The sequence below is a fragment of the Chanos chanos genome, chromosome 10 (assembly GCF_902362185.1).
Source record: "Chanos chanos chromosome 10, fChaCha1.1, whole genome shotgun sequence".
Taxonomy (NCBI): Eukaryota; Metazoa; Chordata; class Actinopteri; order Gonorynchiformes; family Chanidae; genus Chanos; species Chanos chanos.
In genome coordinates, this window is record NC_044504.1 from 35,780,299 (window position 1) to 35,852,387 (window position 72,089).

A 72,089-nucleotide genomic window follows, 5' to 3' on the forward strand; every position below is an offset into this window, starting at 1 on the left:
ACTGGTGGTCCTTCTGCATTTTTTTCACAAAAACACGAACACATGAAAATATTTCTAGTGTAACATGCAAGCGAAAATGACACATACATGCATGAAATATATATATATATATATATATGTGTGTGTGTGTGTGTGTGTGTGTGTGTATATACATATATATACATATATATACATATATATATATATATATATATATATATATATATATATATATATATATATATATATAAAATTGCATAAAAGTGTCTTTATTTATCTCTGAGATCACTTGACTACCCATCCACGACTCATTCAAACAGACAGCACTATTCAAGTTGGCGTGGAAAGGAAAATGTGACTGTAGAAGTCAAGTGAAAAAACTTGATTAAAATTTGTATTTAATGTGCAGAGCTGTGCAGAGTTAAAATATATTAAATGGTAAAAATAAGAATAAGAAAGTAGAGATGTGAGTGACAAGTGTAACAATAACAACATCAACAACAACATCAACAATAATAATAATAATAATTATCATCATCATCACCATCATTATTATTATTTGTGATAGTAGTCGAAATAACAGAAGTAATTTGAAACCGCTTTAATATGGCTCGCTTAGGTTATTATCAAGGTATTTGATAGTCAGATTGTATTTCACAAATGATGATCAAGCTGCTTATTACTGAAACGAGAGGCAACTACTGGGACAGCAGTAGAAAGTGGAGCAGGTTCAACACGATACGCAGAGATACGCTACAGATACGCTACACCTTTGAAAATTCAGTGTGCCCAATTTAGTTTCTCAGCTGCTTTTATGACGGTAACATGACCGCCGGAGGTCCATGTTTGGTCGTGTTAACCGTCTCCACATTTGGTTATCTGCTGCATCGTTGGCATATATCGGTCATCGCTCCGGTCGCTAAATCAGTGAAGTTGGGTAGTATGGTGTGGGAAATTTGACGTAATCATGCCTGAAACTCTATCCAGGAACACCTTAGGTGCTATCCGTATTCCCCGAATTTTAATGACAATCTTGATTTTTTTTCCCCCAGGGATGCTCAAACAAAAGCACTGTGCCATAGCTGGGTTGTTTTGTTTCCCATTTCAGTAATTTTAGTTTGTAGGCCATCTTTTAAGTTAATAAATATGCACTACCATAAATTATAGTATCAGTAAACGTGCTACAGAATCAATTCTTTCCCAATCACAAACTAATCAAAAGCTTATTTTTTAAAATGCAAATTAACATCATTTCACAAAAGAATAAGAATAAGAATACGGTTTCTAAGGTTACTATACTAGCTTTCGAAGTTCGAAGAACAATCGAGCAATCAGTCCATGTTTTGTACGTCCAACTGTCGGAACTCTGAGAGCACAATAAATGAAGCCCTGCGTGGTTACCTTGACTGCAGCCAGATCGACTCCAGCAGGGGCAGGAGCAGGGGCTGGTTCGGGGGCAGGTGCAGGTGCAGGTGCAGGTGCAGGTTCAGCCTTCTTTGCGGGCTCGGCCTTCTTAGCGTCCTTCTTTGGTGCCATTTTTTTTTAAATCGGTAGTTAAACTGTTTAAAAGCAAAGAATTCCCGCCAGTAGGTAAGACAGCGCAAGACCTGGACCACAACTAGGAGGAAACTCAGCGCATCCTATGGAGGAGGGATGTTTATATATCAGACTGTTTTACTCCACTGTCGCTGTCAGACGGACACATGTCCACCGATTGGACAGGGTGATCCTTGGGGTGGGCCTCTTGTCTTAAAATGGAAATAGGGGGGAACCGCGAAATTATGAGCGCGTCAGTGGGTGTTTATTTGGAGCAAGAGGAAGAAAAAAGGGAAACATGGGTTCCAGTGAATGGGGTTGCGCGGGGTCACTAGGTAACGTTTGAATTCTTTCCTGGACATAGATTTCGCTCTGTTCGTGATTATAGAACTCTTAAAGCGCCTATTTGCGACTTGCGTGACCTGCGTCAAATTCACATTCAGTGATTTTTTTGGATATGAACTTCCACCTTATTACACATTCTATTCTAGAGAAACTATGAGCTGTATACAATTCATATTTGATCAACTTTCTGAACTGTCAACACATGATTAAGTCGACTCGGTCATTACTTAGTTACACATTAACTTACACTTAACTTAGTTAATACCACAGTCTTTTAACGCACTATATCCTTGCGCACTTGTTTTCTTCTAATTTCCCAAACAACTTATTCAAACTATTCTATCCATGTAAGCATTGATACTGTAATCTAGTAGATGCATGATGTATGATGCTCTGATACTAAAAGTGAAATCATAACCAGGACTACTTGATATGTCCTATGCCTCCCCCTGCGTCACTGACATAAAATTTGTTTGGCTTCCAGTGACGTCTTATGGAGCAAGGAGACGTTTGCAGTCTTGCTCTCCTTTGTAACCAATGATCTGACACAATTAGGAGCATATAGTATAAATCAATAGGTGATCTTTTTTACAACACGGTTCTGTGGTTTATATACCTGTGCATTACCACTCGTACTGTTGGTAACCACATCATATGTTTTGCCAAATATAATATTACACCTGGGACGTCGGTTATGATGCTTAACTTTACCCTGAGAGTACGTGAAAATAAAACAAGGCAGTCAGCCTAACTTGTGTCAACTAAGGTGAAAAGCAAAGTGGTCGTTTCACTGTCAGCTGACGTTATCTTGTGTGGGCTGTTCTTCCCTCTGAGAATCCGTAAGGAAGCACAGCGTGCTCTTTCCTGTAATTATGAGGCGTAAGGACGGAGACGCGCGCGTGCGTCAGGGAAAAGGGAAAGGCTCATGAGCCAAATGCAAAGAGGAAACGGTGTCTCGAGGCATCTGCCGATTTATAATTGGGCTAGTTTAGGTAAGATGAGAATGTTTGGATTCGCGGCCGTATATGGACGCTCTCAAGACACGGCAGGTGTGGTCATATTATTAACTGGTCTGATGGTGGCAAAAGAACTTTTTTTCTATCACAAAGACAAAGAAGCCCCGAGAAAAAGAGAAAGATATAAAAAAGTAATACTGAGAGAGAGAGAAAATAACTGAAATAGCACAGAGAAAATGTTTAACTTTAAATTTGCATAGTAGCCTTATAACTATAGATCTACATGCAGGTACGTATGCCATCTATAATGAACCTGCGTTCACTCTGTTTCTCAGTAGGTTTTTGTGTAAATAGGATAACTAAGGTGACCATGTCAGTTTCACAACGAATCAGTATATGATGGATCAACTGACAAATTCAAGGTCAGTTGTTGGCTTTGTTGCCTGACCTGTTCAATGCAAAACTAACTCGGGACCCATTAAATACTGGGGAAAAAAAAAAAAAAGTTAATCACTATTTTCCTTCATTACTATACGAGTCTCTGTATCATCTCCATGAATGAAGAGTGAGCTGAAACCAAACAGAGCAAATTACACCAGAACGTGGGGCTGAATCTTCAGCACAAGGGCTGGTAGGACTTTAGCTGGCCGACTGCGGGAGTCCTCTTCTTAAATTAGGGGAATGGAATAAGCAAAGGCAGAGAAATCACCTAACGTCTTCAGCTGCTGATGCCAGTTATCACCCATGCATCTAACAGGGCAACTTCTGGACCCTTCCTTCGCTTGTCTAAATCTGTCCTGCTTGCTCCTCCTGCTCCAACACCCCCCCCCCCCCCCCCCATCCCAGAATGAGTAAGGCGATTAACCAAGGTCTGCAGACATTCTTCCACCTCTCCTACAGTCCATAGCCCCCTGGCTTTCTCGCTGACCTCTTCCAGTGGGGGCCGAGCCAGTGAAAGGCTTGTCCCCCCCCCCCAGCTGTCGCCAATCCTCACTGCTGCCGTCGGGCTGCACCTTCTCCAAGACCACCCCTTCTCCTCCTCCTCCTTCTCCTCCTCCTCCACCTGTCCCTACGGGCGCAGCCTTCCCTGGCTTTTAATGATTTTAACAGTGCTGACCAGAACCAGAGGATCAAGCTGCTTTGTGGTTAGGAGTGAGGAGAAAGGGTCTTTACGTTACATAGCAAGTCCCTATCCATGTGTTTTCTCACTCGTAAATGACAGAGCATTGGTGCGTTCACAACAGCGCCTAGCAACACCTGCTGTTTATTCAGGAACTCAATATACCCACTAGTACGTCCTCCCATAGGAAGCCACAGTGGTCCTATGAAAGACTACCTCGACTCCGTTATCTCGACTTTTGCACCAGAGGTCCTATTGAACCATTTCAGGGAGAAACAACATTTTAACGCTAGGTCCGGTAACGACATCTTAATCCAATAGCTTGCGACAGGTATGCGAGTGACTGAGAGGGAATAAAGCCGCGTGTGACCCTTGCAGTCCACCAAAAGTGGCCTTTCTCGTTTTGAACATGTGTTGGCACTGATGGCAAGTCATGTGGCTTAAGTTGCTGAGGAATGTCCTTGGATGCTCCTGCCGTTCAGCGTTCTTATCTGATACCATATATCATAGTGCTCCCAAACATCGGTGAGTGTGTCACAAATAATAAAACCCTTCAAATGTAAACAGGTTTACTTTTGCATGTGTGTATATATATATATATATTTATATTTACACATATACGCAACCCTAACTCTACACCTCCCCACCCTGCGCCCCCCCTCCCCCCCCCCCCCCTTTCCAGACCGTTCTAGATCAGTAAGATAGAATAGAGCAACACAGATTGATTTCAGTGAGCATGCAACCTAGGTGATAATGAGAAATAGATTGATTTCATGTTGAGATGAAGCAGTCCAACAGATTCATTTCATTCCGAGAAAGCAGCGTGGAAGAGCAAACAGTGAAAGAACGAACATGTTGTACAAGTTTACAGTAGAATTATTCCGGCACGCAGACTTTTAAAGTTCACACGGTTGCTCGGTGGAGATACTGCTGATGTTTTGAACAACCAAGATATTTGACTGCATGCTCCACTAATGTGAGATGAAATAAACTGAGAATTCCTGCTTTGTGAAATGGCCCCCAAACGGTTTCTCAGGTTCTGAAGAGAGAGATGAAACACAGCACCCAGTGCCTCAGAGAAAGTTATGTACAGCTTTCCATCTGAGGTATCTTCAACGTTTCTCAGACACTCTCTCTTTCTCTGTATGAATCTTTATCTCATCAGTTATGAAATGTTTTCATGGAACAAATTATGAGACTGTTGTGGTCTTGTTAAATGTTTCTCTCAAGGTGTGTTTCTCAGATTATGCAGGGCAAACCGTTGCTTTTAGCTTAAGGCAGATTTCAGACAACTAACCAGAGCCTCAGTTTTAAGCTAAATTAACGTAAGCATGGCCGCTTCATACCACTGACGTTACATCCGAAACCAGACCTTGTAAAAAGTATATGGTTGGACGCTCGAGCAGGTAGTGAAAAAAAGAAGCGAAGGACACTAGGCCATCACCATGGAGACCCAGGTTCACATCCCAGTAGCAGTGTTTCCGCCTCGGCTGAGTGTCCTCACAAACACCATTGGCAGTGTTTTTTTTTGGGGGGGGGGGTGGCACTGGTGGCTGACAGGGGACCACCCCTCCTCTTGGTACAACAGCGACTCCCACTGGTTGATCGTGGTGCTGGATTGGTGGTGAACGGACCTGGGGGAGGTGGGGTGGGCTTGGTGGGTGACAGCGGGAAACTCCTGGAGCGTTACGGCTTGACGGAAAACTCTCCTGGAGTCTGGAGAAAAGGAGCAGTTGGTGACTCCACTTGTTTCAGAAGAGACACAGAGGAGTCTAAACCCTCCTTGACCAGCGTGGTGTTTATGCAAACTACAAGGAACTGGGCATCACTAATGTGGATGAGAAAAGACTAAATATATGATCACTCTCATATTAAGCAAAAGCGCTGTAGTAGAAGAAAAACACTAAGATCTTGTCACACTTATAATCTTAAAGATCACTTGTAATCAAGTATAATCTTAAAGATCACTTGTAATCAGGTATAATCTTAAACATCATTTGTAATCAGGTATAATCTTAAACATCATTTGTAATCAGGTAAACTTATGCACTAAGTGTTTGTGGATAGTCATTCTTTTTCTTTAGAATGCTGACAAGGGACGTTAGGGATTTTATGCCGTTTTGTGAGAACTGTAACTGTTTTGCATCAATATCACATTTTCAGAGATACGTAACCATTGTTTTGGTTCATTCCAAAGTGGTGTTTTAACTGAAAAGCTATGATATCAGTTGACATCTCTAAATAGTCACTGTGGTAATGGTCTCAGTTGGAATACGTCCGGAGTAAGTTATGACGTGACCTTCTCCCAAACATGTTTCGGAGTGATTTCTCCTAAGCACAGATATAAATTTTCTAATGATGAAGAAGCCCATTAAACTGTCTGTAATATCATGTGTCAAGATACCATGCAACCTATGACACATTGGTAATGGATGTCTCTCCTGTTCTGGGGTCTTTGAGGACAAGTATATTCGATGCAATTCCTCAGTGAAAAAAAAAAATGTGTTAGAACGTGTGAAAACCGAGGGAGAAAATGAACATGTGCAGGAATTCAAATTCCAAACTTCATCTCAGGATTATGACAACGATGTGATGTTTTTCTGCTCATTAGAGAGAAAAGTCTTTGTACTGGTTTTTTTTTTTTAATTTCAGTTCGGTTGATTTCATTTTCCAGGTCTTAAATGTGGAGGGCTGGTGTAAGAGGAAGGATCTTAAGACGTCGGCGGCGGAGTCAGTGGAGTCACCCGAAGCACGAGGAGACTGCGGTGTTGTTTAGTTTTGCCACATAGCATTCTCCCTCATCATCACATCATCACCCCTCAACTGCGACCCGGGAGGAGCAGAGGCTCTGAACCTTGCGTGACATAATGCAGGACACCTCAGGACACGCCGCGTCCCATCTTCACCTAAAAATGCCCTCTGCCTTCTCTCTCGCTTTTGGTTTAAAGTGTGAGATACTTCGTCACAGAATATCACTGCTCTTGTCTGCTTTCTGGACGCGTTTCTGTTTCCATGAAGAGACGCGCTGTGAGTGAGAGGTTTGTGAGTTATAGGTTGTGTGAGTTACTGAACATCTATGCATGCTTGTGCCGGGATTCACACCGAGGGTGGATTATTGGCCCCTTTCCGGAATGTTTCAACATCCGATCCGATTTTCTTTTTGGAAGGAAGACGGCGGCGTTAGCGCGCACAGGATGGGAGTGTGATGGGAGTCCCGTCGGTGTTGTGGGTAAACGCTGAGAACCAGGGAGTCAGAATTGAGGGGTTTACTGATGTTGAACTTTTCTGACTCCTTGCTGGCTGTGGTCTGAGCTCTTACATCCACACGCACCCCATCTCACCCCACCCCAACAGCTCAGCCACCCCTCACAAGCTCCATAAGGAATGGGACTGTAACCGAGCTCTGGGACAGATGGACGCTATTTATAGGCCCTTCTGGAGAGGTGTGAAGTTTCTTGGGATCCCTCGGAGAGGGGTCATCGCTCCTTAAGGGGGCTGATTCACTGTCGCCGGCCCTGCCTCTTAAAGCCCCCTTTTCACTACCCGCGCTCAGATTATAAAGGGTAAAGCTAAACAAAGCTCCTCTCAACCTTGGACAATGTCTGCGCTGAGACGCCCCCCCCCCCCCCCCCCCCCCCCCCCCCCCCCCCTCGAGCAACCTGAGCCCACGTCTCGGGGAAAGAATGCCCATTACGGTCTATTGGCAGTACTGACATCGCCAAGACACAACGACACTCTGGGGCTGGGGTCAGCATCCCATACATGGGCCCGTGGCTTTATGATGACTGATAAAAGTTCTGACATACCAAGGAACCCTCTCCAACTTATGGTTTCAAATCACAGAGGAAATACTGATAGGGTCACTCTTTGAAACACTGTTTCAGTGTACACTTTATGACTATAAAACAGAGACTTGCTCCTTGCTCCTTTATTCAGGGCACAAACTATACATGTTTGTAATGATATTGTTAAGATGTAAAACACGAGGTACAAACTTTCTGTGCATCTCAGTTGTAAATGATACATTAGTAATCCGTAGCTGATTTACTGGTTCTGAATCGGATTAGGAGACAGGTAAGTGTGTGATATTATTCTGAGTGATGTTTCATTGTCTCAAAGATGTCCACTTCCAGCTTCCTCATGGTGTTCTGCCTTCAGGTCTAACATTACATGCATTCGACCAGATACAGCTTCAGTCACACATGTCCCTCCTGCCAGCTACAGAGAAAACACACGAAAAACAGAGAATTGAAAGCATCAAACCCCAGACTATACAATGGTGATGGAATAGTCTAGAACATTACCAAGACATACTAGCCATTTAAAGACTGTGTTCCTTGTTGCTATGCTAACAGCTTCGTCAACTAAGTGGTGCCATCTAGTGTTGTAAGTGGAAATGGAATGTGTTTAAGCAAGGGACAAAACTATATTAAAACAAAAACAAAACAAAACAAAACAAAACAAAACTGCCCATTAAAGCTTGTAGATGTCGTTTCAGTGGATGAACAGAAGATATTTGCGTATTCTTTCACACATAAGCACTTTGATTTAAGTAGCTCTGTAGGCCTGTCCCAATCCATAGCTTATTTCATCATAACTGGGGTTTAGTTGCCCAGCACTCTGTTATGCCTCTCTCAAAACATCATTCAGTGCTCACCGTTCACGGTTCTTGCCTGCCGTCACGCACAGTATTTTCCCTTCTGAACATACTCTAGTCATAGCTGACCACTGGAAGGTGACTCGTAGATAAACTGGTTTGTCTGCAATCACTGGCACAGCAAATTGCATCATTTTTCTAAAATGTCCAATTTCCACTTATACCAACTATTACTAGTCAAGATCATTTTTGGGGGGGGGCTATAGAAATCCTTAGACTTTCTTTGTTCTAAGAAAAAAAAAAAAAAGATCTCAAAATTCAAACCAAAGCCATGCATGGCTCTTATTTCGCATCATCTCAAAGACATACACCTGTTGATAGTCTTTTTTCCCCACTCAATACAAAGCCAAAACTACTGAGGGTTGGGCTGCTTGACCAAGGCAGTCCTTGGCTATTTTCAGCCCTTTGTGTGAGCCTGAAGATGCTTGAGAGCTGTACACAGGGGCACGACCGATGGGGATGCTCCCTCAAGACGGGTGGGGGGGAGGGTGGCACCTTATTTGTTAAGATGTCCCGTCCCAGTGGCAGGATCCAGTATGGAGCCATAATAGTAAGCTGTCTATTTCAGGGGACTTCACATGTCATCCTATCACTGAACAATTTTCCATCTTATGGTTTGTGTTTTGGTTGGCATGACTCTTAGTACTTTGAGTCTCTGGGAATAGAGAGGGTGCAATCTGGTAGAACATCGTAGACTGATTCATCACCATATACTGGTCCTCTCTCCCTTGGACGACTGAATCAGGTAATATTACAGCCTCGTTGAAAACATTTTATGTAATTTGATGTAAATGGACAGACTTCATAATGCTGCTGTCCTGAGTGTAATCTGGTTTATGCCAATGAGCAGAAAATCGCCTTTATTTTACGGAATTATCTGAGCCAGTTTAAAGGAAAATTATCTCCTGATGCTTTATGTGTCTATTGCATCAAACAGTGTGAAAACAGGACAACTTGCCCTCACTTGCAAGGCATGATGTGTGTAATTATTTTTGACTTGGCCCGTCGCCTGACGCATCTGTGGGAGGGAAAAAAAGCTTTTGCAAAATGTGACCACTGGGGGTCACTGTTGCACCAGAGACATTTGTCTGTAAATCACCAGTGAACTCAAGCAAAGTCTTTAAACACGGAGTTTTCACGTCACTGAGAGCTTTGGATAAATTGCTTTACTGCTTTATTGCAAGTAAAACAGATGCACAGATGCCTCGAAAGCCATATCAAAGGGAGATAAAAGACACACATGGTTATTTTCGGGGATGGTTAAGAGTCTTTTGAGTTAAATCTATATTTATTTATTTTTTTCCTTAGAATATTATGATTAATATTATTTAGAATATTAATATTATTAAAAGATATTTACCTCACAGTTTCCTAAGTTCCTGTTTTGTCAGCAACCCCCCCCCCCCCGACTTGTTTTTTTGTGGTTTGCTACTTGTGATAGTAAGCACTGTAGGTCTCACAGGGGTATTTGGCAGAAACCAGAATGTGTACACCCACACACAGACACACACACACATACGCACACACGTAACTTCACACACCTACACACTCAAACACAAACAAATTGTAAATTGCCTGTAGAGGAGAGAGAGAATGCAATTTCAAAAAGTCTTAGCTTGGATTTTCTCTGTTCAGCCTGTGTTCCAAACATTCCATGACAAGTGAATAGAATTCTGTTTTACTTCCGACTATAGCCACTACAGTGATCATAAAATGCAAATCTTTGCTTAGATTGCAAAGAAATTGAAATGAAGTTGAAACACCATTAACGGAAAAAAAAGCTCCTTTATGTGTTTTGAACTGACACAAGAATTTTAATAAATTTCATTTTTAAAATTTCATCTCACATTTTCATTGTTGAGCATGGGAGGGGTGGGGGGGAGGGGGTATCTGAACATTTTAGAGTCATAGGATGGGACTGAGCCCCCACATTCAAGTTCAAAACTATCTCACGACTGAAATACACAAAACCCGTCCCTCACGTTTGAACTTCAACACCTCTGGGTCATTAAAAGTTTTCACGTAGAGTGGACAGGGCTTTGGTCCTGTGAGCAACTTCCTTTGTCCACTTCAAACCCATGTTATATCATGTTGTCTGTGGGCTCAGACCTGTGACCCTGCCTGAAAGTGTCCTATTCACACTGGGGTCATCCCAGTTCTTGGCCGAATGTTGTCTCTTTGCTGACTTGTGTCGGTCCACATTACTTACGCATAAGCTGTCGGTCCTGACAGAATGCTGAATTCAACAGAGCGTCATCCATGGCCCAGAGCAAACTTACAAAGCTCAGCGATCTCCCAAACTTTTCCTAATCCTTCCAAAGGCTGCTCTCTATTGTCAGACTCCAGGCTAAAAGAGAGAGAGAACCAATCAGGAAACAGTTTGAGCACTAAACCAGCTCTGACCAGTGCAGGGTGTAAAAGTCCAAATTGTGTTGGAGACTCTCTGAACGGTTGTGGAAATTAGTCAATGACTCATGTGAGGTTTTAATGTTGACACACGTCAACATTCAATGAAGTATACAGCCACTGACTTCTTCTCATGTTACGACATAACTCTTTAAATGCATTAAAAAAAAAAAACCCTGTTTGATATTTCGTGCAAAAACTGCGTTTTGGACTTTTAAACTGGAGACTCTCAAAGAGCCTCTACAGACCAAATGCAACCAAAGAAGTTTGTTTAGAACGGATGGATGTTTTAATGTTTTAAAATACATATGATCGGCCCATAATTCATAGTTTACGAGTAAGGCCCATATTTTGTTTAAATGAATGCGCAAAAAGCCAACTCGATGGAGTCCAACATTTTTTCAATCTCAGTTAAAAGACTTTTAGGGTAAAAAACCCGAGACACAGTCATGATTCGTTGCTGAACAACGCTGTCAGAGCTGGCTGGTGTTTTATTTTATGACAAACTGTGCAATCAGGTTGAGAATCACTTTTTGTTTGTTTAACTGGAACGTGGATCCCAAAACAAACTCGTGCAACAGAGGCAGAGTAATGTCATTTGACCGACTGTAAAATTTCCACAAAATGCACAAAATAAAGTAATCCGTCGCCAGAAATACAATTTGAGATTTGAGTGCACAGAGAAATCCAGTAGATTTTGACGACGTGGTCTTTTGATAAGGCCAATTTGCTTGTGAATACGTCGATATTTCGGGTTACGCCTTTTTTCAGGTGTCCCTCAGTCAAGAATTCCCACACGGTTTTTTTTTCTTTATAATTCAACGGCGGGAGTCGGCGATTAAATTTGTACCACACATGTAGTGTCACTCGGAGCGCGACACATACGAGGGAGAGAGTAACATGAGGCACGAAAAGTGTGTATGCCCCAGCTAAGGACACACTCGTTCACTGACATCACAGCGGTAGCGTAAGTCCTTGGCAGCCTGCCCCCCAACAACTTCTGCTGGGTGCATTTACGGACACGCGGGCAACTAGCGGTTGCCGCATGGTGGAATGTTAATTCATTGGATATAACTGTATTGTTGGCTGCGGATAATTTCACCATTATTCACATTTCAAACTCTTTTTAAAGAACGAATAACTCAACAAAGCAAATTACAACGGAATTGGGAACAGATCTTTTTTTTCCAAAAATTTGGAATATGACAAAAATATTAACAGTGGCAAAATCTCTGCGCAATGGATGGTTCCATGGGACATATGGCTGGAGATCAACTGCAAGATTATTCAGTTTTAAGGTAAAGTTAATAAACTATCGGAAAAGCTAGTTTTATAACACAGCTAGATAGTAGAGCTAAGTTGTAGGCTAACTTGGCTTCGACGTGCTGACAGTTGCCTGTAACACGTTCCCTTTAAATCGAAGGGTTCCTATAAATAAGAGCGAAGTTACAAACGTAATGCAAAGACAGACAACTCATAGACAACAAATTTGTCATTGCACACGGAGTTAAGACACTGTGATAACGCAATGCTTATCGAAAGTTTGCTCATGTTCACTAAGTCGATACTTAATGTTCGATCAAATGATCATATTACCATATACGAGCGGTAGGTGTTGTAGGCATATTTAGCTGCACTTTTAGAACTACTATATAGTTGTGCGGTACGTATACGTAACTGGAAAAATGGCAGTGCACCCAAATTTGCAATTTAGTGAATGACTGGTGTAATATTGCATCATTGCTTTCAACGTATTGCTATGTTTTCATACGCTCAACATGTGTATACACGATGGTGTGATGATTCATGTCCGGGCGTAGTTGTGTTGAGCATTAACCAACGTGCAGGCGTCAGTTAATAATGTTTGTCTGATTTTTTAATTCAATCTGAATGCTGTTTCATGCTTTACTTGTTGATATTACCACACATGATTAGGCCCAGACTGCACACCTGGTGCTGGAGGATGGCACCCGCATGAAGGGGCTCTCATTCGGCCATCCGCAGTCGGCCGCGGGCGAACTGGTCTTTAACACGGGGCTTGTCGGGTGAGTGTTCCACAGCTCTTCGACACTGCGGGACTTCTGTCATTAGCAATGTTTCAACTCTAACACCCTCATATTCTTCCCCTGGAAATAAAATTTTTAACATTGGGTCATTTCACAGATTAAAAAATGTTAAAGTACAGTTTACTAGTACCACCCAGAACACACGTCACATAGACTTTTTGCTGTACACTATGACCTGATATGAAACTGTTAACGCTGTCCCTTGCCTCTGGTAAAATGAAGAGATTTAGGCCTGTGAGGTGTGTATATATATATATATATATATATATATTGTGTGCCAATACCTATCATACACTCTCAGGTACCCTGAGGCTTTGACTGACCCCAGCTACAGGGGTCAGATTCTTACCCTTACCTACCCTATCGTGGGGAATTATGGGGTGCCCAATACATGTGAGCTGGACGATCTTGGGCTGAGGAAGAACGTGGAGTCTGATCGTGTTCAGGTGGGAGGACTACTGCACATCGTTGAAAATGCACATTGTAAACAGGTTCTTATGTCTCAGCCTCTGCCTTTGCCCTGTGGTAGTGACCTTGCGTGACTTACGTGTTACCAGGTTTCTGGACTTCTGGTTCAGGACTACAGCCATGAGTACAGTCACTGGAACTCCGTGAAATCTTTGGCACAGTGGCTTCAAGAGGAGAGGGTGTGTACTAAAAATCCGTATCTCACTCTTAACAGGTCTTCTCTTGTTCATCTATATGATTTGAAATCATGTATATCTTCTTCTTTTTTTTTTTTTTAAAGGTGCCTGCATTGTATGGAGTAGATACCAGAATGCTTACTAAGATTATTCGGGACAAGGTATCTTTATGACCGGTTTCCTTTTTTTTTTTTTTTTTTTTTTTATGAATGCCACTTGGCCCAAGTAGGGGGTATTCTGAATATTAGCTTTTACCTTTAAATATAGTTTGTGGTAAAAAAAAAAAAAAATAAAAAAAATCATACTTTCCTCTTTCTTCTGATCAGGGAACAGTTTTGGGGAAAATAGAATTTGACGGCCACCCAGTAGAGATAACAGATCCTAACCAGAAAAATCTAGTAGCAGAGGTCTCTACTAAGGTAACCTCTTAAAACGTATCATTTTTCATTGATTCACTCATTTATTTATGTTATTTTGAATTGATTAAACCATTCCCGTTATATATGTCTGTGTATTTGAAGGAAACTAAAGTGTTTGGCAAAGGTAATCCAATTAAAGTGGTTGCTGTGGACTGTGGGATTAAGCACAACATAATCAGACTACTTGTTAAGGTAAGAGAGAGAGAGACATTACACACCGTATTTCTGTTTTCAGTGAATGTTATGTATTTCTGTGCTTAAGCCCTGCGGAAGTGATTTCTCTCCCCTGTTATCGTGAATTAACGATCAGCTATCTAAAGTGGGTCATATGACAAAGCAAGTGTGATTCCATTTTTTGAGTGTATGCACTAGCAGGATAGTAATGCAGGTTGTCTGGACTTGGATAATCGTAAGATTTACCCATAGTGTGTGCTCTCGTGAGGGCAGAAACCTGATAAGAACGTGTGTGAGATGCCAAAATACGAATGTCAGGAGAAGTGTGAAGTTGAGTTATCACAGTTGAGTTATGTCATGCATTTTCAGCGCGGGGCAGAGGTTCACTTGGTGCCGTGGGACCAGGAGCTGGTTAACCTGGACTACGACGGCCTCTTCATCTCCAATGGTCCCGGAGACCCTTCCCTGGCCAGACCGCTCATAGACAATGTCCGAAAGGTACTGTGGCTACTGGCGGTGTGTGACGCTGCAGGTTGTGTGAAATTCAGAGAGTGAGACTGAATCACGATTCTACGTGATGTTTGAACTTTAAAGGAAGTGTGTATCGACAGAGTGTATCATCCAGATTGTGTTTGAGCGTAGTTGTGAGTAGATTAAAAATCGAGTTTTGTCACTCTACGCTGCACCAGTCGGTATCAGCAGAGCCTTGTCTCACCTTTTTTGTGTGTGTGTGTGTGTGTGTGTGTGTGTGTATTGTGTTTTAGGTTCTGGAGAGTGACAGGCCCCAGCCTGTTTTTGGCATTTGCATGGGAAACCAGATCACAGCTTTGGCTGCTGGAGCCAAGTCCTACAAACTACCCATGGGCAATAGGTTGGTAACCTGACTGACTGCCTGTGCTCCCTTAAGCACTCTTAGAGACTGAGCTGCAATGGCAGTTGCATGTGAGCGTAGAATGTTTAGAATGTTTTTGTTATCAAAGAATTGCACAAACTGTGGGCTTTCATGTTTGTTTGTTTTTTTCACCCCAAATGACTCACTGTTATCTGGTGTGGACCTGTTTTGACCCAGGGGTCAGAACCAGCCCGTGGTAAACGTAATGACGGGTCAGGCTTTCATCACTGCCCAGAACCACGGTTACGGTATCGACAGCAAATCCTTACCTGCGGGCTGGAGTCCGCTCTTCATCAATGCCAACGACGGGACGAATGAGGTCTGTTCCCTCTCTCTCTCTCCCTCTATCTCTCTCTCTCTCTCTCTCGCTATCCAGTTTAGTAATGATGGGTATCTCGTATATTTGAAGAACAGATCTGAAAAGAGGCCTGTTTGTGTTTTTTTCTCAGGGTATAATGCATAACAGCAAGCCAGTGTTTACTGCCCAGTTCCACCCAGAGGCCAAAGGTGGACCCACTGACACTGAGGTACTGCCGTCGGGGGACGGTCACGGCACGCGCAGAAGGTCACAGTGGAGAATTTTTCCTTTCAAGATCTAATGACTGTTTTGTGTCTTTTTTTTTCTTTTCTTTTTTTTTGTTGTTTTCTCGTTCTTTTTTCCAGTTCCTGTTCGACGCCTTCATCTCTCTTATAAAGAAAGGGAAAGAGGCCAGCATTGTGTCTGTGATGCCGAAAAAACCTGCCATTCCTCCCAGAGCTCAGGTTAGGAGAGATAGTCGAGGCCTCTGATTGAAAACACAGGCTGTGGAATGTGGTCTAAATGCTCACAGTGGGACGTGACGCAGCATGGTCTAAACCACTGAAGGATTCATATCAAGCAGACAGACATTGATTTGAGGTTTGGTTTGTAAGAGTGAAAACAATAGGCTGGTGTTGAATAACCTCACCCAAATCAGATTAAGCTGTTGTGAAAGGATTGTGCTGTATAGACGTGATAACAAATGGATTACTACGTTATCTCCTAGACAAGAGAGGGGACAGATGGTTGCTGTTGGCCATAGTCATGTGATCTTTAGAATAAGGATCAGTACTGCTGTTGAATATGTGTTTTCTGTCTATGTTTTTGTGTGTGTGTGTGTGTGTCTGTTTGGTCCAGGTGTCAAAGGTGCTGGTTCTGGGTTCCGGGGGCCTGTCCATCGGTCAGGCCGGAGAGTTTGACTACTCGGGATCTCAGGCTGTTAAAGCCATGAAGGTGGGCGTTTTAGAAAGCTACACAGTATAAATATGACCAAGTCCTCAGACACCTGCATTCAGAACAGAACTGAGCCATTACGTAATGTTAACTTAGGTAGACTGATACATTCTCTGTTTTTCAAAGCCAGAAACAAGTAGCAGACCCAACATAGGCCATGTTATCACAAAAAGCAACAGCTGACTCATCTCACTCTCAAATCACACGCTTTTCATGCATATCTGTTTAAGTGTTTATGAAGTGTTATCTGTTTGAACGAGTGGAGTGACTTTGAGGTTTCGGGCCCGTGTTTTTAACCCGTAGGAGGAGAATCTGAAGACGGTTCTGATGAACCCAAACATTGCCTCGGTGCAGACCAACGAAGTGGGTACCAAGCAGGCTGACTCAGTCTACTTCCTGCCCGTCACTCCTCAGTTTGTCACGGAGGTGATCAAAGCGGAGAGACCGGACGGCATCCTGCTCTCCATGGGCGGACAGACGGCTCTGAACTGTGGTGAGTAGGCGGATGGACGACGCGCAACAGACAACAAACGCGTTCAAAAAGTACGCTCCACAGATATGATGTATCAGCAGACCTGAGTTTGAACTCTTTCTAGAAAATCTTGAACAGCTCTTTCTCTCTTTGTTGTCCAAACTCAAACAGTGAAGTGAAAAAAAAAAAAAAAAAAATCAGAAATCTGCAGTTTCGAGCAGGTTTGTCTGTGTTTTTCTGAATGTGTGGCACGTGTCGGTCTGGGGTGTTGGCGTTATCAGGTGTGGAGCTGTTTCAGAGTGGCGTCCTGCAGCAGTACGGGGTAAAGGTTTTGGGCACGCCTGTGGAATCCATCATGGCGACCGAGGACAGGCAGCTCTTTGCAGACAAACTGATGGAGATCAATGAAAAGATAGCTCCCAGCATTGCCGTCGAGTCGGTGAGATGACAACACTCAACTCAACAAACGCTTAATGCTTAACAAATGCTCAACGCTAAACGAAAACTCAATACTCAACAAATACTGAATCCCATCTCAGATACCTGACAAAATAGACCGTTTGTGTTTTATTGTTCTGCTTTTTTTTCTAATCTGGCAGTTTTCTTCAGAATGGAGATATGACTAAAATTCCAGTCTGTATGACAGTATTACAGTTATGGTCTCTTCTGAGGCGCGTCCCCTTCACAACTGAAGCAGCTTGTAATGCCTGTTGTGTCCACTAGGTGGCGGATGCTGTGAACGCAGCTGAGCAGATTGGCTATCCAGTCATGCTGCGTTCAGCCTACGCTTTAGGAGGTTTAGGATCAGGCCTGTGTGCCACCAGAGAGAAACTGGAAGAAACAGCTCGCAAGGTAAAAGACACGTAAAGCGCACTCATCAATAATCACACTTTACCTGGTCTTTTTTTTTTTTTTTACCTCCACAGAATATTATCTCATAGAGTTTTCATCTGTCGTCTCTCTGTGCTCTCTTTGACCTGCTGACCTCCAGGCCCTGGCCATGAGTAGTCAGATCCTGGTGGAGAAGTCTCTGCTGGGCTGGAAAGAGGTGGAGTATGAGGTGGTTCGGGACGTAGCTGACAACTGTGTCACTGTCTGTAATATGGAGAATTTTGACCCTCTTGGCATCCATACAGGTATAGGTTTTCCAACACACCCACATACACACCATATACATCATACACACACACACGCACACACACACACACACACACACACGCAACCCATATACATCACACACACACACACACACACTCACATGCATCATACACATACACACCATATACATCACACACACATATCATGCACATACATCACACACACACACACGCACACATTCACATATACACGCACTTGCGCACACACACACACACACTGTAAGCATAACCACACACTCACACCCCCAACGCACATAACGCTACTAATTAGGTCTTGAATTACACAAATTAAGTAGTGAAATTACGCAGTTCAAAGGAAGCGGAATTTGATTATCATGGTTTTGTAGCCAGAGGTTACTGCGTTTCTTGCACGGCTGCTGTCTTTGAAGACGTTGGGTGAGTTATTATAAACACCTTGTGGAGCGGCGCTGTTTTAACGCTCCTCTCTCTCTCTCTCTCTCTCTCTAACCGCCTCAGGCGACTCCATTGTTGTGGCGCCCAGTCAGACTCTGTCCAACGAGGAGTACCACATGCTGAGAGAGACGGCGATTAAAGTGGTGCGGCATCTCGGGATTGTGGGCGAATGTAACATCCAGTACGCCCTGCACCCCACGTCCCTGGAGTACTGCATCATCGAGGTCAACGCTCGCCTCTCCCGGAGCTCCGCCCTGGCCTCGAAGGCCACGGGGTAAGTTACGTCAACGCAGCGCAAAGAGGAACGTACACCCCGCTGGGGTGTCTCAGAGAGGTTTCCTCTCAAGTGTAAAGTGATTCTGCCGTGATGCTTGTCCGCACTGATTTCAAACCCGTACGAGAAATAGACCCCAGAGACACACGTTTCGGCAACAGTTTGATAGAGCGTCTTTTAGAGCCTGTGGATGGACTGACATTAATTAGACAGATCGGCGGGTGGAGGACGCACCTGTTACGTGTGAAATTTTAAATGTGCAAAGAAACGGAGCTGAAAGCTTTGCCTGAAAACTGACTTGGGAACAGATTGATTTCTTAAAATTGATTTCAGCTGATTTGCTTTGCACTTTATCTGGTGTTGTTTTTCTTGTGAGATAATGCTGACGGTTAAGGCATGAGTGTTTTGTGAGACAGACTTTGAAGGAAAGAAAAAAAAACAACCCCCAAACAAATAAAAAAAAAAACGAATGTTTTGAAACAGCCACCCACCACACAAACTGTCGAGTGTGAAACGAAACCTTAATCGTGCAAGATACTAAAAGATGTTTACCAAAGACTGTGCAAAATGTTGGATGAAAAAAGGACTGGGAGAAGACTGACAATAGACTCCATTTCCTGGAGAAAATAGACAATGCGTTTCATGGTTTGAGAAACTTTTGGATCGCAGAGAGCTCGGCTCCTGCACGGCAGAATCCTTCAGTAACTCGCGGTTCTCCTGAAGACTGGGAGTTTATCTTTATCTCTGCACCCAAAAGAAACCAGCATCAGTGTCTGTGCTCTGCACTTTTAGTGTACGACACTCTGAGGGATAAAACCCAAATAGCCCACGGCGTATATCCTGTGATAAGATGATAAGAATCCAGTTGGGAAAAGTTGTATATAAACTAAAATGTTTTGCTGTGAGAAACTCTGGTTCATGTAGCTGTCGGAGAAGGGAAAGATCCGCGCTCACGGAAACGGCGTTCCCGGTGCCGGACGTATTAAAGCGAAGTGAAAGCGTCAGAACCTGACGTCTTTGTTCCGGCACGTTTTTTTTTTTTTTTTTAACGGTATCGGCCCTTTGTCTGTGTCTCATCTGTGTTCCCTCTGTCCTCTGGTCTCACTCTCCAGGTATCCGCTGGCGTTTGTGGCGGCCAAGCTGGCCCTGGGCATTCCCCTGCCGGACATAAAGAACGCGGTCTCGGAGAAAACCACGGCCTGCTTCGAGCCCAGCCTGGACTACATCGTCACCAAGATCCCTCGCTGGGACCTGGACCGCTTCCAGGGCATGTCGCGGGAGATCGGCAGTGCCATGAAGAGCGTAGGAGAGGTGAACGGGGCTCATAGACGTGCTCACACACACACACACACACACACACACACACAGACTCACACACACACACATACACACGCATACACACACACACACACGCACGCACACACATACACACACACATACACACACACACACGCACGCACACACATACACACACACACACACACACACACACACACACACACACGCACGCACACACATACGCACGCACACACGCACGCACACACATACGCACGCACACACGCACGCACACACATACACACACATACACACACACACACGCACGCACACACATACACACACATACACACACACACACGCACGCACACACATACACACACATACACACACACACACGCACGCACACACATACACACACACACACACGCACGCACACACATACACACACACACACACGCACGCACACACATACACACACACACACACACACACACACACACACACACGCACGCACACGCACACACACACACACGCACGCACGCACACACACACACACACACGCACACACACACACACACACACACACACACACACACGCACACACTAAGGCTAGACTACCTTTGGCATGTTCATTCGGACAGACAGAGGACCCTGGTCAGTCTGGAACAGGCTGGGTTGGGCAAGGTTGACTTTGCTGTTCTGTTTATCTGCTCATTCACATTACATTACATTTATTCAGTTAGCAGATGCTTTTGTCTAAAGCAATTTCTGAAACAGGCAGAATACGAACTAAGCATATAGCCATAAGGAGCTGCCTGTGGCATAAGTGCTACCCTTAGGTTCAGTATTAGACCAGATATACATACAAGAATGTTAAAGAAAAAGAACAAGTGAGTCAGTAGACCCATCATTTGACCTATTGGCAACAGGCATCACAAGAAGTGCTAAGTGGTACCAGTCACAGAGGACATGAAAACTACACCATAAAAGTAAACGGACACAAGACTGTGTCACTGTACAAAACATACAGTTGCCTCTTCATCTGTCACTTACTCTCCCTCTCTCTCTCTCTCTCTCACATACACACACACACACACACACATATATATGGACACACACACACATATATATGTGTGTGTGTATACATATATATATATATATATATATATATGTGTGTGTGTGTGTGAGAGAGAGAGAGAGAGAGAGAGAGGGAGAGTAAGTGACAGATGAAGAGGCAACATGCGTATGTATGTATTGCTGTATTACATATCTATCTCTTTGTGCTCAGGTGATGGCAGTGGGGCGGACCTTTGAGGAGAGCATTCAGAAGGCTTTGCGGATGTGCCATCCGTCTGTGGACGGCTTTGTGCCACGTCTGCCCCTGAAGAGGGCCTGGGCAGAGCAGCAGAACCTGCAGCAGGAACTGGCAGTCCCCTCCAGCACACGCATCTTCTCTCTGGCCAGGGTAGGAGATGACCGTCCAACCAGTCATAACTCACGTGTCCTGGTGCCACGGTTACCTTGACTACAGATTAGTTACACTGTATGTAAAATCAAATAGTTAATCCTTTTTTTTTTTTTTTGGTAAACATTTTTGGCTACAGTGGTTCTGTAAGAAGCGCTGCACTTTTCACTGGCGTCGTTCTGTTCAGCTTTGTAGTCTACTCGTAAACATGTTTGATTCTCCTTATCCATTTATGGCTTGACAACTGGAGATTTTCTTCAAAGGCTGTTTATAGATTCTGTCATATCGCCGCATCTCCTTATACTGTACTTCATGTTCTTTGTCTTTCTCCTCTCTCTCTTTTTTGAGTCTCCTTGAAACTGCTCCCCTGTGTTCAAAAAACAAGTCTACGTCTTTGAAAAAGGACTACTTTATGAGAGTTGAGTGAAATTATTGATGATGGCAGCTGTATTAAGAAATAAAGGGGCAAATCGGATCAAAGAAAAGAGCATCAATAAATCCCAAGGTTGCTTTTAAATAATACCATTATGATTTCACGTCATTCCCTTAGCTTGTAATTTCATTCAAAGTTGGTTATGTCTATTAGGCCAACAGGCTGTAGGGTGCTGCATGCGGATTGGTTAAGAGCCGGTGTGGGGCCTCTTGCCAAGGCTACAGTGACCATCATTGGTTGAAAGCTCTTTGAGGCCTGCTTTGTATTCAAAGGACAAGGCTAGACCACACGGAGCAATCAAGCATCATTATTTCGCCTTTAAGAGTGACCGAATGCTGTCTGGTTATTTAGAGAAAGCGTCTGTTTTTGTGTGAGATGTTAATGTTAACAGTGTCTGTTGGTTTTTGTTTAAGATTTGCAGTGTTAACAGTGTCTGTTGGTTTTGTGTAAGACCTGTGTGGTTGACACTGTCTGTTGTTTGTGTGCTGAGTGAATGGTTTTATGTTGGATTCCTCCAGGCTCTCCACAGCAGCGTGACCGTGGATAAGATCCATGATCTCACAGCCATTGACAAGTGGTTTCTGCACAAACTCAGACGAATCACTGAGCTGGAGCAGCATCTGGGCAAGTACAACAGGTCAGAGAGAGGGGGAGAGTTGGAAAATCAGAGCACGTATACATGCACACACTCAGTCACACACACGCGCACACACACACACGCACGCGCACACACACACTCGGATATATATGCACGACCACAAAAATAAACAAATTAGTCTTGGCTGAGTGCAGCATATATGCAAAAATATTTTGCTAAAATACATATTTACTCACCTTGCCCAGTGCAAAACATAGTGTTAGGCAGTACATGTGAAATTCAACAGCTTTGCCTGATGCCTGAGGTCTGCAGTTATGCGTCATGTCCACTAGATGGTGCTGTGAGGATTTGTTTTAAGCAGCGTAAAGGCATGGTTTTTTCAGTTTTGACCAGTTTTTTTTTTCACTCTTAATATAACTCTGTAGATGGAAATATGAGACCTTGCCCTGTCTCCAATAGCAGAGTATCAGAAACGTAGCATTAGCATTATCGGCTAGGGAGAGCGGGAGTGTGTGAAGACCCACAGGCAAAACTGATTAAGCCAGTTGTGTTATTGTGAGTCAGAGCAACAACATAAGACATGATATAAACATTTCAAATCAAAGCACATCATTTCAGTTTGTCCTTTAAAAAACGCTCTGAAATACAGGAGTTTCACAAACACATTGCAAATACAATAAACTCGCATTCTGAAGAATTATATGTCTCTTGTCAGAGAGTGCACCCTTTGTAATGAAAGTGATTTAAAAAAAGGGTAATTCAGTTTTAACAGGGGAAATGATGGTTTTGGCAGAACAAGCTCATTCAGAGCAGTCTTGTGGACTCTGGCTCTCTTAGCCCGGCGGACTGCATTAAAAACATTTGTTTTGACTTAAGACCGTCATAGTCACAAACTGAAACCGGAAACTTTCTTTTGGCTGCTGTACTTACAGAGGTGTCTGTCCATCACATGTGCGGTTCTTTAAAGCGCGATGAATAGTGGAAAGTCTTAAGAGAGGACAAAGAAATGTACTAAACGTCAAACCAGACACAGGTGCACACTTTACAACCCGCCTGTGATGTGTGTAGAACATGTTGTGTTTGATAAATATGAAAAACCGAGGCTTTCGTGGTTAACTGTGCTCATGTAGTTTTGTAAACCCAGGAGTGGCCAATCAGAATAGGAGATTATTATTACTTCACTTACGGTCTGACAGAGACTGTGTTAGACTGTCCTGTCCTGTCACCTGCACGGACCCTGTGATCAGCGCATCGGATACACGGTCTCTCGTCTATGTAAGGATGACCGAGGAAAACGCATGACACAGTCATAATCGCTGTTCTTTACACCTGCCCATCGTTTTTTTTTTTTTTTTTTTTTTTTTCAATTTTTCATATTTTGGTGGTTGTGCGTTGTTAGCTCCGTATTGCACCAAACCTTTCAATACACCATTGTTAGGCTAACGAATGCTGATTATTATGACCATGGAAAGAGGGAATATTGAGGTGCTGACTTCCTACTTGCTCCTACAGTATAATTTCAGGTTTTAATAACACTTTGAGCATGTCTTTAATGCTGAGGTCCACAGCGTAAGGCATTCTGGGAATGTTTTTGTGTTCTGCTGATGAGTGACTACCCTCTGAAAACACAACCTGTAGTCAAGGTGCTCGTGCGCTGTGTCGTTTTCATAACACCGTGAGTTTGCTTGGTCCGTGCTGCAGGTGCTCTTTTAGACACAAGGGTTTCTCTCTGGGAAACTCTCACTGCTCCAGTGGGGAAAAAAAACCCGACGTTTGGAGATGCCTTTGTATGGACGTGCTGTTGGTCAGGATTTGTCGTATAGACCCATGTTTTAGAGAAAATTAGACAATGGAAATGGATACAGAACTCTAATCTGAATTAGGACACAAGCCAACATTTCTGTGTAGATGTGTTTTTGTGAGATGAAGAACAGAGTTGTCAGTCAAACAGCAGACAGGCTTTGAAGTAGATTTTTCTTCATTCTCCTGTGTATTGTCATCAAACAGCAGCTTTGAGGGTTTGTTTGCAGTTCTGCGCTTCATTGTGCATTATATTATTGTACTGTACATAACACTATTTGTTTTGTATATATTTTTTTTAATTGATTCAGTCAGCATGTCAGATAACCTGATGGGTAAACTCAGGTATGTGATGTGTTACCTGTCTTTACCTGTGTCCTTCAGTTCCACAGTGCCGCGGGAGCTGCTCCTGAAGGCCAAGCAGGACGGGTTTTCGGACCGGCAGATCGGCCAGACCCTGGGCACCTCCGAAGGTGAGGCCCGAGCGCTGAGACTGGACCAGAACATCCGACCCTGGATCAAACAGGTAATGGGCTAGCTTTGGCCGTGAGACTAATCTGAAGGATGAAATGAACGATGGCATTCTGTAGGTGTGCTGGCGTGTCGCTTGTGAGAGAGTCTGTTTCACCGTCACTTAACTTTTTTCCTTCTTTCTTTCTTTCCTTCTCTCTCTTGGTCTTTCTGTCTGTCTCTCTCTCTCTCTCTTTCTCTCACTCTCTCTCTCTTGCTCTTTCACTCTCTCTCTCTCACTCTCTGTCTCTGTCCTCCTCATCCTGTCCCTCTCTGTTCCTGTCTCTCTGTCTGTCTCTCACTCTTTCTCTCTTGTCTCATTTCACTGTCACTTAACTTTTTTTCCTTCTTTCTTTCTTTCTTTCTTTCTTTCTTTCTTTCTTTCTTTCTTTCCTTCTCTCTCTTGGTCTTTCTGTCTGTCTCACTCTCTCTTTCTCTGTCCCTGTCTCTCTGTCTCTCCCTCACTCTTTCTCTCTTGCTCTCTCTCTCTCTCAGATTGACACTCTTGCGGCTGAGTATCCTGCTGTGACTAACTATCTCTACTGTACTTACCATGGTCAGGTGAGCAAATATTACACATCACATACACATCACAGTTTTGAATTTTCTCTTTCCTTCATATTTGTCCAAGTCTTTCAGACGGTTGGGTCTGGCGGTTGGGTGTTCTGTCTGGGATCATTTTGTGGGATAGCCGACTGCGTTCTTGTTTTTGTCCGTTGGACAGGAGCATGACCTGGACTTCAGCGATCGGGGTGTCATGGTTTTAGGCTGTGGGCCCTATCACATTGGTAAGACCAGCGCCTTTCATTCTACACTATGACAGCATTTTCATCTCGTTTAGTCCAAACTGAACTACGCTGAACCAAGTTGTTCAAATTCATTTCATGTCTAACTATGTTATCGGTATGGTCGATGTATCACGCCTCACTTTAATTTAGAATGCTGCATTCCTGGTAACCTTGTGGCTAAAGAATTTTTTAAACTTGGTGTTTGTGAGATTTTGAATATCAAATGCCGTACACAGAAGTATTACCGCGGACTCTGTTGCGCTAACGATGGACTGAACTTCTTCGTAATTCTGCGGCACTCCAGGCAGCAGCGTGGAGTTTGACTGGTGCGCGGTGTCAAGCATCCGCGCCCTCAGACAGATGGGACGGCGGACAGTTGTGGTGAACCACAACCCCGAGACGGTCAGCACGGACTTTGACGAGTGCGACCGCTTGTACTTCGAGGAACTGACCCTGGAGCGGATCCTGGACATTACTCAACAGGAGGTAGGAGGTGAAGGGTTCGCTTTATGCACCTGCTGCCTTCCAAAATCTACATGCGTTTGAGTTTTGACAAGGACGTTTTGATAAATTGCTGGCGTTTGTCAGCAGTAGCTAAGAAAAAGACATTATCCTGCAGATTTCTTTCTAACTAACGTGTGTGACGCGCCTTTGTTTTGAGTCGTCGAAAACTCTTTTCTCTCCGGCGTGAACAGGAATCCCTGTAGTATTTTCTTGTGATTCAAAATCAGAATGGAAAGTTCTGGAGCTTGTTATTAAGTTTCATGAAGACAAACGGAGAGAACGCTGTGTTTTTTTGAAACTCGGAGGAAATGGATTTTCTGATATCCTTCACTCCGATGCAGATGAAACAACCCTCTTAATACACAGCTTCTAACTCTGTCAAAGAATCCTCCACTTCTCAGAAATATGCAGAGTTAGTCGGTCTGTGCTTTAAAAAAAATTCTGAAAAGTATAAAGTAGTCTTCAGGAAACCAGTGGAGCCAAAACTTTTAAATTTACATGGATTTTCAAAGGCGACGCATGTCTTGAGTTCCTCTCTTTTCCCAGTACATGACTCTATAGTAGGTACCTGCCTTTACTGGTTCCAACCTCCATGTATGTGGTTTGTTGTCCTCTTCATGAAACACTGTAGTTTTTAGCAAACTCATTGCTCCTAAGTGACAAGCAAAATAGATACAGTCAGCATGCATGTGTCCCATGTGAAGCCAGGTGGCTCAATTCTCAGGTTGGCCTGCTTTTATGGCGTCTTTCGTAAGATGTCTTTGTGAAATCCGTCATCGATCATCCCAGACACGCGGCTTTCACCTACAGGGTTGAAAACAAACGTGTCTCGAACTCTCAGGCTGTTTTTCCTCTTTTCACTGACTCACTCTCTACTGGGAGTGTTAAATCTGATCATAATTTTTTGAACAGGCTTTGTTGTCTAAAGTTTTTTTTTTCCTCCCCCCTCCATCTTCTCTCCCCCCTAATACCCATTGACTTTTTCTTTCCTGGACCTTTTAAGCGTGTTTAAGCGGGCGATTGTCTCTCCGTCTGCGATGACGCATTTTTGGAGGGGTGGGGGGGGCGGTGAGATTGTGATCCGGCGTCTAAAGTCAATTCCCAGATGTTGTGTTGTTGTAATTGCCTTTGCGTTTGTAAGCCGAGACAGGGCTGGAGAGCTCCGGGGGAACGGAGCCCTGAATGATGAAGTGGTCAGACGTGTCTTTGCCATGGGAACCGGTGGAGGTCTGACAGACAGAGAGGGGTTATGGGGAGGGGGCCCTCTCAGTGACAAAGAATGCGAGACCATGCACACCAGGGCCTGCTCCTGGGGGTGGGGGGGGGGGGGGGAGGAGATGTACCTGATCATCTTCACAACGACACAGACACTAGTGCAGTATCCCTCACAGATACAACTAAGGGGGGGGGGGGGAGCAAATCAACAACAAAAAAAAGAACTTTCTTAATAGTTTCTTAAGTCCTCAGATGAGGCGGAAATGGATCTTGACTATATAATTGTCTGTAGTGATTGTTTGAAACAAGGTCATGAGGCTCCCATTGAGCAGACAATCTTTTCTTTTTCTTTTTTGTCGTTTTATTCAGTAATGATAATATTCAACTGAACTGATGTTGCTGTAATCGTTATCTCATTGTAACTGTTGTCTTGCTCTAATTTTATTTTCATTTTGCATGAACATATGAATGTAAAACTTTGAACTTTGACATTTCACCTGACTGTGTAATTGTAAAGTCTTTTTTTTTCTCACAGTAGTGTCACTATTGTGCTAAAACGTTCCCTTGACCTCTGAGAACTGGGAATTGTTGCTTTCTTACGCGATCGCTGATTCTGTTCTCTGGTCGTCTCTCTCCAGGGCTGCACGGGTTGCATCGTCTCTGTCGGGGGGCAGATTCCTAATAATTTGGCCGTGCCCCTGCACCAGAACGGGGTGAAGATCCTGGGAACCAGCCCCCTGCAGATCGACCGGGCCGAGGAGCGATCGGTGTTCTCCAGCATTCTCGACAAACTGGGCGTGGCCCAGGCACCGTGGAGAGCCCTCAGTTCACTGGCAAGTCTGTCTGTCTGCCTGTCTGTCTGTCTGTCTGTCTGTCTGTCGGTCTGCCTGTCTGCCTGTCTGCCTGTCTGCCTGTCTGTCTGTCTGTCGGTCTGTCTGCCTGTCTGCCTGTCTGTCTGCCTGTCTGTCTGCCTGTCTGTCTGTCGGTCTGTCTGTCTGTTGGTCTGCCTGTCTGTCTGCCTGTCTGTCTGTCATTTCATGTGAATTAATCTCTAGTGGCTCTTCCCTCCGATGTGCTGGTTACAGTAGCACTAGTGTCACGGTTCCGCTTCCTTAGCCTTCTGCTGTCTAAACCTGTATCACATGACAAGAAGCAAGACACAGGTCCTCTCCCATGCTTGGCTTTAGTTTAATTTTTGTAGCGTGTCTGGTTTATTCATCTTCTTTTTCAGCTTGAGAAAATTGCAAAACTGTCCCAATCTGAATAAATAAATTATTGCTTCTCCTTCCTTGGCGAGTTTCCCCCCCCCCAAAAAAAAAAAAGGTTTCTCGCTCATGCGTGTACGGTATTCCTACTGCAGCATGACTGACTGTGGACTGAACGTTACTGAGGCAGAGTTCACCTCTTATACCCCAGAGGTGACAGAGTGCTCTCTGCCCCCCCAAACATTAAAAGTGCTGAAACATGTCGTCTGAAAGTCGACTTGTTCTTCCATTAGCTGTATCCGGTTTTGTGTGTGTGTCTGTCTGTGTGTGTGTGTGTGTGTGCATGTGTGTGTGTCTGTGACTGTGTCTGTGTGTGTGTGTGTGTGTATAAAATGACTCAACCTGCATTCTAATTAAGCCCCACACTCTGAGAGACTGCAGAGGAGAGTTCAGAGATCATCAGATTTGGTGTTTTTGTGAAGTACTCTGTCTGGGGTTTTTTTGGGGGGGGGGGGTAAGGAAAAGACTGAGGGAAGACTGAGAAAGAGGGAAGATAAAGAGAAAGAAAGTTCCTGCTGCAAGCCAAGCAATGTTCTCTTGACTCCACGACGCTTCTGGGACCAGTTTTAACTATTTTAAGGGGCTATCTTTTCTGCTTTCTACAGAGAGAAACCCTCTTGGTTCTTTTGTTTTTTTTTTTTGCTGAGGTGGTACTCTCTCATTGTCTCTGAAATGATCATTACCCAATCCCACAGCTGAATTTCCTTTGCCTGTAAACAGACCACAGATAGCTTTTAATCTAATAGATTCCTCCACTGATAAGAATGATCATCTATTTGTCTGTTTGTCTTCATGCATGTACACCCACAGAACTGAGTGATCTAACTTGAATACAAGAATGCTTGAAGATGGGTTCAACCAAAGTATACTGAAATATTTTAAAATATTAATAAGTAGAGAGTTTGCATGGCGCTTGATTGTTGCTTGGTGAAGCAGTAGAAGATGAGATTAAAAAAAACAAAAAAAAAAAACATTAGTGCAGCACTTTTCTCTCTGCTGCTGTCCACACACACCAGACACACACCCACACACCAGACACACACACCACACACCACACACACACACACACACACACACACACACACACACGCACGCACCACACACACACACACACACACACACACGCACCACACACACAGAGAACAGGAGTACAGTGAAGGATGGATGCAGTCTGCGTCTGGTACGTCAGAGGCCAAACCATAGTGCTTGGAGAGACTTGACTTGGTTTTAAGACTAATATGCTCTGTGTCCTGTGCGCCCAGCTTTGTGTATTAGATTCAGTTTGCCAGAGCTTCTGAGAGACTAACACTCTTTGTTTACTTCTTCTTTCTCTGTTTGTGGTTTTATTTCTTTATTTTTCTTCAGGAGGATGCTTTTGCCTTTGCCAGAAAAGTGGGCTACCCATGTCTCCTGCGCCCGTCCTATGTTCTGAGGTGAGAAACTCGAAAGATTGATTGATTTTTTTTTTTTTTCCGAAAATGCAGTTTTAGTTTTGGGAGACTTTGGAGCTAAAACTTGACCTTTGCATCACCCTTCCACGGAAAGACAAAAAAGCTTTTGAGCTTGTTTAAAGCAGTCTGAGTTGCTATAATAGAGTGTGACTCTTTGTCAAATGGGATCCTTTCACTCACGGGTTCATTTCATATGAAATGTTGTGTGATGCCCAAATGGCAGTGAAAATGTGGACTGTGAGAGTGTTGTCTGTGATTGAGGTTGGTGAGACTTAAAGAGCTGACTTTCTCAGAATAAGAGATGGTGAGATTGGTGAGACTTTCTCAGAATAAGAGAGTGCAGGGAGAATTTGAACTCGTAGTTGGTGGACATTTTTCTCTCTCAAAGCAAGTTCCTGTCAGCTAACCAACATCTATCTATCTGTCTATCTATCTATCTGTCTATCTATCTATCTGTCTATCTATCTATCTGTCTATCTATCTATCTATCTATCTATCTATCTATCTATGTATATGTCATATATGTGTATATCTGTTTGTGTATATACATGTAATAGCTCTAGTCTCATAGCAACACATTTTGCAAACAAACTGTTGGAATAGATTGAATATTGAGATATTTGATTACAGGTCGGTGTTGGTTAAATGAGAAAACACACTACGTGTGTCGCAGCGTCTAAGGTCACAGTAAACTTGGAAGAGAACTGGTTTTGATTAGAAATTAAAACAATGACTGTTTCATCCGGCCCTCGACCTGAAAGCACGCACGCGTGCGTGTGTGTGACTGTGTGCGTGTGACTGTGTGTATGTGTAAGTGTTTTTTTTTTTTTTCTGGAGTCATCTGGTTGTGGGTTTTTGCTCATCGTGTGGATGAAGGCTCCATATGGAGAGACAGTCTGAGTGTCTTCAGGCCATGCTGAACATTAATACATGGCTGTCACCAGACTGCCTTCCTTGACCTCATAACTCAACATCTTGGCCAATTATGTTCACGATGACAGACCGTCTGGCTCTCCACCTCCACTGCTTTGGACAATGTCCCATGGCTATCATTCTGTGGGGTTTTTTTTCTTTTTTTTCCTTTTTAGATTTTTTTTTTTGTTTTGTTTGTTTGTTTCATTTTGGTTTTAGAAAGGAGAGAAAATTAAACCGAAAAGCATGCCGCAGAGCAGTACCTACGTGCAGAGTTTTGAAAGATCGTTGAGTGATTGATTTAACGGTGATGTAATGGGGATGTAAGAGTGATGTCACAGCCAGCATTACCATAGTCTACCACCCCAGGGATATTGTTAGTTGAGCAGAGTATTATTTAAAATATACTAAAAGAATATAGAATGACCACTGATACACGTCCTTCTTTAAATATTCAGCCGTCACCGGAAATCAAGTCCTGTTGAGTGTAGTTTTTCCTTTTCTTTTCTTGTTTTTTTTTTTTTTTTTTCCCTCCTCAGAAAGCTAAAAAAAAAACAAAACAAAAAAAAAACAGAAATCCTGACAAGAAGTCAGTCTTTTTCTGTGCTCTGATCACGCTGGAGGCGTCTTTCTGTCCTGTCTCGCTGGTGCTGTCTCTGGACAGTGAAGATGACCCATACTGACCGCTCCTCTCGACGAGTCCTCACCGTACGCTCTTCTCCACCGACGTTTCTCACGTGTCTCACCTGAGGGTACCTGAGGTAACCACGGAAACCTCCCCGCTTGCCTCTCCAGGCCTCGCGTACACCCAAAGACTGCCTGCCCCCCCCCCCAATTCGTTCCTGTTGTGAAAAACAACATTAATTGCAGATTTAAAAAAAGGTACACGGTGGAATCCTTGGGGAATGTTGGTCACCGTAGTTATGATGAGAGTGTTCTGCAGAGAGCTGTGTCTCGTGCTATGGTCTGCCTTACCCTCCCAGCACTACTGGGACACCAGCCTGGTTGCAGTATCTTTTTTTTTTTTTTTTCTTTTCCTAGTGTGACAGAACCTCTTCCACTCACTCTGCTGTAGTTCTGCCTGGGGCTGCAGCTACACAGGGTCTGGAGATGTGACAGAGAGGCTGTCCGTGCAGCGTGGTCGGGTCCTCTGGACTGGAGATCACCCTGAGAAATGCGCTGTCGTAGCGAGCTCTTATTGAATTCTTACTCTCACCATCCGTCAATGACATTTTGGTGTTATTAGACAGTACCTTTGTTACAGTTTAGATTCAGTTTTCAAACCTGGAGTAACCTGGTCCCTTTGTTTTTCCTTTATTTTGAGTTAATCTTAAGGACAAGGAAGAAATCTGTTTACATCACAGTTCGGCTCTGTACTGTTTCAAACCGCCCTCCCGTCTTATGTTAATATCAAAGCCGTCTCGAGGTATACAGGTAATTCCTCTGTTGTTCGGAGGGGGATTTCGCTGACAGAGATGGAAGGGAGAGAGCGTGATGAATCGGTTTGTTGAGAGGATCTTAAACAGGCTCTAATCCAAATCCTGCTGGTTGGAAGGTCTTGCCAAGGGGGCAGAGGGCTGTTATTAACTGTAGGTGAAAGTGGTTGCTCTTCTGGTACACTACTATTCTCAAGGCCCCACTGTACACATTTAAAAAGTGTGGCCCAAAACTCAAAAGCAGTTTTACCCCAAATACTCTGTAAGAAAAAGGGAAAAAAAAGAAAGAGGGGAATAAAGATTGAGCTGTGAAACACAAACTCATGAAGTGCCTGGAGGAATGACTGACCTAAATATATTTCTTGATTTTTCTTTCTTTCTTTCTTTTTCCCCTCCCCCTGCCTCACCCTTTGTTCTTCACTCATCTGTTTCTCTCTCTCTGAGTGCATTACTGAAAGTGCTAGATTTTGGTCGGGTCTTATGTTTGTGCTTTAATTTAGACACAATACGCATTTCGATATTCACGAACGGATTTACATATTTCGACTTTTTTTTTTTTTTGGGTTGCTTCGTTGCCTTGTCTTAACAAAAATCTCCTCCTCTTCCTGCCTTGGCCCTCCTCAGCGGTTCGGCGATGAACGTGGCCTACGGAGAGGAGGAGATGAAGCGTTTTCTGGAGGAGGCCACACAGGTGTCGCAGGTGAGTCACTCCTGTTTTCACCTCACCTGAATTCACTTTTAAAATGTCCTAACAGCGCGACAACTGTCGACAGTGGAAAAAACCCTCTTGTTTGTCACCTTATGAATACACTGTTAATTTTGGCAATTTTGCCTGATGTCATCACTGATTAATGCATGTTTTCACGTCATTTCAATATGGTGATATGCAAAATGCAGAAAAAGTTAAAACGTGACAAGCGTGCATTGAGATCTTCTCCTGAAATGGAAAGTTAAACTCAGAGGTGGTTAGATCCACAAACCTCTGAGTGTCTCTAGAACTGAATCGATTCTGCTTTCCCTTTCCTGGGCTCTCCAGAGGGCCACTTGGTTGAATGTGCAATAGTTCTGTGCTGTGCTTTACCCATACGAAGAACTCCTCTTTTTTTTTCCCTATATGCCCTTTGATTACAGTTACGATGTCTAAAATGAATAAGAATAAAATATACCCTATTTGGATATTAATATATAGCTGTACAGAGTGATATAAAAATGAGTTTTGGCAAAACGTGTGTCTTAAGCGGAAAAGAGCTGTAAGTATTTGCCAGTTGTTGAATTTTACCAACAATTTCTACAGCAGTTTTAACCTTAGCAGCATTGGAGCAGTTGATGGGATGGTATAAATAAGTGGAAAGCAGAGCTCTTGTGTTAAAACATTCACATCAACAATCAATCTGTTCTCTTTTTTTACGGCTGGCCCCAGGGTAAGTGTTTTGCTTACTCGTCCCTGTACTGTCTCTTTCTTTTCCTTCTCCTCTTCCTCTTTTATTTAACTCCCTCTTTCATTCATTTTCATTTTCACTCTCTCTCTCTCTCTCTCTCTCTCTCTCTCACTCTCTCTCTCTCTCTCTCTCACACTCTCTCTCTCTCACTCTCTCTCACTCTCTCTCTCTTTCTCACTCTCTGTGTCTCTGTCTTTTGTGACACCTCTGCACCTGGTGCCTCAGCATTACCTCAGCATGTGCATGTCTGAAGGGTTTCTCTCTCTCTCTCTCTCTTTCTTTCGCTCTCTGTCTCTCTGCTTCTCTCTCTCTCTCTGTCTCTCTCTCTCTCTCTGCTTCTCTCTCTCTCTCTCTCTCTCTCTCTCTCTCTCTCTCTGCTTCTCTCTCTCTCTCTCTCTCTCTCTCTCTCTCCCCCCTGTAAAGTTCTCCAACCTCTATCACAACTTCCTGCCAATTCCCCTTGAGACCTTAGCAGCGCGGCACGATCTCGTCTCTGACCTGGTTCCAGGCACCCAGTGCAGCGGAGAATAAGAGACTTGTCTCTAAGGTCTTCCCAGTAGATCTCCAGGGCTGTTTTCCCCATTTCAATCAAATCTCCATTAGCTCCGTTCACTCGCTCGGGGAAACTCGCAAGGCCGCGTCTGTTCAGAGCCTCACATCAAAAAGGGATAATCAGACGCACCACGCTGAGTAGAAGCGTGCCGTGTTGTCAGCCTGGGCGGAATAACGCTAAAAATGAGTCAGTACTTCAAGTGTTTTCCCTCTCTGTTCTGTCTCCCCTGGGACAACAGTGAGGGAATGCCTCTCCCCTGGGTTATTTCTCTATGTATGCCGTCTGTACGTCCCTTTTCCTGCCATGTCCTGCATTCATTATGCTTAGCTTTCAAAGAATGTTTTGAATGGGTTGTAGTGTGTAGTCTCTGAGGTTTATTTGACAGCCTACTATAGGTTTTGTAATAATAAAAAAATATTTCTTTTTACGTTGATATAGGAACACCCTGTGGTCATCACCAAGTTCGTCTCTGGAGCCAGAGAGGTGGAGCTTGACGCTGTGGCTAAAACGGGCAAAGTGAGTGATCTCTGACATGACCGTGGAAGAGACGGACAGTTCCTTAGGCAGGCCGACAGTTCCTCAGGCAGACCGACAGAGGCACTATGAGCTATCCTTTGTAGTCTACTGAAGTAATCACTAACTGACTGATTTTTTTCCCCCCCCCAGAGTGCTGGACGTGTATCTGTTTTCTACCCTGCTGATTCTGTAATCATTTCGTGTCTGAGACTAATTCTCATAACTCGGGAAATAGTTCCGCCGAATTACCGTAATTTAAGACGCTATTTGTTTTTGCTCATTTTTTGTTTATGTGGAACTTTTATTTCTGTCTGTATTGTTTTGTCTCATATTTCTTGTGTTAGCTGTGGAAATCTGGTGGAGGGGGTGGTGGATTTTGTGAGGAGTTGAGCGTCACGGAGTTATATTTAGTATGGCGGATATGGGGTATTAGTTGTGTAAATTTGTTGTTCTCGGTGAATTTGTGGGGAGCAGACAGTTATATTTAGTATGGCAGATCAGGGGCTCTTTGCAAAATACAGCCGTTGTCTGTCATTACTACTGCTCAGGTTCTAGTAGTAAAGAGACATTTAGTGTTAGTCCATTTACTGGGTTCGTACAGCTGTTTCTCACTTGGCACTCTGGCCAAGACTTCACGTCTCACCTCACAGAGGGTCAGGCTGTTTAAAGAGAGGTGTGCTGAGAGCAGAAAATTAGATTGCAGAATGCAATGATTAGCACCTTAATTGGGATTAAGTGGAACATGCTTTTATACTTGAGTGCGTTCATAACCAAGGGATGGTGTGCGAGTGCGTGAGTGCGTGCAAGAAGTAAAACCGTGTCTGTGTGTGTGTGTGTGTGTGTGTGTGTGTGTGTGTGTGTGTCGGGTCCGATTCAGGTTCTGGTCCACGCCATCACAGAACATGTTGAAGATGCTGGGGTTCACTCTGGAGATGCCACCCTCATGCTGCCCACCCAAACCATCAGCCAAGGAGCCCTGGAGAAGGTCTGTGCCCCTGGACATTAGACCTCTCCCTATGTGTTCAACCCCTCTCCCGTTTCCCTCGCCTCCCCTGTCCTACAGAACACCGTCAATGTGACAGTACATAAAGGAGTGGAAGTCTTTATGTGTGATAACACTTCAGACGTGCATCTTCCCAATGCCTTTGAGCGGAGGCTCGTTTAATCTTTAAAGAAGCAGAATTTCATTGTGTCCTTGATGTAAAATGCTTTTGCTTTTGATCCGGGAGGAGCGCTTAGTTCACGCTCAGTCTCGGAGTTTTCTCGGTTTGTCATATCGCTGACACCTCAGGAGTTTCTTTTCCTTCAGTTTTATGAAGCTTTTAAACCCTCCATCGCATTACGCCCTTTTTGGCAGGGCATACATAACACAGACTGTGATCGATAACTTGGCTGACACACGTGTGAATATGTGATGACCTTATTCTGAATTATGATGCATAATTTTTTTTTATATATATATATATTTATGTATTTTTTTTTTTTTTCTTTTCACGTTGCAATCTTTAGGTAAAAACCGCAACCCGTAAAATTGCGGAGGCATTTGAGATTTCAGGGCCGTTTAACACTCAATTTCTGGTGAAAGGCAACGACGTCATGGTAAGATATTGCTTGGATTTTTATGAATAATATTCTTCTGCCTTAGCTGATGAAATGAGTTTTCCTTAGCTTGGCGAACAGGCGAAATCAATCGCGACGCTGATAGGAGTACCGATCGTACGTTTTTCTCCGTGTGCTAATAATTTATCGTTGTGACGTCTCGTCGTCGGTTTTGATATCGAGGGCTGCGTTTCGCCCCGCAGGTGATCGAGTGTAACCTACGCGCCTCCCGCTCCTTCCCCTTTGTCTCCAAGACCATCGGCGTGGACTTCATCAACGTGGCGACCCGCGTCATGGTCGGGGAACCTCTAGACGAGACGCGCCTTCCCTCGCTGGAGAACCCCATCATTCCTGTCGATTACGTCGGAATCAAGGTAGGTGTATGCTCGCAAGTATTCTGTTTACTCATGCACAGCAGATGAATTCTAAATACAGAATCCATAGATGAGATAAGATTGTAATTGCCTGGTAAACTGAGGCTTTTGGACTTTTAGAGAGGTATAGCAATTAAAGCACCGGTTAACTTTAAGTGACAATAGGCGTGGGTGGTAATTACTGTCTATACCTTCAGGCCCGTGGTAAAGGAACAGGCCCCGGTGTCTGAGATAAGGGCTATGCCAAAAAACTTTGCTACCGGATTCGGAACCCGAAAATCTAGGGCGTGCGTTCCTTGAGCGCGGTCTCTCCTCTCCCGAAGTCATTTTCCGTATAATTACAGAGGAGTTGCGGCACAATGGTGAGGAATGTGAGGAAGCAATCGTGCAGGAGTAATCCCTGTCTCATGTCATTCTCAAAGTTTCAGACACACACACACACACACACACACTCGCGCTGCCTTTGCTATGGAGGGAATATTAAGCAGATGAATGGGTGTTAGAGACGGTGGCAATGAAAAGGAACTCAAAGACCCTTCATATTCTCTGATGCCAAGATCTGGACTCACACGCATTCATTTCTGGACGACGGATATACAGCACCCAATATGAAAATCAATATCAACTCAAAAGTGTCTTTGTTGACATATACAAAACTGCTTCATGAATGATGCCTCTGCGACATTTACCGTCTATCCAAATGCTTCGTCTCTCTCTCCCTTCCCGTCTTTCTTCTCTGTTTTTTCAGAGAGGAAAGAGAAAGAGATGTCTCTCCGACTCATCATGATAGATGAAAACTCTTCTCCTTTGAGAGAACCATGAAGGATATTGGTTAGAGCCTGTCTTGGCAGGCATTGACCTGACTCTGGCATCGGGCCGACCTGAACCAACAGAGCCTCACTCAGACCCCTCCCCCCCCCCTAAAAAAAACCCATCTCTTCCCTGAGAGAACAGAACCCTCTGCCCCTACGCAAATGGTCGATAAGCACGTCTAATGATCGCCGTGTTAACATATGCTTCCATCTCTGTAGGCCGTGTGGCAGTAAACACGTTAAAATTCATGAATAAATAAAACATTCACAAGGTCTCCCATTCGAATCTTTCTTTCTTTTCCTTTCTGATTCTCTTGCTCTCTCTCTCCACTCTTCTGATCTTTCTCTCTCTCTCTGTTTTTTTCCTCTCTCTGAGTAACCCCTTCTCCGCCGCGGAATGGTGCACTCTTTTTCTGAAACTTCAACAATGCAGCTAAACGAAGGCCCAGAGAGGACCGGCAGACAGAGGGAACGCAACCGGCGGCTGCGAGTGACGCTTTTCACAAGTGCACAAAAGGGTCGCGTGTTTGTGTTTGCAAAACGTCTGTTACCGTTATTTATACAGGTCTGTTCAGTCTATCAGGGGAAATTTTCTGTTTCGTATACATGCACACCGGCGAAGCACATAGCGCAGAAAAACAAAACACAGACACAATATAGATTTGTGCGCCGACTTTGCCTTCACCCTCTGCTGTCACTGGTTGATAGGATTGTTCCCATTCAATACTTGTTTTTTTGCAATTTTCTTTCCAACGTATACAGTGACCCTTAGGGGCCAGCGAGGCCCTGTTTCCATGACAACCCACCTTTCCAGGGGAAAAAAAAAAAAAAAAAAAAGCTCCCGTAAATCAGTAATACTGGAAACTTCTCTTTCACAACTTTACTCAAGACGTATTGGGATTCCACAAAAGACTTCTGGTTGGAACTGTTGGGGAGCTACAGCTGTAAATAATGTATCTAACTCCATTATCAGTAAAAAAAAAACGCATGCCTCACTAACACTCCTCTACGGTTAGGGGGAAAAAAACAAAAAAAAACCCCAAAACAAAACAAAACTGACAATGACAAACTGTCTATCTTTACTCGCAGACTCTCAATACTCGGGGTCTCCGTGCTTGATGTCTATAGCGTAGCTTGCCCTGTTGAGTGCCTCCAAGTTCTCTGGCTGTACTCTGTGTCTGGGCCGCTGGAAAAGATCTTCATGAAAAGCCCTCTTCCAACAATGCATCAATAACAGGATTAATCAGCACTGCCTGTGTATATTCCCCGTGGTCCGGCCCCATTCGCATTAACATGCGTAAGTGAGTCGGCCTTATCCAGAGCTGATTAGATAGCTTCAAGGATGAGTTTCCCCCCGTGGCCAGAGAACGGCTCCATCCGCGAGCGGAGAGGGCGGCCGGCGCGTGCTAATCTGTGTCCCAGCTCCCCCAGCGCCAGGTAATGGGAGTTGTCTAGCTGTAATTGGAGAGATAAGAACGCTTCTCCTTGTGCGGGGCAATCAGCGTAGCCTTCCACTTCAATGCCGCTCTCTAAAACAGCTTAAGTCAAAGCGCTCCCCTCCGTTTGTTCCAACCCCCATCCCCCCCCCCCACCCCACCCCCCAAAAAGAAAGAGACGAGGCACTTCTGCTCCTCTTTCTCGCTCTCTCTCTCTCGCTCTCTCTCTCTCTCTCTCTCTCTCTCTCTCTGTTTCTCTGATAGCCGGCCGTTGATGTCCTGGAATATCAAAGACGCAGATAAGCCAGCTCTCTTGGATGTGTCATGGCATTCTTCCACGCTTTCTTTTTTTCTTTCTCCAAATCTCTTTTCTACTCTCCATGGAGGTTACGTCGTCTCCAGTTTCCTCACAAATCAGGGTTTAGATTGTGGCTTTAGAGTCTAGTTCCTCCCTCATAAGGTCAATAAGGTGTTAGAAAACAGTTTTTGTGTCTGTGTGGTCTTTGAATCATTCACACAACCCAGAGAGGCAGTTTGTTTTGTTGATGGTCAGTGTGAGTTTCAGCTCTAGGTGGCAGTGGTGTTGAAGGTATCCCTTGCAGTTGTGTGTCTTACTGAACCTCCGTATGAATGTATCGGCAATAATTTTCACAACATTTCCGGAGAACTGACCCAGTGTCCACACTGAACCGGGCAATTAGAATATTTGCAACATGAGCTAAAACTGATAAACTCTGTGTCTCTCTCTCTCTCTCTCTCTCTCTCTCTGTTATTCCCCTTTTATCTCTCACAGGCCCCTATGTTCTCCTGGCCACGGTTGCGTGATGCTGATCCTGTCCTGCGTTGTGAGATGGCCTCGACAGGAGAGGTACTGACCCTCTTGTCTCCTCCTAACTCTTCCCTGTTGGATTTTCTGGGGAGGGGGGCTTCATTCAGAGGTGAACGAGTGAGTGAGCCCTCACTCGCTCACCGGGGCCGGGAAACACGCATCAACACCAAGTGTATCATTTGGGCCCCCGGCCCCCCCGCCCCTAGCGTTTTTCATGTTTCCACTCCAACTCCTCCACCTGCTCTCCTTGGCAACATAAAAACCATAGAAACCAGCCTCTGTTGCTCTGTGCTGTTTGGATTCACTCACTCAGTGTCCTGCTTTTTGTTCTACTAACCGTCATCATTTCTTTTAAAATAAATAACCCTGCTCTATGGTCTTGGATTTCTTTATTTCTTTTTTTTTTTTTTCTGAATTTTTTGTTTTGAAATTTAATCGATAATTGTTATTGTGCACATAGTTACAGATGTCTGAGGTAAATTTTACTTCATTTCAGTTTGGTCTCTCTCACTCTCTCACTCTCTCTCTTTCTCTCTCTCTCTCTCGCTCTCTCTCTCTTGTTGTCCCTCTTTCCGTGTTGCCCTGCAGGTTGCGTGCTTTGGAGCAAACATCTACTCCGCTTTTTTGAAGGCCATGCTCTCCACGGGATTCAAAATCCCACAGAAGGGAATTCTCATCGGGATCCAGGTAAAACGGTTACGTTCTTTGCCGCAGCACATCCAAACCTCTTATGTCGTCTAGCCTTCTAAAAAATAAGTTTTATAAGTTCAGTCATCATCTGTGTTCTTTAGGACATGTGCATATCTTACCTCAGCTTACTTTCAGTCAATGTAGCATGAATTCAACCATCACATTTTATGATAGAAATGTAAACAGTATCACTGTTCCTTAAAAATCAGTGTGAGAGGTGACTTTTTGTAGAAGACGGGAAGGAATTAAACGTGATCACAGCCGCAATATGTGTGAAATCCACAAGTCTGTTGTGTAAACACAACCTTTCTTTTAACACTCTCTCTCTCTCTCTCTCTCTCTCTCTCTCTCTCCCCCCCGCCCCCCCTCTATCTTTGAGTAAAACCTTTGAAACGGAGAGGAAGGTTGACAGCACTTTTTTTCCCCCCTCTTCATTGCATGGTGGCTCCACAAGTCAAAAGCTTTTAGTGCAGAGATGATTGAGGCGGTGTCATAAAGTGGAAAGAGCCCTTAGAAGGCACAGTGCTCCACTGCGTCTGGTACCGTGCCAGTACCACTGAGCCCGGTTCACATCCGCTGGGCCGGACCAGTGCCGTGGGCCAAGGACGACGTCCTTAGTGACAGCCATATCTCTGAGAAAGAGAAAAAGATGGTGCAGCTTCGACTTGGGTTTTCAAGACTTCTCACTGGACGAACAGATGTTCGCGTTAGCCGTAAATAAACGCTTCTCAGAATACAGCCATAAATTTGAAGTCTGTGGAGACTCAAAGGTGAAGTTTTTTTTTTGTCTCCTCCTACAGAGTTAAACTTCAGAGACCTTTGCTGGACTGAGCACTGTTGAGAGAAACCGTGCTTAAGTTTTACGAGCCTCAAACTTGGGCTGTTTTTGCACTTTCTGTTTTGAGTTGACCTCTGCTTGCTCACATTAGTACATTAGAAGATTCTGCAAAAAGTTTATAAGGGGGAAAATGCAAGGGAAGCAGTTTGTCATCTGTGGGTGCCGTCGTCGCAATTAGTTGTGCATATTGTGATGGGAAACGTTAGACGCATTAAATTGAGCAGATAATTGGTTCTATCAAGACTTTAGACACAGAACTCAAACCAGGCAAATAGTCTGCGTTTTGGACCACTTAGTGACCGCAGAGAAGATTAAACATCACACATGATTTATGTCTTAAAAATGTTCAACTCAGACCCATTTCATATGATTTATGGAAGTAAATTCCATTTGTGAGAAGAAAAAATACACTAAATTAATCTGTTTTTATTATTATTATTATTATTATTATTAATTTATTTATTTGCTTGCATCATCATTCGTTCAGTTTTGTTGCACCTCTAAACAATTTCGAGCTACCAGAAAATACTCCCAAATCCATACTAGAGTTTGTGAGCTTGTCTTTGATGGAGAGTGGGGGATTCTGTGGATTTAAATTGGATGGAAGTGCATTGCTCACAGATCAGCGATCAGCAGTGCACAGCAGCAATGAGTTTCCACTGGAGGAGCTATTAGAAGTAGTTTTAAGAACTACGGAACAATGCCGTGCGAGCCTTACCCTCCGGAGCCTGCGTTCCCCATATTAATATCTCTTCACCTGGTTTAATTTCTTTCCTGCACTTGTGGAGCTGTTTGTGATTCCTACCTGGTCTCGGCGCAGAAATCTAATATCTTGTTAGAGTCATTGTGAGGGTTTTCTATCGGTGCTTTGTCCTAATGGAGTCTGAGGCACGGGCGAAAAGTGTGAAATTCTTCATCTGAGACGAAGCTGCGACTTTCGCTCTCTCTCCGTACGCTGATTACCTAATGGCCATGCCGTGGGGTGGTTGGATCTGTCACGCTTTTAAAACTTGATTACCAGGCTGCGGCTAAGTCACCGTGAACATGTTGAGCTCTGCTATTGATCTGCAAATGCTGGGGGAGAAAGAAGAAAAAAAAAAAAAAAGACAGAAATTTTACCGAGTGGATCATGGCATGCCTCCTCCCCCCCCCCTCCTCACTCATCCTATCTCTGTTTTCTTCCTCCCTCTCTCTTTCCTACACAGCACTCGTTTAGGCCAAACTTTTTGTCTACTGCACACCAGCTGAATGAGCAAGGCTTCAAGGTGAGTGAGTCTTCCGTGACAGCGCCGTTAAATGGTGTGGGGAACGAATTGCTAATCAGAGATTGATTCGAATCCCAGGCGAAGCGTATGGCTGTAGTGTTCTTGAACGGGGTGTTTTAGTCGGTAGCGCGCCGAGGGTGTGATCATCAAACCTATGTTTCATCAGCAGTTTTTTTTTTTTTTAGTACTCTTAAGAACAGTTGAGCTAAGAAAAAACAAAACAAAACGATAAAAGATCGAGAGAAAAAAAGAGAGAATTTTTAGCTCCTTTTCATTTGTGTTTTTACAAGTAGAATGGAGTCCAGTCACAGAATATGTCGTTCTAAACGGTTAGGGTTAAGAATATGTTGATGTCAGAGTTGTGTGTGCATACTTATGTCTTTCACGTTTCTTTTTTTTTTTTTTTTTTTAAATAGCTTTATGCTACTGAGGCTACCTCTGCCTGGCTCAACGCCAACGATGTGCCCTCCACTCCAGTCGCCTGGCCCAGCCAGGAGGGCAAAGATGCCAGTCTGCCCAGCATCAGCAGGTGAGCATATAATCTGACGTTAATCTGTATATAATCTGCCGTTAATCATTCGTAAGTGATTTATCCACCTGTCACTCATAGCAGCTACCAGACGCTGTAGCGGGAGGACGTTTATCAGAGGGTGATTGAAAAGTCCTGTCAAAAAAAACAAAAAAACAAAAACTAAGCTCCATGAACTCCCGGAGCATCCATCCATCCCGCCTGCGTCCGACTCAGGTGACCTTTGTTCTGACAGGATACGTCACCTCGTCCGCCTTAAACACGAGCGGAAGCCTGGCCGTTGTTTGTGAGTTAGCAAGGAAACGCGACGCCAGGCATGTTGGCATTGACCTGCCAGTCTAGGGGTTATCCATGACCATGAGAGTCACAGAGTACCTGCCAGTCAGGAGAAGGCCGCCAAAAAGCCATTCCTGTTGACAAAGGATTTTTGTCACCTCGGTCGTACCGTCGTTGTCGCTCACAACCTCCGCCTGTGTTTGCATTAGCATTCTGTTCTAATGCCGTCACGTCTGACAGAAGGCCTCAGACGAAAAGGGCGAGTTAGACCTACACACACACACACGCGCGCACACACCGCATGTTTGCAGAGTTCTCTGCAGCGGGGGCGCTAGCCTCCGGTCTCGTCATCGTGATGATGTAGAATGCAATGTTTACCAGAACCGAAAAGGTCATTGGTTAGCTAAGGTCATTCTTCGCTAATTAGTTTATGCTAATTTACCAACACATTCTCTTTTTTTTTTTTTTTGTCTCTGCACATCCGTATTCATTTTATCACTTTATAAAGGTCTGTCTAATGATTAGAGTTAAGAACTTGTAATCTATAATTGAGTATAATTTTCAAAATGTTACTTTTTTTTTCATCCTCTGTGCAGTTTTTCCTTGTAACTATTCTGTAGTGACAGTTTAATATGTTTTTTTTCCCTAATATTTACTGCACCGTCTCTCCAGAACAACTGTTTATTTGGCTTCGGGTAAACAGAGCATTAACATCCCCTCATTGTTCTGTGGAAGCATATGGTGGAACACCCCCGTGCTGTGAGTCTTTTTGATGCATTAGGTCGACTTTACCAAAAGCCTTTCGTTGACAACGCACGAGGTCTTCAGTTTCTTTCAAGGCAAACACACAACAGATCAGACCTGTCTGGTATCAGGGCCTTTCTGCGACGGGGATTATTTCTTTTGAATCGTGGTATATGGTCAACAAAGTTAAATGTTTCTCACCAACCTCTCCACACAGGCTGATCAGTGACGGTCACATTGACCTAGTGGTCAATTTACCCAATAACAACACCAAGTTCCTCAAGGATAACTTCCTCATCCGCAGAATGGCTGTAGACTATGGAGTACCCTTAATCACAAACTTCCAGGTTCGATTTACACTTTGAGTATCTGTCTGTCTGTCTGTCTGTCTATCGCTCCCCCCTCTCTCTCTCCCTTTCTTGCTCTCTCTCTCTCTCCCTCCCTTTCTTGCTATCACACTCTCTCTCTCTCTCTCTCTCTCTCTCTCTCTCTCTCTCTCTCTCTCCCCCTTTCCCCCCCTCTCACTCTCTCTCTCCCATTCTTGCTATCACTCTCTCTCACTCTCTCTCCTTTCTCTCTCTCTCTCTTTCTCTCTTTCTCCCTTTCTTGCTATCACTGTCATTACCTCTCTCACTCTCTCTCTCTTCCTCCTTCCCCCTCTCTATGTACCTATCCTATCTGTTTAAGATGAGCTCTTGTCCCTTGTCCACAGGTGGTAAAGCTTTTTGCTGAGGCTATCAAGTACGCTAGTGAACTCGACACCACAAGCCTGTTCCACTATCGCCAGCATGATGCCAGGCAACAGGGCTAGTGTGACCCGTAGCACCAACCTCTCTGTATCAGGCTCCAAAGACATCCGGATCCACATTTACCTCCACTGAGCCGCGTATCATCTGAGAAGGTCCAGCTGGTCTGTGCTCGATGGTCCCCAGAAGAATCAAAATCTTTGAAAGATCATTTCAGTTGACTTGAAATATTGACACGAAGAGCAAATATTGGTGACAGCAGTCGGATCAGCTGGCTCTTTTAACAGTAATTATATCTCATCAGATGCAGGAATAGTAGGGGAAAAAAAAAGAAGTTCAGCTATCAGTTCTAAGTCAGACACAAGGGACATAACTGCCTGTCTTTAATTATTTGTGGTTTTGCTCACTCTGTGCAGCACGATTGGATTTTGTGAATGATGTTAAAATGTGACTAGTCCCATATGGGGTTATTTGGAGACGTCTTTCCAAATGATGTGTGTTTTTATTCTCGGCCAGTTCTAGAACCTTCTGCTGCGTAGACAACGCAGCTCTCCTGCCCCTTACTTCAGCTAAGACAAAAAGACCATTTTTTTCTTACCAAGACCTCTGTTTAGCCATTGACAGGTTTCTTTCACTCTGTTTTTATGTGTTATGGTTACAAAAAAAAAAATGGGAAAAAAAACAGAGAAGGATTGTGTTGACCTATCAGTGTCCAGTCTTTTAAGCATTTTCTTTGGGTATTTTGAGGAACTTCTGTAAGCTGCAATGAGAACAGTGTGCAGTGTTACATTTTAAAACTTAATATATTTTGACAGTCACCGGATCTTTCCATGTAAAAGTATAAGATGAAAAACATAGCAAATTATGTTAAACTAAATTTTGGACCAATTTATTTACCGTGTGATAGAAAAAAAAATTGTTTTAGCATATATAACACTTGATCCAGGTTTTGGAAAGGGAAGTTAAAAATCTCCCTCAGATTGAGTTCACACATTGATATACTTGTGAAAGATTTATAAACAGCAACCCCAAGTTATGCTTGTTAAAGAGTTTCAGTCAACGGGGGTTTGTTACTTAACAGTATTAATCAGTTATAGAAATTATAGGGGTTTTTTTTTGGTCTCTGTCCTGTTTAGTTTGGAGAGACTATCGGAGGGTGTGTGTGTGTGTGGGGGGGGGGGTGTCAGGGGAATGAGTGTAGGGATATGAGGGGTTTTGAAATGAAAATGGGTGTATTACAGTCACTGGGTGTTAACTGGGTGTGTCTCCTCGAAAAAACAAAACAAAACCCCTCTGTTGGGTCTGGAATGGTTCTTTTGAATTTGTTGTTGAACTACTGTGTTGGATGAACAATAAAAAAATCTACCACACTCGTTCTCATTAGCATGATCGTTACCTGCTCCAGCGCACTAAGACAAAACGTACTCAAAAGTCGAAGAACTGGAAACGTAGGAGAGCATGAAGAGGTAGTTTTGTATTTCTAGGAAGTTGAGATGATGCCACATGATCAAAAATCAATAAGAACAACAGCACAAGGCAAAGCTAAAGGGCTGTAGGGAGAAGAGGAGGGTTAAAGTCTCCCAGAGGTTTGGGCTGAAGAAGCGATGAAGACAGACTGAAGGAGTATGATGGTGAGGAATGGTGAGGGAGGAACAGAGACTGGTAAATAAATGTGTGAGGCGCCGAGCTGAAATCTCTAAGAAAGGTTTATATCATTTATTTCAAAATGAACCAAGGTGGAAAATAAATATTCCTGCAGGGAGAATGAGGTCAGGGTGATTGGCAGGTCCCTGGCAGCGCTGGGCAGGCGGAGTAAATTCAACACCACGCTGCAGATGGTCGAGTGTGTTTGTCCTGGCTTGGCTCATAAAAATTCTAATTTCAAAGAGCCACATATAGACTCGTGTTTGCTTTAGTCTGCGATGTGCTTCCTTAGAATAAACAGCAAGGTCAGCCAAGCATATTCCAATTGCAAATCATTATCTTGTTAATTGAAGTAATGCAGATGGAAGAGGCAGGTGGTAGGTAAACAGGCCCAATGGGCAGGAAGGCACATCAGTCGGTAAAGGGTGTACTACCAAGAGGGTGAAGCAATAAACAACTGTATACAGTCAGCGTCTTCCGATGTCTTTCTTCGTGTCGCCATCAAACAAACTGAGACGCCATCTTTATTAAATTTGACTTCCTTCAGCCCTTTCAAAATAAGAGCCTCAAAGTGAGTTAGGAGACTGCAAAAGTGCCAACAAAAGGATTGACCAATATCCCATTTGGCCAATGTGAAATATAAGAAATCAAAACTAATAGTACTTTCTGTTATCTAAAACAGTTTAATTAAACTCAGATATGGGTTCTACAGTGTATGCTAGTGATGAGGGTGACGGCAAACATGACATTCGCCTGTGTTAACCAACGGGTCAGAGAGTCATTGTTATAAATTTACATTTACATGATGCAGTAGTAGTCAGTCTCTCTCTCTCACACACACACAGGTTGTATTTGTTTATTAGACTTTGGGCTTGATCGAGAGAACCTCTCCTCTTCCTCTGGGGAGTAACTGTGTGATGTACTCTACATCCTCTCAGAATAGCGTGTAACTTTTCTTTAATTGTTTGATTGATCGTGCAAATTAACCACAACCTTATCCTTAGCTTCACAAGAACATTTCTTACATAATCAATACCACATTGGTCCGCGGTTCTCCAAGCTCGACTTAGTCATTAAGTGAGCTGATTAAACCTGTGGATAAGAGAATTGTGGAGCACCTTAGGTAAACATGCCAAAGAATCAAACAGATCAGTCCAATTTGTACAAATTTTATTTCTTTTTTTTTTTCCCCCAAGTCAAACAAAAGAGGACCCTCTCTGTGATTTACTTTAGCAAAAGAAATTAAGGTTAACGTATTTTCTTTAGTGGTCCGAAACATTTTATCCTACACTCTGAAACTAGCTTTTTTGTTGTTGTTTTATAGTGGGGTCTGTTTGAATAAAAATTAAGGTTCAGAAGGCAGTCAGGGGCCAGTAACACTTGTGCCTTTCAAACTATGCTCTAATACAAACGGACTCATTCACTTTGTTAAAGTAACCTGTAACTGTCCTGAACTCGCTCAAGTTCTTTGCGACAGTAAATTTCTTTGCTTCCGATTCTGTAAAGTCTGCCTGAAAAAAAAAAACAGTTTACAAAATCTAAAATGCAAACTTCAGTAACATCTCATCAAAATCTCTGCCACTCCCATTCTCTGTGCTCCTAAGACCAGAGTTCATTTAAATCATTCATTCAAACTGTCATAGGATAAGCATAAGTAATGCACCTTCTAAAATTACTCACGCTTTCGATAAAGACACGCAGCCTCCCCGAGCAATGGTAACGCTGAGTCATTTGATGTAGTGTTTTATGGAATCTGAGAGAACGTTCTAGTCCTCCTCATAACAAGAGTTTTTCATTTGTAAAAACATCTCTTCTCTTTTGATTGTAACCCTTGTTTCCAAGGGTTGTTTTCAGCGTTTAGGAAACCGATGTCTATTTTTACGTAACAGCTCTCTTCAAAGTCTTTTTTTTTTTTTTTTTTTTACCTGGCAAACTTTCCAAAATAACTGATGACTTTGACCCAAGATGCACCTGATTTTTAAAGATCCCCCACTGTGTCCCCTGGATTTACCTTTGCCTCAGAAGCCATCTGTCTCACTGTGTGTCCTCTCTGCCGTTGACCACTGTTAAAGTGGATTTAAACCTATAATCACACATAGCAACAATCAGCAGTTAAGGGGCCCTAGGAAAATTGATAAGGGAAGTGAGATTAAGGTCAAATCAGACACACCTGAACAAGCAACTGTCTTTTTGATACTTACACCATGCTCTGTGTTTGGTGGTTATTGTGTAGTGATAGCTGTACAAAGTTTCCTAAAAACTTGAATTTCTGGCGATAAGAACTAATCCTCTTGTCAGTAATTTCTTTCACAAACTTGAATCAGACTGCCTATGCATACTTTATTCATGTCGTTTTAAGGTGCAGGTCCTGACAAGGATTTTTCCTTCTTTCAGACATTTCTTTCTTTCTTTCATTCTTTCTTTCTTTCTTTCTTTCTTTCTTTCTTCTTCTTCTTCTTCTTCTTTTTTGTTTAATTCAAAATGCTGAAATTGGGTGCTTCAACACCCCAAGTCTGGGGCCTTGAAGAGGAGGTTGGTGTGTCTATTAAAGTTCATTACTCTGGGGGAAATAGAATTCATTTAAAAGAAAATTAACCAATGAGATCTGAGGCTTAACAGCTTAACCTTTGCCATTTGTGTCCAATGTGTTATAACAGCTTATCAATGATTTATAAAGTGTTCACAACCTAATTAATAAACTAATTATAAACCATTAATAAACCATTTATAGGTGTTGTCTTATTGTAAAGTTGCACCGAAAGTTGATCAAATTGTACATTTTATGCAGTTGTTGAAGTGCCATATTTTGTCCAAAACGCTGTCAATTCAGATCTATGGGGCGTGATGTGATTTGTCACTTGTTTGCAAAGTTTTAAATTCAGTTGAGGACAGAGGCTAAAAGTATTTCTGTCAAAACACTCAAAACATCAACTAGTCTGTAAAGTCCTGTTTTGAGAAACACAATTTGTCTTTAACAAACTATCAACAGTCTGTCTCCTGGATATTAAATTGCAGATTTCACATTATCTGAGTAATAGTTGAGCAGGAGAAGACTGTGACCTGTAAGACACCGCAGAAGGTCAAAGTCATGAAGTCTTTTTTATTGAGTTGAAGTGGAAGAAAAAATGGCTTTCCTAAAAACAGAAGAACAAAGATTCCATCATACCTAATAGGTTTCCAGTGCACATTTTCTACTTAGCTTTCTAATAATTTACATGAGGGATGTCTCCATTTATGTCATTTTTGTGATAACCTGCCTACTCCTAAGGGTTCTCCTTCCAATGTTTTTCACTGGAATAAGGCATAAGAAAACAGATCAAAATCCCAGTCAAGAAGAACAAAATGAATTTAATGAAGGACAATGGACAACATGAACGTTAATTTATATTTCTTTTGGGGTTTTTTTTGTGGAATGCTAGTAAAATAATGGTGCCATGTTTCTGGAGATTTGGGTTTTTTTTTTTACAGACTTGTCAAATAAAACTCAAAATGGATCTTTCTTTCCTCATCTTTATCAACAGCATGAATTATTTACTGGGTACGGTCCGTTCTGAGGTAAGAAAATATTTGGTTTTTTACACTGGACTTATACAGGAGGGACAGCCCAAGGCTGCTGGACTTTTGGCGGTGATCATTTCTCCGATATTGTTGAAAACAGCCATAGTCATAGTCGCCTGAGGGATGTTGGCACACAGTAGCTGAATGAAAGTCAAAAAAAAAAATATATATATATATATATATATATTCTGTCGTCCTTCTGTTAAGACTAGTGCAGTCGGATTTGGATCGCCAGGGTGACACGACAGCATAATTAGATCAGAAATTAGAATATGTCTGATGTTTTCCCCACTGTTTCGGCATCATGATGCCCCCCCCTATGAATATATGCATATGTTTTAAGATTCTGTATGGTGTAATCAGGTTTAATTATACATTAATGTCTTGGAACAGACGCCTGTTAATCCTGATCCAGAACATTCTCTGGGATGTGTGCTTGGAATGTGGCTACTTTAGATCAGAATTAAAGAGTTACATAAAGCTTAAAAAAATGCTTGAGTTAAAAAAAAAAAAAATGAAAAAAGAAAAGGTTGAAATCTGTGTTGAATTCTGATCTAGTGAAAAAAAATCATTGTTTGTTATTCTTCTTTTTCTTTGCTTATGTCTTTGTTTAGAACTATTCTCTTGGCTGCCCTAATGTTGTTGGTTTTTTATATGATTGTACAGTTGTACAGTCTTTAGAGAAGCACTGTGTGAGGAGAAGAAAGACAGATAGATTATTTGAAGCAAAAAAAAGAGAAAACGATATTCCTTTTTTATCCAGTTTTGTTCTTTTTCTTCCCTCTCCTATTATGTTTTAACCACCTGTCTGCGCAGACAGGCACTCAACTCTTCTCCTGCTGTTACAACATTTGCGTTATTATGCTCATATACACATAAATGTACTGTAAGCCTCTACTAAAATCATGACTCATTCATGAGATATTTGCTCAGCAACAATGAATGCACACAGTGCACTGAGTGAGTGTGAGCTTAGAATACACTGTACTCTTAGCCTGCAGTGTGTTTGACTATCATGTTCAAGACAGAGAGAAACTGGAAACCTTGACCCTTTGTTAGCTTTCAAGGGCTCGGCGGGGTCAAGGTCACGGATAACGAGGTCTTAATATGGCCGGGTGAACGCTTGCCTCAAGCTTCAAGCTTCTCTCTCATTCTCTTTGCTCTGCAAAAATTGTATATATATAAATATTCCACACCGAGCATATTTTCATGATGTAATGATGCTTAGGAGAAAGCTTCAGTTTTCTGAGAGTGGACAAATTGCCTTTCAGCATGTACTTGTATGTTTGGCCTGAGGCAGTGGGCAGACAGCTGTAGCACTTGGCTGCGTCTGCCGGTGGGCAGAAGATAAATATTTCAGTTTTCTGTGATGGGGTGTGTGTGTGTGTCTGCAGTCCAGTATGACACTGCTCGGTCTATAAAACTGTCCTCTCCCTCCACAGAAAGGAGTAAGCACAACCGGTTATATTCTCCTCTCCCCAAATAGAGAGAGGAGCCGAGCTCAGGCTGTCAATTTCTCCAATCCTCTCCTCTCCTCTCCTCTCCTTTCTTTTCCTCTCCCTCGATAGGGAGGAGCACAGTGTCCACACGACAGATTTCTGACCTTGGCGGACGGTATGCGAACATAAATGATAAGGTTTTCACACAGCAATTGTAATAAAAGATGTTATTCTGAAGAATGACATACTCTTATGGGAAAAGAGAGAAAAGGGGAGATTCTTCTCAGATAACAAAGAGAAGAGCTGTCAAATACAATTATTTATAAAGACACTCACAAGTGACAACTGGAGGCTGAACTTGTTTGTGTGTGTGTGTGTGTGTGTGTGTGTGTGTGTGTGTGTGTGTGTGTTTGTGTGTGTGTGTGTTTGGGATGTGGTGGTGGTAGTTGTTGTTGTTGTTTTGGAGGTAAACAACAGGAGCTGGATTGGCCCGAACTTGTTGACAGTGACAACAGCTGTCAGCGTGTTCCCAGCAGAAGGTCCCATCCTGATGCGATCTGTCCACCAGCGTTTGGCAAACGCCACGTCTCCTCCCCTCTCTCTCTCCCTCACGAAACTGCCCGCCGTACCCCGGGACGGACGGGCATTCACATTCCCAGTGAGGACTTCCTCAACCACAGACACGCACCACAGGTGCCAGAGAGAGTGATGGAGAGAATACAGAGCAGAGGCAGACAGAAAAATAAGTGCAGGTGGATGAGAGAGAGAGAGAGAGAGAGAGAGAGAGAGAGAAAGAGGGAGGACAGAAGTACGTGAACACATGATGGTCACGATAAAAAAAAAAGAGATAGAGAGAAAAAAAAAAAAGAGCTTCTTATTCTCCCTCTGTCAGCCCTGTCTCAATGCTCACGTCCTTTATTCGGCCTAATGCTGATGTGTGACAGGTCATTGCTTCATATCAGAATGACAGGCGTTGAACAGAAAAGCCATTAAGGAGGGTGTTGTGACCGTGGCAACTACAGGCCCGGTCCACTCGCATCTCTGTCCACCCCCTTTTTCACAGGCTTGTGAGAGCTAAGCCACTCCGGTATTCTTCTGCTGCTTGAGAACAAAGACGGTCTAATTCAGACTTTCTGAATAATGCACCAGGCAGCCCTGTTGACGTGAGGGCCTAGCTCTTTGTTGAAGAGAGAGAGAGAGAGAGAGAGAGAGAGAAAATTTGCCCAGCTAATTGACATTGGTTTTTCACGCTGAGCCAAATGAATTATCAATAGCCAGGAGTGAAACATGGAGTGAAAGTGGCCCTGCAGCGTTGGTCTGCCAGCCCTAACTCCCTCATGCAGAGGTGACTGGCAACTGAATGACTAGATGATTGACAGGTGGCTGTCTTTGTTCAGGATACGAGAGCCAGAGAGTTGAAGTTTAGCCATTATCTGTGTGACTGGAATCCGTCTTCTCAGTAGGAGAGGGCCCGTTGAGAGGCAAGCATCTCAGTGGAATTTGGAAAATGTGTGCGTTTGTATGTGTGTGTGTGTGTGTGTGTGTGGAGGGAGGTATATTTGCAGGATAATCTCACACACGCACAACACAACTTAGGCAAATTTCTTATGTTTGAATAAAAAATGTCTGTGTTTACAGATTGAGTATGTGGGTGTAATCTGTGTCACAGCCTTGTTAATATGTTAATAACCAGCCTTCAACACACACACACACACACACACTATACTGCAATTACAGTTTCATATATCAAAGGCATTCTGCTGCATGTGCTGTTGCATATGGCCTTGTATTATTATCTCTGTGTTCGAATCATTAGATTGTTCAGGGAACATCACCCACTAAGCCAGCCCTCTCTGTATTAAATAATACATGCATTTGGAATGCACCGGCTTAATCTTCTGTTATAAACAGAGATGGATGGAGGATTCTTCTCTGTTTGTTTATATGCATGAACCTGTATGTAATTAAACTGTATCATTACCACACGGAGGTGTTTACAGGTCTCCTCTAAGCATAAGCCAATTTAGTGGCATTGCTATCCATATACATATGAAATAAAATATTAATTACCACCTGGGTGACCATACAGTGATCATGAATTATTAACTATAAATAATCAATGCTCCAATCAACCAAAATCTTTTTTTTATATTGACAGTAACATTAATATTAATTAGTTAATGTGACTACAATGTCCAGGCAAATCTAGACGAATGCTGAAATGCGGAGAATAGAAATGTTTTTGGTGGTGAATTTTCAATTCGTTTCCATTTGGATTGATTTTCACAGTGGATCATCATAGATAGATAGATTGGTAGACAGATAGACAGATTGATAGATGGACAGATTAACGGATGGATGGATGGATGGATGGATGGACAGATGAAGTGTTGTGAAGTTTGAAAGAATGCAACAGGACTTGTCTAGCGTTACTAGTTCATCACTATGCATTCAGTCTCTATACATTCATACCATTCACACATCCAGTCCCTATCCACCATTTCTTCTCATTCTGTGGCACGACTTCCGTGTAAACTGTCAATCAAATGTTTTGTTTTAAGATGTTCTTTTTTACAGTTTTCAGTGATAATCGGTGTAAAACGGAAGTGAACACGCGTTCTTTTGTCTCAGTTCAAAGCTCTGGGACAAGAGTGAAATTGGAGACAGATGAGCAGAGAATGGCCTGTGCAGACTGAACGCGTGAGTCTTTTACCATTGCAGGAGTAATTAACTGGGAGCTGTCATCGGCTGGCAGCACTGTTTAGCGTATTCTAATCGTCACTCACACTCTTGTGGCACGTTCAGACCTGTTTTGGCAAATTACTTTCAGTTTACAGTTAAAGTCTTTTTACGCATTTTCCGTTCTAATTAGTATTACTTTGTGTTAAGACCATTGTGTTGGTTTTCTTCTTCGATGTTTTCAAGTGAGAAGTAATATATAATGAGGGATTTTTGCGTTTTTGTTTTTTTTTTTTACCACACAAATACGCCCGCCATCTCAGCTCACTTGTTCTGTGAGAATGAATGCAATTTAACATAAGTGAGAGACTTTATCAGTATTGCCGTTTCCATGGAGGACTCTTCTGTGTTCTGTCAGACTTCAGTTCCGCCCATTCATCGGCATGCTACACATCGAGCTAGTTATTAGACTTTAGAAGCACTGGCTGACTGACACAATTACTAGATAAAGTGTCATTTTTTAAAAAGCGTTTCAAAATTCTCATTGTTAAATTCCTTGTTCACAGCTATTTTCAAGCATTTATAGACTTTAGTATTTTTAGACTTTAGTGATATTTCTCACAGATAACTGAGACTCATCAAAAACATCTAAGGGGTTTAATGATTGTTATATAAGTACGTAGCAAATTAGGCACTGATAAATGAACTGTGTGCGTGTGTGCATAACGGGTAGACTGTGTCATGGCTTTTTCAGTCTCTATATAAATCAAAACTTACTGTAATTCGTAAAAGTGCCCTTTTGTTTTCGTTTTACTGTAGGTCCTTTGAAACGCGTTCTGAAGAACATTTAAAATCTGATGCTGAAACAAACAAAAACAAACTAAAAAAAAAAGGAAAAATCTTGTTGTGGTGTACCAAGCATGAACTGAGGGGATAGAACGAGAAGATTGACTTCTGCGTTATGTGATTGAAACTGAGGCACTAAGAGAGTGTTCAGATATCATATAAGAGGAAGAAACAGTGTGCACATCATGACGAAATGCCTGCTTCTGCAGCCTTGGATGAGAACGCAGAGGTTCACACGTTTTCTCAGCCTACAATTCAGTCTAGACCCTGGCTGTATACAGCAGCACCGATCAGACCCATATTATTCACATGAACCAGGTCTATAATCCAGTTGTACCATGTCTGTTTAAAAGATACAATGAAAAAAAAACATTATTAAGCTAAATACCCCTTTTCCCTCCTCTTAAATAGTATTAAATTAAGTCGATTTTTTAACAGCCTTTAAGTGGAGCTAGTAAAAGAGAGTCTAATGATGTGATAGGAAATGAAGTTAGTGGTCACATGAGGAAATGCGTTGTTCGACAAGTTTTTCTTTAAGCCCTTCACTTCTTTTTTTTATCCATCCTGGCTGCTCCTTTGGATCAGTATGTGCTGATGAACAGTGTCAGCTAACAGAGCCCTTAACGGATAATCAATACCTGGGCAACAACATTATCAGCAGTCTCTTCCTTTATCACTGCTCAGCTTCAAGTGCTGCTCACTCACTGACTCACTGATTCATTTACTCACTCACTCACTCACTCACTCACTCACTCACTGATTCATTCACTCATTCACTCACTCACCTGCTCATTCACTCACTCACTCACTCACTCACTCACTGACTCACTCACTCACTCACTCACCTGCTCACTGACTCACCCACTCATCCACTCACTCACCTGCTCAGTGACTCACTCATTCACTCACTCACTCACCTGCTCACTCACTCACTCACCTGCTCAGTCACTAACTCATTCACTCACTCACTCACTAACCTGCTCACTCATTGACTCACTCACCTGCTCACTCATTGACTCACTCACCTGCTCACTCACTGACTCACCCACCTGCTCACTCACTGACTCATTCATTCACTCACTGACTCACTCACTCACTCCTACACTCACTCACTCATTCACTCACTCACCTGCTCACTGACTCGCCCATTCACTGACTCACTCACTCACTCACCTGCTCACTGACTCACCCACTCATCCACTCACTCACCTGCTCACTGACTCACTCCTACTCTCAGTCACTCACTTACTCACTCACTCACTCACCTGCTCACTGACTCACCCACTCACTCACTCACTCACTCACTCACACACTGACTCACTCATTCACTCACTCACTCACCTGCTCACTCACTGACTCACTCACCTGCTCACTCACTGACTCACTCACCTGCTCACTCACTGACTCATTCACTCACTCACTCACTCACTCACTCACTCACTCAGTCAGTCAGTCAGTCAGTCACTCACTCACTCACTCACTCACTCACTGACTCACCCACTCATTCCCTCACTCACCTGCTCACTGACTCACCCACTCACACACCTGCTCACTGACTCACTCATTCACTCACTCACTGACTCACTCACTCACCTACTCACTCACTGACCCACTCACTCACTGATTTACTCACTCACTCACACACAGACACTAACTCACTCATTCACTCACCCACATGCTCACTGACTCACCTGCTCACTCACTCATTCACTCACACACTCACTCACTCACTCCCTCACTCACTCACCTGCTCACTCACTGACTCATTGACTCACTCACTCACTCACTGACTCACTCACTCACCTGCTCACTCACTCACACACTCATTCACTCATTCACTCACTCACCTGCTCACTGACTCACCTGCTCACTCACTGACTCACTCTTTGACTCACTCACTCACTCACTCACTCACTGACTCACTCACTCCCTCACACATATTTTTTACAGTCTCTGTGTCACACCTGCATAATATTTATATTTAATTTAGAAGCACCTCCACTCAGAAATCTGGCTAAACTCTTCATCTGATTCATCTAAAGGCTGGTGAAATAGGACAGATCATAATCACACCTTCTTATCAAAGCAATAATGGCAAGTGTGTGTTATCATGACTTAAACCCATTCATCAGATCAACAGTCAAAAAAGTGCTATTTTTAAAACACAGACCTTACTGTATTCAGAAAGTGCAATAAAGATGTCCTGCACTTATATATGCCTCAATATTACAAAATGACAGTGTTATTTCTTGTGTAAATATTTTCTGTATTTTCTGCATTTGGTTTATTTAGAAACTGTAGCATACCATTTCACATTAATCTGTACTTGAATGCAATACTTGCTGTGCAAGGCTTTGAACAGTAACAAGAAAGAAAAGACAATATCATCTAAAATGTCAAGAGACACTAGGAAAAGTACCAAAAATTTTGCGGTTCACCTGTGCTTTCTTTCACCCATAACTTTCGTGAGGTCTTACTTAACTCCATTTTGGTTTGCTGTGTGAGTTTAAAATGACCTTCTGAAACTTTTGCAGCCGCAGAGATGCAAGTAACATCTCCTTCGAGAGACTTGAAACGTGGATATATATTTTCTGGGAACTTTGAAACACACCTGTCTTCTACAGGAGGATGGGGGGGGGGGTGATGTGAGGGTAGCTTTAGGCTAGAGCTACACCTTCTTCCTGTGTTTCTGCTCTCTAGCCAGTGCCCATTGATTTCCCTCTGCTGGGTAACCCTTTATTCTCTCTGCCCACTCACTCCTTCTTTCTCTCTCTCTATCTCTCTATCTCTCTCTCTTTATTTTTCCCTTCCACATCACCTTTTCCCTCCTTTATTTTTACTGCTCCACGTTCTCCAGTCCTCTCCTGTGCACAGTCGCTATGGAGCAGGAATAAGCCCTGTTATCATGTGATGATCTATTCTAGAAACTCATGTCTAGTGTAATAAACACCATATGCTTTACATAAAAAAAAATAAAATGATTTCATCATTGTTGAATTTATGGGCTTTAAACATGCTATTATCACTAGAACTGAATATCATTTTGATCATCGTTGACATAGCTACATTTGTAACGCAGTTTTTCGTGAGCCGAATGAAGTCCTGTAACGACCTATTTTAACGACGCAAATAAGAAAATATTCTCATACTTTATACGCTGAATAATCTTTTATGAAGACGCATAGATTTTATCTGAAGCGAGTGAGAAGAGAGAGAGAGAGAAAAAAAAAAAAGCCCCCGGAATTCTGCATACGAGCCAGTCAGTTAGATGTAGTGCTTTGATGCTTTGCTGTTTGCCCCAGTAATCTGTTGAGTAAGGCTTAATAAAATGCAGCGGCGGGAAAGGTGCGCTAGGGCGGGGCCTTGTTGTTGATGGCTGTGTATATCCCTCTGAAGGCACCCAAGCAAAGCAAAAGGTGGGTTCACATTCAATATTTATGAAATTGGCTTGGTGTGAAATTGGTTTTTGCCTAATGGATCCGTGCTTGACTGAACTCCTTTAAAGACACTAGAGTCATAGGAAGAGGAGAAAGGAAGAGAGAACTGTTGTGTGTGTGTGTGTGTGTGTGTGTGTGTGAGTGAGAGAGAGGGAGAGAGAGAGAGATAAAGACTGACTTGGATGGACTGAATCAAATGAAAAGAGTTAGGATGATGGAGGTGTTTTATTAGATATTGCATAACAGTATTTAAAGAAAATTGTTGAACTTTTACTAAACTTTACAACGGTGAAAAAGAACACCCTTCTCCCTGAAAAAAAAAAACTTGTTTAGTTGCACTAGATTTATCAGCTTCTGAAGCTCAGCCTTTTATGACTTTCATAACAAACTTATAAGCAGCATAAGTAAAAGTTTGTTATTCATAAGGCAGATTCATTAAACTGAAACTTAGCAGCATTTTAGAGACATGACTTTTAAAAGACAAAAAAAAGCAGAGAGATAGAGAGAAACTGTGAGGCAGAGAGCTTCTGAAACACAAGGAGCTGATGATGGCGGCCAGTATTCAAGAGACCTCTTAAAAGTGGCTTTATGGTCTGGGAGTCAGTCATCCGTCTAATGAGTGGGACTGTGAGCTGGCTCTTGGTGAAAGTGATATGAAACCAGGGAAAAAGGGGGCCAATCTCTGCCCGGACGGGATGGAGAATGCTATGGCGCTGTGCTACATTAAGCAATAATTGGTAGCGCCTCCTGATTATGAAGACAGCCCATTTCACTTACGCTGCCGGGGAGATATGAACACGTCTCCTCTCTTTCACAGATGGTTAGGCCACATTAAGAAAGGCAAAATCTAAGGTACAACTGTCACCTCGCAGAGGCCCCGGCACAGGTGTCTTAGTCAGCGAGACCCTATGTTACCCCGTGTGTGTGTGTGTGTGTGCGCGTGCATGTGTGTGTTTGTGCATGCGCGTGCGCGTGTGTGTTTGTGTGTGTTTGACATTCAATACAGGACCTGGATTAATTAGCGTTCATGTGTCCTGGGCCCTGTTCGTGACGGACATTTTGTGGTGGCGAAATGGAAGTCCTTTGATTCATTTTTCCCTCCACTGCAGAACTTTATGATTTAGACTTACGGTCATATCTCAGGCACAACATAAAAAAGAAGGAGATGAAAAAAAAAAAAAAAAAAAAAGAATTCATTGCTTAGATGGATGGATTATTTTGTTTTATATTTCACCGTGGCTCATTGGTTGTCAAACATAAACTTGGAGGGCTTTAGAGGAATGGAAGTAATCAAATAGCATAATTAAAGAACTCAGTCAAGTATTTGACGCATGTCAATGAAAGAGAAAGTATCACGTGTCCTATTATCAATGGTGCTGAGCTTTTTTATGATCATTCCCGATATTACTGTTGATAGTGTAACATAATACCAACCTTATATGGTTTACATAGGAAAATGATTTTAACGGAACGGGAACGGGGTAGACTACTTGAGTTCCGAGTGCAGAAGAGCGTGAAATTCTGAACTGCAGTCTTCGGGACTGTTAAATTTTAGGAAATAAACCTAAGTTTGTGTTTCACCCCTTTTCTTTCATGTGATTTTTACAGTTATATACGCTGCCTCTGGCAGCTGCACTCACCCATGGGGTTCGTTACAGTAGGTTAACGCCGACTATTTGCTTGAAAATGAGGGTTTTTCTGCTAATTGCGCTTTGCTCATCAATAACATTGCGCCAGCTTGGTTTCTGTTCAGTTCCGTATTTTTAACGATTTTTTTCATCCGGCGTCTCATCTACACTTCTCACGGTTCAACGGCTGGTTATACAAAGGAGAGAGTTTAGATTTGGTTTATTTGTGTCCCTGGGTAAGTAGAAATCATAAAAATTATTAAAAATCCGCGGTAAACGACTTAATAAAGGATCAGAAAATATTAGTATAGATCTCAAATGATGGTATTTCCGACAACAGTTTTAACTCGTGCTGTGTGGAATATGAACATTTATTGTGGTTTATTTGCTGTGAATAATAATTACCTCAGCAAGCAGCATGCTACTTTAAAACACACATTTCACCTCAATGTTTTTTTTTTTTTTTACTTATCGTTTTTATTTTGTCTCCTCCCACAAGTCCTTAGTTCACAGTTCCATCACTGTTTTAACACGTCAAAGGCATGAGATAGTGCAGTCTGATTGGCTGACCGACCCGGGCCGAGCCCCGTGTTTTCATTCTCTGAGGCAGCAAAGCCTAGACCTTCACGTGCAGATAAAGAGAATGAAAGTGCTCAGGAAGGTCTTTATTATACATTCTGTGAGAGGGGGCAAGTCTTGCAAAGGGGATTGGCAGGAAAAAAGCAAGAGAACTGACAGACTCATCCCTCTCTGTCTCTCTTCATTCATGCGGTTTCCTGTGACAGCTCTCAGCAGAGCAGAACGTTTCCTGCCATCCAGGTGATTCATATTCCCAACCAGTAACCTTCCAGCCCTCCCCTCCCAGCCCCTCAACATATCAATTGCACTGATTACGTTGAGGGGCCGGAAAGGGAGGGATTGATTTTAATTTAAAAAGACAAGAAAATTGTTTTTGGTTTGTGCAAAAATACGGAAGGTGATGACATTTCTTTTTTATTAACTTCATTTCCTTTCACTTGTTTTTGATTTTTCCTCTGCCACAGGCTGATGGTCAGTTATGTTTACTTCTAAAAAAAGAATTAAGGAGCAGACTAGTCAACAAGGAAGAAAAAGAGAAAACAGCCCTGCTTGGCATGGATCCATTGCAGGTTTTCCAGAACCAAATCAATGGCACTGCGTGAAAAGAGGTGTATTCGGCCTGGAATACTCCTGTATATTCCCGGATACTCCACAGATTATCGGCTGTATCCGGCAGTTTGCAGCTCTGTTACGCGGCATGGAATACTCCTGAATATGTACCGTGTTTTGGGGTCTGCCTAGAGCCCTAGTTGCCATGGTGAATAATCCCTTGGGGGTGCTTGGAAGGGAACATTTGCACTTCACACCTTGGGCCACCAGGTATCCTGCAATTGGTCAAAAGTCTTTCTTTGGATTGGTGGAGCAATGTCTTGCCCCTCTTCTAAAACCCTTCCCCATTGGTCCATTGTGGGTCCCCAGACATGAATTCATATGGTTTATATAATAATAATTATTATTATTATTAATATTATTATTATTGGTGGTGGTGGTGTTGTTTTATGTTCATAGGTAGATTGTATAGATAGTCTGTCAAACAAAAATGAATTACACAAATTTTATTATAAATAAAGCAAATACAGTATAATATAAGGCATATAAATTGACAGTTTTATATATATATATATATAATCAATGTACAATATATAACAGAATAGAATACATTAGAACAGAATATATTGTAATATCATAGTATATAACACAAATGCTTTTGGGAGCATAAATGAAACTCTAAATGTTGAGCATTCCCAAGAACAACCCAGCTTCCGTGGTCTCTATTCTGTAGCACCCCACACAGTGCAGACAACTCTGTGCTAGGCGGGAGGACCCACGCTGGCCTTCCATCCAAGATGGCGGCGTCCCCTTCAGAAATTATATCTACTGATGCGGTCCTCCATATGGCAGCCTCTTCCTCAGTTTAAAGAACACTAGCTCTGGCCTTGAGCAGATGCAAAACACAGTGAAAATAGAAATTAGATCACTGAAAATAGCAAATGGAGAAAAAGTCTAAGAACTACTAGGGAAATGATGTTTTGACTTACTCTTCTCCTCCTTTGCCTCGTTCGAGTGGCGATCCTGCCCCCCTCTTTGTTCTCTGGTTTCACCCGGTAACTCTTTCGAATAGTCTCAATCGGTCTTTCAGGATGCTAGAGAGAAAAAAAAGCGGAGAAGAAAGGAAGATTGATTAAAAGTTCGTTTAGAATTCCAAGCACAATCGCGACGATACAGTCTACCAACAAAACACGCTGTCCTACCTTGTCCGTGGATCATATCTGTGCGTGTTGTTTTCAGCATTTTGCATTAGCCGCACAGCTTCCTGTAGAAGCAAAATTAATATAAGAGTTAAATTCAACCACATTAAGGGATAAAGCAGATAAAGAAATGTGAACGTATCAGAATGCGCGGCAGTCAAAGACGAAAGCCAGAAGGCTACAGAAATAAACTTACCGAAACAGAGTTATTCCCCGCTCGTCTTCTTTTCTCGGGCAGACTCCTCTTGCGCCTCTTTGATGGGACTCCATCCTGTCCAACCGCCGAATAACATTCTCCATGAACGTTTACTGCTGTTCAGACATCTTAAAAATGCATTTAACGGGGACACCAGTTGTTTATTTTCGTTCGGACTCGCGTTAGAAAAATTGGATATTCCCGGCGCACGAGTAGCCTCTCCACTCCGCTGTCCGTTCGAAAACTTAAGTGTTCTTTTGCAAGCCATCTTCAAAATGCACACTATCGACAGAATACGGAGTACAACTTCTGTAATCCTTCACTGACTCGCTTCTCCTTACCTTACTACAGGTAACCCCTTCCCCAAAGCAAATTTCGCGCTGCAGTTGCACACAATGCTATTGGTTACTGTCACCCTACGCCATGCACGCACAGAAAACTGATTGGACAGGACTCAACCTTAGATTCTAAGTGGGTGGTTTGAAAACGGGGCGCGTCCTCGTACTGAGGAGAAACATTCCGAACAAACAAGCAAGAATCAACAACAAAAACTCCTATGCCCTGTAAACTTTTTTTTTTTTAAGTCCTGTATCCTTTGTCCCGCATCCCTCATACTGAGATAATGTCCCGCATTTTCGCTGGTCGTTTGGTTTTTAACTGTCAGAAATAAAAAAATATATGGATCCATTATTTTACCCGCCTGCACATGAGCATAGTTTCTAATCTATTTAATAGCGCTATGTCAAAAGCAGTAAAAATGCAACATAGGCGAGTTTTTTTAAAAGCCTTGCTTTCACCAAATGGCTGAGAGGAGAGCGTTGAGGGCGGTCATCAAGAGTCTGTGGCGGCCGTCAATCAAACTGTGCAGCTGTGGGGCCGATGAATTTCTTTGCTACGTCACAAAAAACAAACTTAGTAAAACTTTACGGATATGAAGATAAACGCTGTCAGCCGACGTCATGGTCAAAAAGAAAGGAAAAAGTTCTTTTATCCCTTCTGACCATGCTTCTCATCCAATAGAGCTTTTGGCTTGATATAAAGATTTGCATTGAAATTGTTTTATTTTGTGTAATATTTTATTTTGAGCCTTATTTATTCTTATAGTTGGATTTGGTCAGGGGTTTAACTTGAAAGACTTGAGCTGTATGCTGCCTGCTGCTTTGCTTAAGTACAGTTGCCTTTGATGGGCCTGTAATGGCCAATGCATGTTGGATGTCTATCAATACAAGTGTATACAAGTGTTTCTTATACAGTTAGACTGACATTATATCTAAGTTTTACATTATCTCTCAGCATTGGTAACATGTCCCACACTGTCCCACACAAACTTACTACTTGTCCCCCATTTGGTCTGTTTGCATCTGGTCACCCTGTACCTTTGACCCCAAGTAAAGGACAGTTGCATAACCATCAAATATGTAATTAATGAACCTCTCATTTAGACTTTTTTTAAATTATATTTTCAGTGTGTTTTTGTATGCTCCATTTGAAGTGTCCATTGTAATTTAGCTGCACGACAGAGCAATGACATTAAAGGCTACATGGGCCTACCACTGCTATATTATACACCATGCAACACCTAAGAAGTTTGTGTGGTTATCAAAATATCGGCTAAATATTACATATAGGCTAACTGATAGAAAGTTACAGTGAGGAAGGGGGGCAGGCTTCTATACCCAGTCCCACCTAGACCACTGACTGTTATTAGCATTTGAAAGGCCAAGCCATCAGCTAACGACTGTGGTCACGCGGATGCCTGAAAACTGCCGTCTAACAGCTGTATTCGGACATTTGCGGGAGTTTTCAGGTCCGCATGACAAAGTTCTGCGGGCATCCGAATACCTCCGGAAAACAGCAGGTTTAGCGGAAGTTTACTTTGTCCGGATATTTCCGAATACACCACTTTTCACGCAGTGTGGGAACCTGACTCTTGAAATAAATCTTTTCATTTATGTGTTGACAATAAAAGACAAAGACCCGCAACTGTTGTGCCGGAAACAAAAACGTCATTGTCAACAGATTGGATCAGGAGCTTGCCCTGTCCGATTGTTTTTAGCCCTGCAGAAAGAGAGAAGGAGAGAGAGAAAGGATGAAAGAGAGTGAATGAGTGTGAGAGAGAGAGGGGGGGATAGAGAGGGAGGGGAGGAAGAGAGAGAGAGTGAGAGAAAGAGGGGGAGAGAGAGAGGGGGAAAAAGAGGGAGAGACAGAGAGAGGGACAGAGATAGAGAGAGAGAGAGGGAGAGACAGAGAGAGAGGAAGAGGGAGAGAGAGTCATACCCATCAGCATGTTCCTGCTGTGAGCCACATCTCTGTCTGTTTTGTTCTCTGGGATGCAGAGAAATGTCGACATCAGATCCATAACGAAACGCAAGCCACCTCTCTCGTGGCATGACCAATCCGTGGTACAGCTCAACGTAATTCTCAACAACCGTCTGAGGCTGGTGTTCAGCAGTTAGCCATGTTAAGGGCGTGCTCTCAGCTCAGGGCTTATTTCTGATATTTTTGCAGTGTGGTGGATCAGCTTGAAAGGAAAAAAAACCTCTGATCCAACGCTGGGGTTCTGAACTGAGGCATAAACCCCCTCCGGCTTGGTTCCCTGAGAGTTCGATACTTCACAGCAATGATATTATAGATGTATGATTCATAATCACCACTAACAAAGTGTAGTTTTCGTATTGTGAAGTGCTTGGTCTGTATTGCTGTGTTGAGTGGCACTCAGATTTCCCTCCCAATGGGAGAAATTATCTCTATACAGATTCCATATTAGAAATCATTTCAGCCAAGACACTCTAGGCCAACCAAACAATTTCTCTAATTACTGGGATAAATTAAAGATATCTCTGTCTCCCTCTCTCTCTCTCTGTCTCTCTCTCTCTCTCCCATTATCACTGATTTCCTCCCAGTCTGAGGACCTTCGTCCTTGTGACCTGGAGCGTTGGCATGGTGACAGATTGTTATGACTGTTGATTGCCTGTGGTCTGTTGCCTGGCGATTATTCCTGGCAGTCTCCTGTGTGGCACGGGCCCCCTCCTGTCATTCACATGTCACACGCATGTTGCCAGAACTGTGTTTCCTCACCCCCACTGAACACACCTAGGGTTATCATATGGGCCTTCTGTCTCTCTTGCTCTTGCTCTCTCTCTCTCTCTCTCTCTCTCTACCAATGCACAGACACACACCTGTATCAGTCATTCTCTAAGGTAGACAACCTCAGCATCACTCGCTCGCTCACTCACACACAATCATATGCAAACACCGACACATGCACACGCAATATGCACATACATATAGACACACATGTACGCTCACACAGGGATGTAAAAACACAGGGATGTAAAAAAACAGCGACACAGATGTTAAGCTGCTTTCGCTCAGAGTTGCTTGGAGAGAGGATTCCATTTTTTTTCTCTCTCTCCATTGGTGTTGCAACATCTCATCCTTTTGTTATTCATGTGATTAAATCATGCATGGGTGGTGAAAATTGCTATGCCGAATAACGAATTGTAAAAAGAGCTTCAGAACGAAGGTCTTTATGGCAACCAGATGCTGCATTGTTCTGAGTTTAATTACCAATCAGCTCTCAGTGAATAGAGTTATAGTGAGGATCAACGAACTGACCAAACCACAAAATAACCTTTTGACCTTCCTCTCAATGTCGGGGGAAAAAAAAAGGTAAAAGGAAAAAAAAAAAAAAACACTTGCTGAGAGAGAGAGCAGTTGTGCATCCTCCCGGCCTTAACATTCATTTAAAACGATCCCATGGAAACATCGACCCGTTCACTGCTCGCTTGACAGTCATGTTTCATGCATTGTATATCCTGCAGCTAAAACATGTGGATGATAATTATAGAGTTTTCAGATAGAACATTAACTAATACATAATGTTTGGAATGGTGCTGAACGACTATGTGGTGAGGAGAGAAGAGAGAGGTTTGGGAGCGAAACACCAATGTCATTCTGATCAAACTGGTCAAGTCTCAAACTGTTCCCATTAGGCACTGAGTTAAGTAACAACTGTGCTTATAATGGCACATTACTGAAAGTTGATGAGAACGAATGAACACCCCCCCCCCCCCTTTCTCTCCACGCTAGTTCTGTCTGTGTAAAGATTCTTCTTCTGTTGTCAGTAGAGGGCGCTATTGCAGCTTTCTAAACGTTTCTCCATAAGTATCTTAGTCACCCATGTCAACCTATGTTAGTCATCTTAATATGCACTAAATGAACAAATTTAGAAAAAGAATAAATAAATACATAAAGTGAGACACTAAACTACTTTTATTACCTGCTCTGAATCACAGTTCGTGCCCTCTCCTGATTTTTCCTCTCAAAGTTATAAACATATGATATGTTACAAAAGATATATACAGAGCGAACATGGAGGCGAACAAATAACCAGTTATCGTGCTACAATTTTACAAAGAGCTGATGACCCTTTGAGATTGTACCCACTTAATAAAAGCTTACTATAAAAAAATGCTCGAAACTGCTGTATTACCTGTTGAATATGATTTTCTGACTGTTTAGGAATTTTGTACTGTTATTTACAGACATAGGTGAGATGTACTCTGGTAAAGTAAACACATTATCACTCTGTAGAACTGCTCCTTCCAAATATTTCACATTTATTAGCATTATTATTGTTGTTGTTGTTATCCCCTGCATGGTAAACATACAATATTCCAACTGAGTCACATTCCAAAAACACACATCATACAAACACATGCGACTATGTGATTACTCTGTTGGTATGGTCCCGAAGTTTCTGTTGCAGGGTTGCTCACTGTTGTGTGTGTAGCCCTATTTCATCCTATATCATCATCATTACTAACATTATATAAGTGATCGTATGGGTCCATTCCTTAACATCAAGATCATTAGCATCAGGGTATCTGTAATTAATCTTTCATGACAGTGGCTGAAACCAATTACCATGAATGTGTTATGAAGAGTGAAATAAATTACCATGCATGTGGTATGTCCGTCGCATGTTACGTGTATTTATATGTTTTACAGAGACATCTACTTGGAAATCTGGCAACAGACTCCTGTCCCTACACACACACACACACACACGCACCCACACATCACCCGTAATTCAAATGAAAGAGAGATAAAAAAAAATGTGAAAACACAGCAGCCTCAGAGGATATTTTAAACTCAACCTTGACTGGGATCGCTCTACACTGAGAAGTAGGCTGTATACATTGAGCCATAGTGACCCTCTCCTTTATCACACACTGGACAAAGAGCATTAGCTACACTGTTAATCTGATATCACATGTGAAAGCCAGCATTCAAAGCCCTCTCTCATGGCTTGGAGAAACAGTGCTATGCCTATTTGATGCATGGTATCATCTGATCAAATTAAACGACTTTAGACACACTTGATTAATCAGGTGTACCTACTTATTGAATCTGTCCCCTTTGACTTGCCATACACACACAGCCACGCACGCCCGCTCTCTCTCTCTCTCTCTCTCGCACACACACACATACACAAACAAAACCCTGGCATACAAACACTACAGGAGTCAATGTTTTATCTTCAACGTGTCACATTTATGTGTTATGCTATATCCTCACTCGCATCAGTCATGCTAATAACGACAATAATGATAAAATCAATTTGTAATTATGGATGCGCAATGCTTGTCTACCTGCTGTGACATGGATGAATTGGAAGAACTCTGCAGTGCAGCGAGAGCTTAAAACCTGCGTCGCCTTGTCATTACCGCATAAAAAGCTTCTCACACAAAATAAACAACCTTAATTGGAGCAAAGCAAGTGAAGCGCACATCTGTGGCCTTCTTGCACACGTGCAGACGTGACTCACCGAGCGAACCGTGCGCCGAGCATTGAATTCAACCAAGCTTAACCTGTGTTTGCTCATTTAGGAGTCGACTGACAATAGAACCACTACGGAACGGCAAGAGAAACGAACAAAGCCCTCGACAGAACAGAACAGCAAGCGTTTTAATGACTCAGACCTTTAAAAAATTGGTTTAACAGGCAGAGAAAAAGAGCAATTCATTTCCCTTCAGTTCAACTCAAGGTCTCCCACCATTTACTGGGTAGATTAACGCTTTAGATTCTGAAACCATGTTTATTTGATACGAGCAGTGTTCTGGATTTCTCAACAATACCGACAGTAGATGAGGCCTGTAAAACAGAGTGCATCTTTGTGTCGTTTTTGGTCATGGGCACACTACTATTTTCTCAAAGAGTTTCTATGTGTTACACGTGCGTCAAAACAAAACAAAAAACAAATCTTGGGTTCTCTGCGTTTTATAAAACAGCAGGATCGTGCTCATCCAAGACAATCTTGTCCAAAGCAAAAAGTGTTGCAACAGATGAATAAATATGACCGTCTGAAACAACATGCTCACTTGATGAAGCTCCAAGACTCTTGTTGTCTGTTGTCAGATTTCTTTATTTCAGTATATTACTTATCATAAGTTTGTCACAAATAGCATCGGTCATCCGGAAACACCACTTAATAAATGACTTTTACCAACTCCAGGATAACCACTCAACAACATGCTAAATGTTTAATGCTACTCTCTCTCTCTCTCTCTCTCTCAGTGTACCCCACCCCCCTTTCTCTTGAAGATACATTCCATAACATTTCAGATCTGCCTTGCTTAACTTTCTCAACACGTAGCAGCATAGCCAACATCTTATTCTGTTGCTGTGAGCGACACATTAAAAAGCGCGCGACTCACAATAAATATTTACCTACAGACAGGCAAAAATTAATTTTAATGGCCAGAGTTGTTGCTGGTCCTGATGTCTCTGGAAAAGATTAATGTCACGACTGGAGGGTCACCATAAAACCAGAGCCGAGAGAGAAGACCTGTCATTAAAATATCCTGTGGTCTAAGGGAGCGGGCGATCGTTGAGCTAAGAGCTAACACCTTGAAAGTCCAAACAACGTCTGTCAGACGTCGATTAAACCAGTAGGTAATTACACTCGTTGGACAGCCATGCAGGTTAACGCAGGGTTGTAGGAAGGGAAAACCACAAAGTACGGTTAGAAATGTCACCCGTAGATGGCTTTTACACGATGACGATAGATCAAATTTAAGCATGTTGGTATTTTGATGGACTGAACATTGTTTTGATGACAGATTGATCGCAACCTAATCCAAACCCATCCTTCACCTAATTCCTAAATTGAAACTTTACCCATCTACACAGCAGATTCACCAGTGTTCAATCTAAAGGTGTTTTCACACCTGTAGTCTGTGTGCTTTGGGCTGAATCAGAGGATGATACTTATTTTGTTCCAACTCCACATTCGCTTGGTAGTGTTTCACACAGCAACATTGCAAGCATATGAGAATGTCCATAACCACCTCTTTGACGTTGACGTAGACAGGGAATTTCACTGTACTTTGTACACATGACAATAAAAAGGTTTGATGTTGATATGTTACGGAAAAGGCACGTCGCATCCAGGCAGTTGAACATAAGCTCTTAAAAGGCTGTACTACGATGTCCTTGAGTTACGTTTATCACGCCATAGACTTGTCAGGTGAACTTCATTTAATTGTATACTGTTACGTCGTTGCTACATAGTACTGTACAAAAGTCACTTCTGTTTAGATAACCTCAAATGTGCGCTGTCTTTGTTTACTGAAACTGTGTACATTTAGTTGAAGTACTCTAATTACCAGCATTCGATAGTGTGGTGCGACTATCACTAGACATGCATGATATATGCATAATACACAGTATTTCCTGTGGTTGGGTCTGGCCTGCGGATCTCGGTCCGGTTGTTGTGGTCTACACCGAGTGCATTTGGCGTCTTCACATTACCCATTTTCCCATACAAACTGAACAAAGATGGAAATTTTTCCAGGGTCTGAAGTAATTGCTCTAAACCAGTAATTCTCAACTCCAGTCCTGAGGGCCCACTGTCCTGGACGTCTTTGTTTTAACAGGGGGCCCTTAGGACTGCAGTTGAGCCAAAACGAACTAGTTGTGAAAACGATTTCTATAGTTCACACTAGCAAGTGTGAGTTACTTAAAAACTTTTCAGTGTTAATAGATATCAATGCTCATCACAGTAAATTAAACTACCAACGCAACGACCTCTTTAAAGTAGCTGTAACTCCGTAGCTGTGAACAGTTAACACTGGCCTCAATGCTTTTTCACCTGAGGACATTTTACACTGAGAAAATGTAAGTTTGTAAATCCCGCAAACAGTGCTACCTTCAGGAGAGCATCACACAGAAGAATGTCAATGACAAACCCAACGAATGAACCAACTATCAGACTTCCTTACCAACTTACTGAGTAACTAACAGGCTGACTTAACCAACTAAATAACAAAATAAATCCATGCCTCGGATATATTGTGCCATTTCGTTGTGAATCACTTCCTTTCCTGTGTGTTGAGGACAGGCATGTGTGGAGTATACATCACTTTTGTCATTTGGTGTGCATGGTCCGTACACCTCAGACACACGTGGAATATATGAACACATCTGAGCGGTGATAGATGAACACATCACATTAGTCATACCGCATAATCCCCTTCTCTGATCCTCTCCTCAGAACGTCAGGTTATGTCCTCATTGCACCTGGGTTTGCATTGGTTGTGGTTATAAGCAATTAGCCTGGTATGTTAGATATAAAGGTCCTTGTTTTGGATCTTGCAATGTACAGGTTTTCGTTACAACTGACTCATAGCATGGATTCAGCACTCTGGTTGTTTTTCAACCTGCCGTTGTTTATTTATTTATTTGTTTATTTATTTTCCGTATGGTTGCGTATGGCACCGTACAACCCCTCGTAAACCCCTTAAACACCCCCCCCTCCCATTTCTCTCTTTCTTTCAGCAACAGATACATACATGTAAATAGTTAAAAGGCAAAAACTTTCACCTTTTGGTTTCTTTGGACTGCTGGCCTGGCACCAATCTGCTTCTGGTTTTTTTTTTTTGTCTCCTCCCTGAAAACTGGCAGCACTTAAAGTTGACAGATGATTTTAATACATTTTCCACAGAGAGTTTGGAAGAGATGTGTATTTGGAAAAAAAAATGTCTGAAAGCCAGAAACAGAAACTTTTGTCAGTTTGACAATGGCTGTCAACATTTTTTTTTTTTTTTACTCTTTGGCACTGCTATTAGATTTTTTTCCCTCTCTCTCTCTCTCTCTCTCTCTCTCTCTTTCTGCTGCACATTTGTGAAGATTTGTAACTTTGTTTGCAAACACATGAAAGCAACTTTCATTTCCACCACAGGAATACCTCACATTGGGACATGCG

At 42.8% G+C, this 72,089-nt stretch overlaps 2 protein-coding genes across 2 annotated transcripts in view; one reads left to right on the plus strand and one right to left on the minus strand.

The window, feature by feature from the left end:
- myl1 (myosin, light chain 1, alkali; skeletal, fast) overlaps positions 1–1,515 on the minus strand; it is a 4,841-nt gene extending 3,326 nt beyond the window's left edge. Inside the window, exon 1 of the mRNA XM_030785779.1 lies at positions 1,381–1,515. Within this exon, the coding sequence (XP_030641639.1) occupies positions 1,381–1,515 (135 nt within the window). The remainder of the gene's footprint in view (positions 1–1,380) is intronic.
- A 10,496-nt stretch (positions 1,516–12,011) lies between these two features.
- cps1 (carbamoyl-phosphate synthase 1, mitochondrial) lies at positions 12,012–46,187 on the plus strand. The gene is made up of 38 exons (XM_030785949.1): positions 12,012–12,297; positions 12,935–13,044; positions 13,367–13,511; positions 13,623–13,712; positions 13,814–13,870; positions 14,036–14,128; positions 14,231–14,320; positions 14,672–14,800; positions 15,067–15,173; positions 15,372–15,513; positions 15,644–15,721; positions 15,858–15,956; positions 16,351–16,446; positions 16,750–16,939; positions 17,200–17,357; positions 17,642–17,770; positions 17,910–18,054; positions 18,553–18,763; positions 19,876–20,074; positions 21,330–21,506; positions 22,458–22,576; positions 24,722–24,863; positions 25,343–25,408; positions 25,572–25,635; positions 25,940–26,121; positions 27,993–28,187; positions 29,985–30,052; positions 33,043–33,118; positions 34,849–34,926; positions 35,804–35,911; positions 36,436–36,525; positions 36,729–36,899; positions 39,941–40,015; positions 40,565–40,663; positions 42,710–42,769; positions 43,186–43,298; positions 44,536–44,665; positions 45,031–46,187. Exons 1-38 carry the CDS (start codon positions 12,202–12,204, stop codon positions 45,127–45,129), a joined length of 4,476 nt encoding a protein of 1,491 aa, XP_030641809.1. The 5' UTR covers positions 12,012–12,201; the 3' UTR covers positions 45,130–46,187.
- The last annotated feature ends 25,902 nt before the right edge of the window (positions 46,188–72,089 follow it).

What these genes read in the sequence shown, in the direction of transcription:
- cps1 (XM_030785949.1), top strand. Translation starts at nt 12,202, where the DNA reads ATGACAAAAATATTAACAGTGGCAAAATCTCTGCGCAATGGATGGTTC. An exon ending in CCATGAAGAGCGTAGGAGAG is followed by an intron (nt 20,075 to 21,329) that starts GTGAACGGGGCT and finishes CTTTGTGCTCAG; the next exon opens with GTGATGGCAGTGGGGCGGAC. An exon ending in TGAAAGGCAACGACGTCATG is followed by an intron (nt 36,526 to 36,728) that starts GTAAGATATTGC and finishes TTCGCCCCGCAG; the next exon opens with GTGATCGAGTGTAACCTACG.